Source organism: Miniopterus schreibersii (genome assembly GCF_964146895.1).
Source record: "Miniopterus schreibersii genome assembly, chromosome: 8".
Lineage (NCBI taxonomy): Eukaryota > Metazoa > Chordata > Mammalia > Chiroptera > Miniopteridae > Miniopterus > Miniopterus schreibersii.
This window is the reverse complement of record NC_138109.1, coordinates 871,355-938,782: the sequence shown is the minus strand read 5'-3', so window position 1 is coordinate 938,782 and position 67,428 is coordinate 871,355. Positions and strand designations below refer to the sequence as shown.

Genomic DNA, 67,428 nt, shown 5'->3' with positions numbered 1-67,428 from the left:
GGTTGTCCCTGGAGAGTGAACTGCCCGGGGGCCTGTTAGAAAGGCCATGTCTACAGAACAGCCCCAACCTCTGCCAGGTCTGCATTCTCCACGCCCCGGGTAGTGGAGAGAGTACAGCTCGAGGGCTGCTTGGGGCCACATGAGCCAGGAAGGAGCCTGTCCAGTGCCCCAGGGGCTTCAGATCGGGGCTGTCAGATCCACCGGGCTCCCCGGATACACTCACTGCTCCAAGACCACTGGCCCCAGGCTGCTCCTCAGCCTGCCACTGCCGGCCCTCCTCGTGTCCCTCCCCCCAACAAAGGGGCCTGCTTTCCTGAGAGGGGTGTTTGGGAGACCCCCACCTGCCTTCCTCGGGGTGGCTCTCACTAGTGGCTGGCAGGATCTGGGAGCAGACATCACTGAGGGAGGGGTGAGGCCCCCCAGGACCCACCTGGGCTCCACATGCTCCCAGAGGCCAGGACCTCCAGGATCCCCCCTGCCCCCAGGAGCCTCTGGAGCCAGAGCTTGGCCCAAGGAGAGACTGGGGTGGCCGGATGGAGGCCAGCCGGCCAGGGCTCCACCTCGGGCAGCTCTGCTCATGCAGTCAGCACGTCCTCAGCCTGGGGGCCCAGAGGTATGAGCTCAGGCCCTGCCGCTGGCTCGCGGGTGTTCAGGCAGAGGGTGATGTGGGTGGGCAAGACGGCCACTGTGGGGGCTGAGTGGTGGCCCCGAAAAATGCATCCACATGCAGAGCTTGCAAGTGTGACCTTATTTGGAAACAGGTCTTTGCAGGTGTCACCAAGGATCCAGAGATAAGCTCACCCAGGGGCCCTAAACCTATAACCAATGTCCTCATAGGAAGGGGGGTGGGAGAGTACACAGGGCACCGAGCCGTGTAGATGGAGGCCAGGGCCCGGGACACCTGGGCCGCCAGGAGCTGGACGACAAAGGCTCTGACCGCACAGGTTGGGGAGGAAGCCAGCCCTGCCAACAGCTTGGTCTCGGCCTCCCGGCCTCCAGACTGAGACAGTAAATGTCTGTCATCACTTGTCCCTGCAGCCCCAGGACACGGAGGCAGAGCTGGACTGCGGGGCATGTGGGTCAGGAGAAGGACACCTTCCTGAGGGGGTGGGTGCCTGTGCCCGGGGCTGGCTGCCCAGGGGAGCAGCCAGAACAAGGACCACAGCACAGGAGCCTCTCCACGCCGCAGGGAGCCCCGTGCCTGGCTGCAGTGACCTGGTCAGACCAGACGACAGGAAGGGCAGGCGGTCAGGCGACCGGCCCAGGGTCCCTCAGCTGCTAAGGGAAGGACGGGTGGGAAGGGAGAGAACCCGGTGCCGAGCTCAGGTGGAAGGCCTCCCCGGGTCTTCCCTGCGAGACGAGCAGAGGGACAGTTCAGAGACTTGTCCCCAAGTCCCCCTGCCTTTCCGCCTCCCAGGGCCGGTGGCTCAGTCACACATCAGCCATAAATGGAGCCCGACCGCAGCCCCTCAGGGGAGCCCCAGGCCTGGCCAGCTCCCTACTCCTCACACTGTCCCAGCTGCCGGTCCCCTTAGCCCCTCTGAGCACCCAGAATCTCAGAAGGGAAAGTGGGAGCCCCGTGTGCCGGCCAGTGCACCCCGTCCCCGGGCTGGGAGTGAGTGTGTGCTCACACGTGCCGGTGAGCACCAGTGTGCGTGAGTGCGGGGTCCACAGGGGGTGGGAAGAGCAGTGAACTGGGTGCTGACCCCGGGATGCGGGTGAGTGGAGCGCTTTGGGGTCTTTCCCTCCCCAACCCCGGGCTGAGTGGACAGCCTCCCTGGCCCCCCGGCTTGTTTGCCATCACCCCAGCCTCCTGGAGCCACACACCCCTCCCCCCGGGGGTGATGCACAGCAGGAGCTGAGAAAACAGGTGTGAGGAGTGTGCTCTGATCTGTGGGGGTGGAGACCCCGGAATCAGAGCGGAGGCTGCCGGGAGCGCAGAAGGGGTGTAAGGAAGTCAGGAAGGAGAGCAGTGGGGGGAGGACAGGGCCACTGTGCCCAGAGAAAGACACCCCCACTGCAGGGGCCAGAGGCCAGAGGAGCCCCAGCTGGACGCAGCCCCTGGGAGCCAGTGCCAGGAACCCCACTGGCCCCAGGCCCCTCTCCACAGCCTGGGCCAGGCAGCCCTTGCGGGGCTGGGTGACCAGGCGGCCTCCTTTGTCCCTTTGTGCTGGGCAGCGAAGGGACAAAAGCTCTGCTCCCGGCTGGCTAGCCGCTGCGGCTGGAGACGTCTCCCAGGAGCCCTCCTCCCCGAGCGAGGATGCGAGGACGCGGGGCTGTTACACAACAGACCTAAGAATAATCCGAGGGCGGGCAGCTCAGGGGAGACGGGCGCCCTGCCTCCTGGGACCCCTCGCGCTGGGGTGGGCATGGGGCCGGCGGCATACAGGTCCCGCTTCTGCCTGGGCCCGGGACCAGCTAGAGGCCAGAGGAGCACCCAGAGGTGCCCCCCCAGCACCTGGGGGACTGGTCTGCCGAGTCCCGATCCTGCCCACCACGCCTGGCTCCCGGGGCTGGCCTGCAGGTGGGAGTCGCAGGACAAACCCCAGAAGGTCCTGGACCTTCTGTGCCCAGTGACCCTGGAGGTCAAAGGTCCCGGCTGGGCCTTCAATGGCCCGAGAGCAGGCGGCCACAGGAGCTGGACTTTCAGTGGGCGTGATGCCTGAGTCCCCAATGGCTCTCCCGTCCCAGTGGTCACCGGCACAGGGACCCCCAGCAAACAGGGCCAGGGGCTGGGGGGGCAGGGGGGCAGGACGGGGGAGGGGAAGGCTGGCCTGGCAGTAACAGGAGTGCCTGCTGGCAGCCCACCCTCGCCCTGCCCCCCACCGGAGCAGGTGGCAGGCAGCTAGTCTCCGGGGCCAGACCCCTCCCTCCGGGCAGCAGGCGGCGGGGCGGACGGGATAGTTACCAGCTAATGAAGTAGTCCTGTTAGGCGCAAAGTAACAGAATATGTACAAATTGGTCCATAGCTCTTTATCTATTGCAGACATTAAAAATTAAAATCCAATTACAACTCGTATTGTCAGACCTGGCTGCTGGCGCTTACGATGGCAAACCGTGTGTGGGGTGGGGATTATGTAACCTGAACTCATAGCCACGGGCCTGAGGGCCTCCTGCCCCTCAAAGCCCGCCTGGAGGGTCTACGGGTGGGGGTGTCTCTCCTCTGGCCCCTGGGGACCCCACAGACCTGCCCCAGGCACCAGCTGAGGGGGATCCTGCCTGGTCACCCACAGGAGGGACCACGGCTGGCCTGCCAGACATCCCCCTGGCGCCCCAGCTATTCCCCAATGGCAGCCGCTCTGCAGGTGGCTGGGTGACAGGCGTGCCCCCTGCAAACCCCACTCTAGCCTCATGCTCGCTGCAAACCTTGGATGGGCCGGAGTCCAAGATGTCAAGGCCACCAGACCCATACCCTGGAAAGCCCCAGGTGCAAGGTCAGCTCTCACCTCCTGAGGACAGGGCACAGACCGGGCCGGGGCCACCAGCATCTGGGCCTCAGCGTAGGGGGCTATGGGGACCCTTCAGACTTAGCCAACCACACACACTCCACCTGCCGCACGCCGGCCTCCCCCACCCTTTCTGGAATCCCCAGCACCTCCCCATAGGGCCACGCAGAGGACATGGCTACGGGGTTAGTGCAGAGGGAAACGATTGGATGGGGGCTGCTGAGGTCTTTACAGTCAATTTTTTCTGTCATCTCAGAGAAAGGCTAAGGCCCAGAGACATACAAGCCGGCTGTGTCCCCCCAGGAGAGGTGATGATGACCTCTGACCTCTCACCTGTCCCCGCCCCCCAGTCCCATGGTGACCGAACTCCCCTCTGCAGCTGCAGCTCTCCGACTAGGCCACTGTGGCCTCAGAGGACCCCGGCAGGACACAAGTGGGCTCCTCCTGACAGACGCCCTCGGGGACCACGGCCCATGCGCCCGGGCAGCTGAGTGTCGCCTCTCGGACGTCAGGATGTAAAGGATTAGAGAGAACACAAACCAGGCCCATTTTCACCGTCGAAAGGTGGAGATGTTCACAGGAGAAAGGCCAGCCTCGGTGGGGGGTCAGTGGTCACTCTGTCCACCTCGGGTGTCACCGGGCAGGGTGGAGGGGAGGGAATGGGGGTCCTCCTGTTTCCATGGCATCTCCCCTCCGCCAGGTTCAGAAGTGCCCACGTCCCCTAAAGGATGCCCCACAGCTGCGCCCCAGGCGCAGAGCCCCAGGACGCAGTGCCCCCCACCACCCGCACCCTACCGCCCAGCTGGGTCCCGGATGCCCATCAGCGCCCACCGCCCCTGCCCGCCCCTGCTGCGAGAGGCTGGCTGGGGGCAGAAATGGCACCTGCTGCCCAGACAGATGTGCCCAGCCGGCAGCTGCTGCATGTCCACCCAGCACCTCCCCGCAGCCCCACCTGGCAGCGCCCCTTACGCACTGTCCACGCCCGGGCAGGGGGACCGGGCGTCCCGTCCCGGCTCAGCCTCAGCAGTCACCGCGCCAGGGGCGCAGAGTTGGCAGAAGGGTGGCCCCCGAATCCCTCGGCCCCCACCTGCGGCCCCCCGAGAGCGCAGGACCCCTCGCCTGCCCGGGGCCCCACAGCCCTGCGCCCCCCCCAGATCGCGCTCAGCCCACCGGGTGCCCAGGCCGCGGGGCGCCAAGGGAGCAGCGCGCCCCTCCCCGCGCCCCCGCCCCCCGCCCCGCGCCCCGGGCAGGGCGCCCCCGCGCGTCCACGGCCCGGGCGCAGCCACGGGAGCCGCGCGGCACCTACTGCGCTTCCGCGGGGCGGCTCCCGCGTCCATTGTCTCGGCGGCGGGGTGCGGGGCGCGGGCGGGGGCGCGGGCGGGGGCGGGGGCGCGTCCTCAGCCGCGGGTCCCAGGCTCGCGCTCCGGCCGCATCGCTCCGCCGGCTCCGCGGCCCCGGGCGGGCTGCGCGCCGCGGGCTCGGCCGACACCGCGCCCGGTGCAGGCGCGCGGGCGCTGTCACTCGTGGCGCCCGCACCACACCCCCTGCCCGCCCCGCGCGGCGGGGGCCGGGGCGCCGAGCGGGAGCCGCGGGCGCGGCGGGGCCAGCAGCCCCCCCTCCCGCGCGACCAGAGTACTTTCCCCGCGAGGATGCCCCGCGGCCCCGTGTCCCCCACCCCCTCCGCCCCGCTCCTGTGGCCCCGGGAAGGGGGCGGGGCGCCCTGGGCTGGGCGCTCTGGGGCAGGGGCACCCCACCCGCGCCCACCCTGCTGCACGGACACCCTCCCCGAGGCGTAAGGGGGCGCGTGCAAAACCCTGCAGCTGGGGGCGGGGGGGGCGCCCAGCGGGGCACCAGGCACCCCTCAGTTCACATCAGGGGGCAGCCGCCCTGGGGGGGCACTTAGCGCTGCTGTCCTGACCCCAGGCCCCAGCGGGGACCAGGAGGACAGTAGGGGCTGGTCCACCGCCTCCCTTCCCAAACTGGCCCCAGGCCGCCGCTGCTGGGGGCCCTGGGTTCTGCAGACCTCCCCCAGCAGTGGGCCAGGGGAGGGGGCCCCCTGTCTACAGAGGCAAAGACCCCCGCTGCTGGCCCTGGCCTAGTGACTTAACAGGAGACAGGACGCAGGCCCGTGTCCCAGCTCCCTGCAGAACCACCTGCGGCCCCAGCCAAGCCCCTCCCCTCCCCGGCCTCGGTTTCCCCATGTATAACACTTGCTGGTGTCTAAGGTTCTTCCCAGATCGCTGCCGCTCAGACAGGTCCCTGACTCCCCCGCCACACAGCAGACTCCTTGGGGGTGCCATAGACCCCAGGGCGGGGCTCAGGGTCCCTCCCAGAGCCAAAGCCGACCCACGAGAGAGGGTGTCATGGCGCCTGCTGTGACCCGCCAAGCTCCTGAGGCTGCCGGCCTCCTGGGTGCCCCAGACAAGGGCCGCGCCCCGATTCCCAGCTCTGTGCCCAGCTGTGTGGTCCAGGGATGTTCTGTGCAGCTGAGGCTGGGCCAGCTCCAGCAGCCTCTGCTCAGGGTGCCATGGGGCATTTCCGCTGGGCTGCGAGCTAGTGGCAAAGACCCAACCATCATTACTGTGAGGGGCTGTCAGAGCCAGAGCTGCCCCCCCACACACACACACACAGGACCACGGCCACGGCCACGCAGGGCCACTCGGTGCTGTCACTCGGGGAAGGCCGCTTCCTCTCCTGGAATGCTGTGTCCACCCCCCAGGTCAGGGGCCTAATGCCCTGGCCAGGGCAGGGCCACCCACTCCTCTCTCCTCCCCACTCTCACCCCGAGAGCACAAGCTGGCCTACGACCCCCAGATGAGCGAGAAAGTGGGCACACGTTGGAAGGGTGGAGATGGAGACGTCCAGAAACATGCAGGGTGGCCCGATGAGGCAAGCGAAGGATGGGTGAGTAAAAGGAGCTCCCAGGTGCTCAGGGCTGGCCGGAGTCACGCCTGGCCCAGGACAGGACTCCCGCTCGGAGGTCCCACAGCATTCTCTTGTCACAGGGCTTCGGAGACAGCACCGCGGGCGCCTGGTCGGGCAGGGGCAGGGGCTCCCTCTGCACTTCCCTAGCTTTCCAAGGTTTTCCTCTGACAGCCCGAAGCGCTCCTCCCACCACCACCTGCCTGAGATCCCCAGCCCCCGAGTGGGCAGCACCTCCAACCCTGCCCCCTGCACACCTTACCCAGGCGGCATGGGGCTCAGCTGGGGTGGGGGTGGCCCTCCTTACAGGGATAGAGATGCCAGTCCTGGGAGCAACATTCCAGCAGCCCGTGGAGATGCGACCCCACGAAAAGGGGTCCTCGGTGCCCAGGAGGTGTGACCAAGAGCCCAAGACCCAGAGACAGAGATAAAGACGGAAACCAAGGGCACCTCTGAGGCAGAGAAACCTGGGCTTCCTCCTGCACGAAGCCAAAACTGAAATGCAAATTGGAAACTACGAAAGAAAACTCCTCTCTGAGCCAGAGTCTCCAAGAATCCCGGAGGCGAGCGGGAACCTCTGGGCAGAGCGGCTGCCTCAGGGTGAGAACCTGCCCGTGGCGTGTGCTGTGTGGATACGCCCACAGTGCCCACCAGCGGGGTGACTTCCGCAGCCAGGGCAGACAGCCTGGCCCGCAACCCACCATCGCCCCACCGAGAGCCCCTCCAGCCTCACCCTCAGCCTCCCCTCTGGCTCCCAGCCTCCCTCTAATACACCTGCCCATGATGCAAGAACACAGGCCTAACAGGGCTGCTTCGGGCTCCAAATTCTCAGGGACTCCATGATCTCCCACCAGAAAACATCAGACTCCTCAGCCTGGCACCCAGCGGGTCCCACCCATCGGCCCCCTCCCCTCCCACCTGGTCTCCAAGGCCTGGAGTGAGGTGCCTCTTCCAGGAAGTCTTCCCTGGTTCCCTCCTCTCTCACACTCGCCGCCTCTGAGACTGTGCAGCACCCAGGGCCTGAGCCACAGAATTTCCCTCGAGATGTTGCAAGGGCCTTGCCCGTGTTTCCAGTCTGTGCTGCCCAGCAAGAACACGAGGTCCTGCCCACTGCTCCCCCAAGCACACCAGCCGGACCAGCTTCAGGTGGCCTCAGGAGTGTGTCTGCGGCCTCAGCAGAGAGGAGTCCAGCTGCCCCGTGTACCCCGAGAATGTGCCCGTGGGCAGCGTTGCTCCGGGCATGGCAGGCAGCTGCGGTGAGAACCCAGCTCAGGGACCTCTGGGCAGCCCAAGGTCACCAGGGAGGCACGCACGCAGCCCAGAGACGCTCAGAGGCAGCGAGAGGCACAGCGGGACCGGGATGGCGCACACGCACCCCCCCCCCCCAAGTCAATAAGCCTAATTGGGTGAATGTGCCATCTCGGCCGGCTAAATTTAGCAAGTGTGTGTTTCATCTTCCACAAGCATCTGGTCTTAAGACGTCCCGTTCTCAAGATGACGGCAGGATCTGCGATCAGCCCCTGCTTCCCACTCAGAGCCCCAAGCCTGGGGCAGCCGGGGGCCGGGGGCCAGCGGCTGGTGGCCGCAGCTGGCCTGGGTGGAAGCCAGGCACTTCCTGTGGGCACAGGGGAAGGGGGGTGACCTGGACCCCAGCCCAAGGCAGGCTGACCCACCTGCCAGAGGCCCCGGGCATTTTGTTGTGCTAAGGGGGTTTGGACCAGAGGAGGGGAGGGGAGGGGACACACTGGGAGGCCCGTCTCCAAAGCGCCAAAGGTCTCCACGGGCACTGCAGCCCTCGAGAGTCATGGATTCCTGATCCACGCTTTCTTTGAGGGGGAAACTGAGGCATTTCCATCTAGGCCTGGCAGGACGGGGCGAGGCCTCTGAGCCGGGCCAGGTGCACAGCCACCTGCACTCAGGCCCATCAGCCAGCAGCTCTTCCCCCCGCCGCCTTCCCTAGGCCCCCACACAGGCAGGTGCTGACACCCTAGAAGGTAAAGACGGACAGCTGTGCTCACACCCTGCCCAGGATTCACAGTGACACGGAGCGTCGTGCAAAGGCGCTGAGGTTGGCCTGTTGGGTCCCAGAGCGGGGACCACCAGCAAGGCTCTGCCCTCCTGTCCCCGGGAGCCTGGTGCTTCTCCTGAAGCGGGGCTCTGGAGGGAGACCCTGACCACACTCTCTCAGGGCTAGAGGTTCGAACTGGTGGGCTGACCTTCCGGCCGCCGCCTAGAGCAGCGTCTAAGCTGCGAGTCACGAGGCCGAGCGTGAGCGCCGGAGGCACCCGAGCCGCACTGGGACCTGGGGGCTTCTACCTGCCCTGTGCAGAGCCAGAGCCGGGCTGCACCCTGCTGAGGACCAGGGCTCTCTGCAGGAGGACAGCCCGCCCCTGCCAAGGCCCACGGTGCCCAGGGGAGGAAGGAGCCCAGAGCTGTCATGGCCCCGGGCGCAGACGCTTCCCCAGATCACCCCCAGGGGAGGCCATGTGTCCCGCTGGCCCTGCACCAGGCTGGCCGGCTCTGGGAAGACAGCCGTGCACAGGGTCCCAGCACCCCCGCCGCCCGCCAGTGCGCCCAGGAAGCAGTTCACGGGAGCTTCCAACGGCTCGGCGCCTCCACGGAAACCACCGGAAGCCCAGTCCGAGCGAGACACAGCTCGAGTCTTTCCCGCAATGTTATTTATAACAGGAGCACTTAGAAGTTTCCTAAGACTCGTGATGGCCGCATCGCCGCATCCCCGAGCGCGAGGCAGCCATGGAAACTCAGCCCCAGAGAGAAAAGCAGAGGGTAGAAGGGAGCCTGGTGCGTCCAGGCCCCAGGGCTGGGCTTGAGCCGGACAGTGAGGAGGTGGCAGCCAGGCCACCGGGAGCACAGCTAGATGCCCGGCACAGGCTCGGAGGGAGGGGACGGCAATCTTGTTCCTTCCTCACATCTTGCTGTTTTTTCCTCTGAGCTGGTCTTGCTTTTATGGTCAGAAAAAAAGAAAACCCGCCCAGCCGACACAGAAGTCCCAGGGGTGAGGGGTGAGTCTGAACACACTTTGTCCGGGGAAAGCGCCCGAGTCCTGTGGACACACGCCTGTCACCCCAGCCACGGCCCCAGCCACATGGCCCAGAGGCTGCTGCCACCGAGGCACCTCCAGCCCCAGCTCAGTGAGGACACGGACTCACCTCCCAGCCTTGCAGGGATGGGAGGACACTGGCCAGGACGCCAGAGCCAGCCCGTGCCTCAGCTCCAAGCCCAGCTGTGCCTCAGTAACCGCTCCCCCACCCCCCGTGGCCACTTGGTGCCCCAGCTGCCAGCCCCGTCCACCCAGAGAGGTGCCAGGCAGGACTTGTCAGCCTCAGAGGCCCGGAGACCCAGGAGGGCGGCTGCTGTGCGTCGGGAGACCAGCAGCCCTGGGTGCGCTCGCTGTCCACCCCGCAGAGACCTTGCCGTCTCTGGTCCCTCGGCAGGCCGGGTCCAGCACTGTGTCCTGCCCTCGCCGGCCCAGCACCATCCTGGCCCCTCACTGGTCCTCCCTGAGCTGGGCCTTCGCTCCACCAAAGAAGCAGAAACCCTGCTGTGCGAGCCCACGTTAGTGACCGCGCATCTCTGAGCTGCTCCGTCAGCACCCTGATCAGGCCGGGCGGGGTGCTGCGGGAGGGGGGCTCGTCAGCACCACGGGCTCAGCAGCATGAACGGGGCCGAGGGGGGTAGGGCAGCCCAAACAAGCCCCCTTGCCTGGGGGCTGGACAGGGGCCCCCTTGGAAACGGGGGGCAGATACCCCCAACGCCTCCCCCCTCGGTCCCATTGGAGGAGACAGGGTGCCACCGCTCAGAGCCCCGAAGAGAAGGGAGCTGCCTCTGCCACGGCCCTCTCCCCACCTGACCCGCGGGGACTGCACCTCTCAGGGCAGCCAGGTGGTCAGCAACCCAGGGACTCCACCGTGACAGCTCCCCAAGGTGGCAGCGCCCAGGGGTACCCCCAGCACAGGCCTCCCTCCGCCACCCCGGCTCCTGTGGAACCACCCTCCCCATTCACCTTAGGGTGCATGCTGCCGGGGGCCATGGACACCCCTGACCTGATGCCCCAGGGCCTGCACCTCCCGGAGGCAAGGCCCCAGGCGGGTGGGGGGCAGGCTGGGACCCGGGCGGCCAAGGGAGAGCCACTGCCCTCCCTCTCCCTGGAGGCACCGGGGCCTCTCCCCGTCTGTCCAGCCCAGCCCTGCGTGGCCGGGCCCTGACCCGACCATGAGCACCTGGGACCCCAGCAGTGTCTCGAGGTGGGTGCTTGTAGATCCTGGTGGGGGCGCTGTCAGGGCCAGGGAAGGGCCCAGCCTGGGGAGCTCAGGCCCTTCCCACACACAGCGTGGCCCCTGGTGCCTCAGCCGTGGACGTGGCTGGCTGCTGCCAACCCAGCGCTGGAAGCCCACGTGCCAGCCCAGCCCTCCAGTCCTCCCACATCTCCCTCTTCCCCTGACTGCTGGGAGCGGCTCATCTGCGCTTCCCCACCCTGGAGCCTGTGGGGTGGGATTAAGTAGCTCTGACACCCCCTTCGTTACCGTGGATACCAAGAACTGGGGTAAGCAGGCTGCACTGTGGGGGTGGGGGCTGTTCGTGGGGCCTAGAGCCTCCCCCAGTGCTGCCCCCCTGCCCCAGCCCAGGCCTGTCCACACCAGCCCCACCAGCTGCTGGCTTCTCTGCCGGCCGGCGGGCAGGGGGCCAAGGCTGGGGCAGGACCAGCAGCTCCGCGGGAGCTCAGGGCCACACTCACTGCCCCGTCTGGAGAACGGGTCCGTGCCCCGTCCCGGACGGTGACCGCAGGTCTCAGTGGGGATGGCTCCGAACAGGCGCTGGGCAACGTCAAGGGGCCCCAGGTGAGCCGCCCAACCTGGGTCCCATGGCCAGAAGAGACCCCAGGCCCACACCTCCTGGGCCCCGCCGTGACCTTCACCCCCACACACCCACCTGGGTCTGCGGATCGGGGACAGAGCTGGCATCAGCCAGGGCAGGTGCTGCAGCTCCAAGGAGCCCAGGCAAACTTCAGCCCCAAACAGGGAGGAGCCTCCTGACCCTCAGGGAGACAGGCGTCCCCAGGCGGCCTCCAGGACACCAGGCCCTGCTTCCCAACCCCCGGCCTATCCTTGGGTCCGGGAAGCCTCCTATTGGTCAGCCTTCCAGAAGGACCTCCAGGGCCAGGCCAGGTTCCCTGTCCCTGCCCTCAGTCCAGCACCCAGCAAAGGCCCTGGCCGGACATCAGCCACCCAGTCGTGGAGGTGGTCAGGGAGCATGGGGAGGGGACAGGAGCACAGGGAGCAGGGAGGGGACCGCAGTCCAGGGTGGAGCCTTCTCCTCAGCACCATCACCTCTGATCCGGTCGCCGCCCCATGCCCCGGACGCAGGCTCCCCACTGAGGGCCCTGCCTGTCCCAAGGCCTAGGGCTTCCAGGCCCTGGAGGAGGAGCCCAGCAGCCTCCTCTGCCCCATCCCAGCCCCACTTTTCTCTGGGTGTTCCTTCCTAACTGAGCTGCAAAGCGGGGGCCCTGGAGCCCCGGTGGGGGGCTGTACATCTCTGAGCAGACATCGCCCCTGTGGCAGCAGAGACCTGTCCAGACCCATCTGGGGAATGTGGGAGGGACAAGCCTGGGCTGGCTGCAGGGGTGCAGGGGTGCAGGGGTGCAGGGGTGCAGGGGGCGTGAACACACGCGCACATTCACAGATCCATGTGGCACAGATCCGTGTGGCACACGCGTGCACATTGCAAATGCTCACTGCCACCGGCGGTCCTGGGGAGTCATCACCGCGTGAGCAGCATGGACCCCCCAGGGAGAGCAGGACTCGTGTGCACACGCAGGCAGGCACCCGCCCTCTGAGAGGCAGGCCCGGCATCGCCCATGGAGCCCGCCCACGCTGGCTGGGCCGCATGCAGACCTACACCAACTCTGTACCTCACCCCAGGACCCTCCCTCTTTGATCTCCCCAACATCCGGGAAAGCTTTTGAGGTCCCCTGGGCTGCTGTGTCCATCAAGGGGGAGCCAGGAGGAAACCCCTGCCCCCACACTCCCTCCACACACCCCAGCAGCCAGCGGCAGGCCCACAGGGCAGAGGGCCCAGCAAACCAGAAGCCCAGGGTCCCTGGGCTCTCCCACACCAGCCAGGCTCCAGGGGCTCCCAGGCTAGACCTCAGAACCCGCCCCTGACTGGAGACCCCCAGGGACCCAACAATGCCCAGGCACCAGGCCCAACAACCTGGCACAGGAGAAATCACTCCTGAGATGCCCCAGCAGCCCGGGCCCCACAGTGCCCATGCTGCGCCCAGGGGACTGAGGACCCCCAAAGAGGGTGGCTCCTGAGTCCAGGGCTGGTAGGCCGGGGCCAGCGGGCAGACACACACCACACATCCGTGGGCCTCAGCTGAACACAGGACAGAAAACAGCTGACTGTGCTGGGCGGGAGAGGACAGCCCTGCTCCCCGCCAGCCTGGGCCAGCCCGTGGCTCGTACCCAAGTGGTACGTAATTCCCCCACGTGGGTAGATTCTACGTGGCTGGCCGTGGAGATAATTACACCACAGGAGAGAGACTGGAGCGGTCTCCAGGGGAGCCTGTGCTGCCTGGGTGGGGAGGGCACTGCTGGGCACCCACCCTCCCCTCGGGCAAAGGGCTCTCAGGCCTGGCTAGGCTCCCCTGTCCACCTGCACACCTGTGAGGTTCCAGGCGTTCGAAGTGCAAATGCACAAGTGAACGTGAGGTGGTAGAAGTCAGGATAGCGGTGACCCCCGGGGCTCGAGGGGACAGTCCCAGGGAGGGGCTGGCGGGACACCCTGTTTCCTGACCTAGGTGGTGGCCGCTGAACTTATCCAGCTGCACACCTAAGGCCCATGCATTGAACACTACGCACCTGACAGTCCCATCTTTTCAAAGTCGAGAGAGAAGAGAGCGTCGCCTAAACCAGTGTAACCGACGTCAAGAGCTCACAGGTCGTAGAAAAATGGCACAGAGAGGACCCGGCCCCAGAGACGCCAAGCGCCTCCCTGGGATGCACACCTGGCAGTGCCAAGAGCTTCTGAGGACCCTCTAGTCGACCGAGGGATCCCAGGGGTCTGACAGAGCAGGAGGGGAGCTGGCAGCCCCAAAGCTGTCTTCCTATTAGTCCACCTCCCCTCGAACCGGGGCGGGTGCCCGAGCTCGGAGCCGGCTCCCCACGGCAGCCCGCCTGTTCCGGAGGGGGGCCCAGAACCCCCACTGTCGTCTGCCCAGAGGCCTCACTCACCCACAGGCAGGACATTGATGCTCAGGAAAGACCATCGGCTCTCCAGGCAGGGCCCTGGGTCCTCGGGCGGGGGAGCCATCGTGGAGGGCGTGGCAGGGGGGCCAGCGGGCGAAAGCTGGGGCTGGCCGGGGCCGCCAGCTGGGCGGGCTGTCAGCAGGAGGCAGGGAGAGGCCGCTCTGAAGTCCCTCTGCCCCCGGGGTCCCTGCGTCCTCTGCTGGGATGGAGCCCGCAGCTCATGACACCTGGAGAGGGGCAGGCAGGTAGGTGAGGCCGGCCTGTCAGCGGCTTCTCCCCCAGAGTGTTGACTTTCCCTCTGTGTCAGGACTTGTCTCTCTTACAGGAGCCGCAGCTCTTCTGCTGCGCTGGGCTGAGGTACCTGCCGGTCCCGGGCCACAGAAGGAGCCACGGCCCGGCGGGGGCCCCTCAGCCTTCTCCAGCCCTCAGGTCCCCCCTGCACGGTCACTCCCAGGCCCGGGGCTCAGCACTTGTAGCCACCACTCAGTCTGAGCCAGGCTCCAAGTCCCCAACTCTCACCACCCAGGCCCCCCCCCGCCCCCGGCCTCCTCATGTTCTCCCCCAGGGGTCAGCCCCTCCCCGGCCTTTGCTCAGGTTCCTCTCCTGCCTGGACCCTCCCTTCTTCTCTCCATCCGCCCAACTCCTCCTGCTGCCCCGGGAGCCGCTTCCAGGGGCCTCTCCCAGGCCACCCGCTCCCCCTCCGAGCATCCTCCCTGAGGCCACAGAGAGACTGCGGAGCGTGGAGGCCTTGGCCCCCTCTCATGCCCAGGCCCAGCTCCGGGACCTGGTCTTTGGATGGACAGGGGGACACCCAGGCCAAGCTGAGCCCACGGAGGGACAGGGCAGAGGGAGGGAAGGCCCAGGCTCTCCCAGGGACTCCTCAGAGCAGCCCTACCTCGCGTCCCCCCTCAAGCCCAGGCCTCTTGGACTCCCTCCAATGCCCAAGAAAGAGGCCCCCCTGCAGTCTGCCCTCCCTGCCCTGGCCCACCCCCTCCTGGTCCAGCAGCAGACCTGGACTTGGCCACCAGAGTCCTCCGGGGTCCTGGGCCTCAGAAGGGAAAGGTAGTGGATGCCAGGCAGCCCACAGGCCGGGGCACCTGGGACTCGGCTTGTGCTCCCGGAGAGGCCTCTCCCGCCCTCCCACAGCCTCCTCAGGCTGCTCCCCTCTCCGGGAAGCCCTGACTGCCGGCCCAGGCTCACCCACAGGCGCGGGGTCTCTCAGCCCGGCTCCCCCAAGGCCAGTGCTGGCTCCGCTGCGGGCTCCCGGGCAGTGCCGCCGCTTCCTGGTGCAGTGGGAGCCGGCGCCCTGTCGGGACACGCCTGCTGCGCGCGGGCCGGGCGTGGGGCTCCGGCTGGGCTGGCACAGTTGAACCGAATTAGGCAAGAGCACCAGCCGCAAGCCCAGGCGAGGCCGCTGAGACCATGAGGTCAGCGGTTGGCGTGGGCCTGGCTGCCCCGCGCCACAGGCTTCCCTGAGCCCCTCTCCGCCTGTCCCCACCGCCGGGCCCCTCATGACGCCTCTCACAGGTTCTGGGGCCAGCAGGAGCCGATGGGGGGCAGGGGGCTGGAGCAGGGTCGTGGCCAGGTGGGGAGGGGCCTGCGGGTTGCAGAGGCCATAGCTGACCATGCTGCAGGGCTGTCCCCAGCTAGGCCTGCCCCTTCTCTCACAGGTTGACCCCAGGAACCCAGGCCCCCAGATTAAGGAGGGGGCACCTCCCGTCTCAGGCCTCTGCTCAGATCCCGGCCCAGATGCCAACGGGAACTGGCCACTGCCCACAGGTGCCCACTTACACTTACAAGTGGATCATTCAGCGCCAGGCTGGGCCAGGCAGGAGGGCAGGGCAGAGAGGTCCACCAGCCCCCTGCCCCCAGCAGCCAGTCCTGTTTAATCATGATGAAGGGCCCAGAGAGGCCAGAGGGTGGCCGGGCCCAGAGCCAGGAGCCCAGCCTGTGATGCCCAGACCTGCAGATCCATTTCCAGAGAGCGGCCAGCCCTCTGCCCTGGAAGCCCCGCCAGTCCACCCTTCCCCGCCCACCCTTGCCCGGGGGGGGGGGCACTGTACCCCTGAGACCCTCTCCCTACCCTGGATGGAGGACTTCCGTGTGCCCCACAGAGCGGCTGCCCCCGTGGGAGTGTCGGAGGGGCATCCCCTGCAGGCCCCAGCCTGCTCCCGGACGTCCTGCCCTCCAGCCCCCACCTCCTGTGCCGTCGCCCAGGAAGAGGAGCCACCACGCCCACCACTGGCATCCCTGGCTCTGGGAGACCCGGGGCCCCAGCCTCTGGAGTGTCGGGGTGGGGTGTTCTCTCCCTCCCAGCCCCCCGCCAGCCACCCAGACCGTGGAGATCCTACTCTCTGGAGGGAGAAACAGGCCCAGAGAGAGCAAGACCCCCCTGAACCCATCTAGTGTGGCTGTGCTGGGACAGGGCCGACTGTCCCCAAAACTCCTCCAGACACTTCCTGGACCCACTGCCCAGCGTCTCCCAGCCGCCCCAGGGCTGCCTGAGGAACCTCCTCTCCGGGTGCCCCCACACTGCCCAACGCCTCCCCCGAGCTCGGTCTCCAGGCTGGGAGTGAGGTCCAAGGTGGAGGAGTCCCCGAGACGGGGAGGCAGGTCAGGGCACCCCCGTAGCCGGCAGGTCAGCGAAGCTGAACCCTCTCCTGGGAGCCACCAGCTGCCTGGCCCCCCTGCCTCCCCCACCCCAGACCTAGCAGGTGAGAAGTCTAAGAATGAAGCCTGGCCACGGGGCCACCACACGAGCTGGTCGAGGCCTCGCTGTGGGCCAGCTGTGGACGCAGCGGAGAGCTCGGCCGCTCTGCCCCTGGGCCCTGGTGGGAGTGCGGGGCCAGGTGGGCTCCTCGAGGGCAGATGGAGTGTCTGGGTGACGTGGTGCACGTCTGGGCCCGGAGGCTGGCGGCCCAGGGCAGAGCCCTTGTGTAGGGATAAGTCGCGGATAAGAGTGGGGTCCCTTCGCCAGGGCAGGTGTGTGCAGCTGCTGTGCTCTGGAGGGGAGGCCCGTGTCCAGGGCAGCCCCGTCGGGGGACGTGCTGGAGGCCCCTGGGGTGGGGGACACCCTGTGAATAGCACATGATATTAGGATCTCGAAGAGCGAAGAAAGCAGAGACCAGCCTGAGGCACCGCTTCCCAAAGGGTGGCCCGCGGAACCCCAGGGGTCCCCAGACAGTTTCCGGGCCCAGGAGGTGTAACCCGTTTCCTAGTCACGCCCCTCTTCCCTGAGCTGAGACCCACACCACGGCGGGCGACCCCGCAGCACAGGCCAGGTGGCGGCTCCGAGGGCGCCGGGCTCCCCATTGCGCTCAGGATTAAACCAAGAAAAAGCATTTTCCTGAGGACGCTGAACTGGCCGCAGAGCACGCGGAGATCAGAGCATGATTTATGCAAAGGGTTTTTCTTGTAAGAGCACAGGGCATGTATGTGATATAACGAAATGTGTTGACATTTGGAAATTCTGCCTAACTCAGCAAACGGATACCTTCCAGGCGACCCAAGCATGACATTTCAAAATCACACGGAGGATCCTCTGAAAGCAGAAAAGAGCCGTTTGGATGTAACGAAATCCCAGGCGTCGCTGACGGGCTCCAGCTCTCATACCGTGACTGCCTGTCTGAAGCCTCGTTTGTTTGGCTTGGGTGCAGCATCCAAGGAAAAAACCCCCACTATCTAAAAAGCCAGCTTTCTCCTCCTGTTTCCCCCCCAGGGGCACCTGGGACAGAGGATCGCAGAAGAGCCAACCGTAGAGATTTGCAACAATGTAAAACCATGTCCCTCTTCTCACTGAAACTTTGTTTTGAGGAATAAAGATACTTTTTATAAACTGTTATTTAGCCCTGGCTGCTGTGGCTCAGTGGCTGAAGGGTTGTGGGTTCAATGCCCAGTTGAGGGCAGGGGCCTGGGTTGCGGGTTTGATCCCTGGTGGGGGTGCATGTGGGAGGCAACCAATCCATGTCTCTCTCTCCCCCTCCCTCCTTCCCTCCCACTCTCTCTAAAAAGGCAATGGGGAAAAAATCCTAACAAAAAGCTATTTATATTAACACGGAACAATTTATTGTTGTTATTTTTAATACGTCTGCGACAACAAATATTTTTAAATGACCGGTTTTCATTTCTAATGCGGTAAATAGCAAAGATCACAGCCAGGGGCGTGCTGGTCAGGACTCAGCAACCAGCCCCCTGGGGAGAAGCCCTGAGGGGTGGGGGGGGGTGACCCGTTTCCATGGTGTGAACTCTCCCGCAGCTGCAGCCGACCAAGCTCTGACCCCCCAGATCCTGAGCTTGGAGTTGGGGGGGACACGAGGACCAAACACCAGCCTCTGTGGTTTCCACAGGCGCCCAGGACAGATGCAGCCACACCTGGGCAAGAGAGCAGCACGCTGTCAATAATTAGGAAGCGGGGAGTTTTCAGTGTTTATTACCTTTGTTTTTAAGATAATTTGTCTGTTTCACATGATTTAATTGGTTTAATTTGACTTTAATTGTGGCTGTGTTTAGCAACCGGCTTCCAGATCGCCGGTGATCCTGGTACTGTTGTAATTAACTAGTCATGAATGGCGGGAAGGAGAGGCCAGACATTACAGGCACGTTCCCTGCAAAACACTGAGGCAGGGACCCGACAAAGGAAGACGGATGCATGCCCAGTAAAGCTGGGGTGACACAGGGAAGGCGCCTGCCTGCCAGTCACACCTGGGGACAGATGGCTGGCCAGAATGGGCGAGGCGGCTGCAGGGGCGTGGAGGCTTGGCAGACGTAACCCCCCATCAAAGGAGCTCGCTGGCTCTCCTGTACTTCCCAGATTCTTGGGGCTCTTGTGGCTTGGGGCGCGCTCGTGGTTCTCTTGCATTCACTGTATGGCCCACGGCCATGCGGACCCCTCAGCAGTGGACTAATGGACTGCCGCTGGCCTGAAGCTGAACTGGATGGGGCTCCTGCATGGACAGGAAACTGGACTCTGGCTCTGATTTCAGCTCTATGGAGGCCCCGGCGGCACTTCTTCTGTGACTGGACTAAGGGAAATGGAACTTTGAAAAGCCGGGGGCGTAATTCCACGGGAATAAAGCTCCTCCTCCCAGGGGGGCCTCCGGAAATGCTTATGCCGACGGTACCCCAAGAACCTCACCCCAGCAGCAACCTGGGGAGACGAGGCGCGCTTCCTTCCGTTAACAGCCTCACAGCGAGCTCTCGAGCTGGCACGAGCGGCCTGGTCATCGCCGCGGGATGTGACCCTCCTGACGAAAGTGCTGGGGTCCCCGCGACCGGCCTGACAGAGCAGAACGGGGTCCCGCGACCAGCACGTTTGTGTGCTGATGTCGATCACCTCCCACACCCACTGCAACCACCCCGGTACCTCCAGGGCTCAGCCGCCACCAGCCGGAGGCCACAGGGCCTCCCAGTCGCCGTGCTGGGTGGAGAAACCTGTTCTCCGGGTTCGTCCCAGCGAGCAGTTCACTGTACCCTGAGGTCCTGCCTGTGCCCTCCCCGGTCCTGCCCAGGCTGCTGCTGCAAGGGAGGGGGAACAGCCATGGTGGGGGCAGGGGGCCCCTCAGCCGCCTCTGCCTGAAGCCCACGCGGCGCCTTCCCGCCCGCATCCTGCGAGGAGCCAGAGCAGGCCCCGCGTGCCTTTCGGGTGAAGGGAATCAGTTTGGCCACCCAGAAGCTGCCCTTCAGGATATTGACTTTAAACTGTTTATTAAGAAACAAAAGACTCAGGAAGAACCTTTGCCCCTCCCCCTTTCCTGCCGAAGAGACTGAGAAACCTGCCCCAGGAGGGGAGTCAGGGCTTAATCACCTAAGGCAGTGATTGTCAAGCAGGGTGCCCTGGCACCCGCTGTCCGCAGGAACTTCTAACACCCCGGACACCCGGCTCGAGTCGGGGGCAACATTAATAACCGACCTCTCTCCCCTTAGATGGTCAAGTGAAAAAACGACAGCAGCCGTCCGGTGCGAATGCCCCGTCTTGAACCATAAGCATATAGGTCATGTAATAGGCGGCATCTTACTGGTCCATTCTTGGTACCAGAAACCCTTAGATACCAGCATAGGCACCTGATTTTTAAAAAATATGATTTTTTTCATTTCAGAGAGAGGAAGGGAGAGGGAGAGAGAAACATCCGTGATGAGAGCCATCGATCGGCTGCCTCCCGCACGCCCCCGACTGGGGATGGAGCCCATAACCCGGGCCTGTGCCCTGACCCAGAATCGAACCCTGACCTCCAGGTTCATGGGTCGACGCTCAACCGCTGAGCCACGCCGGCCGGGCTAGACACCTGATTTTTTAAAAAGTCACTTTTGGAGCAAAAAGGGCAGGTAATTACTTTTTTTTTCTTTTTTTTTTTTTTTTGATAAATCAATCGCAATAACTATTACTTGTCAGATCAGCAAAAATTATACTTTTGGCGTGCCGCAGAATTTTAGTAATTAGCTTATTGTGTCATGAGATGAAAGAGTCTGAAATCGCGGCCTTAGGCGCTTTCACCCCAGCGTCAGTCCGGACGCCTCCAGGTGCCTTAGCCAGACGCCCGCGTCCCCCCCGCGTCCCCCCCGCGTCCCCGGGCGAGAAACTCCCTGCTGTGCACGGCCCCCCCTCCCTGGTTACCTGTGAGTCACCCACTCCCCGTTCTGAAGTCTAAGGCCCCCCCTTCTCTTTTGTCCAGAAATGTCGCGTCCAATGTTGCCTCAGGGTCTTTGGGATTTTCGTGCTTCTCTGAGTTCCCCAGGCCCAAGTATTAGCATTTTTATTTTCTCCTGTCCGTCTGTCTGTTCATCCGAGTATTGGCCCAGCTAGAACTTAGAAGGCTGGAGGAAGGTTTTCATTTCCTTAGCCCTGGGCGGGGCAGGGGCGACGGGCGCACTCCCTCTGGCAGGATCCACCCCCGCCCCAGCCCAGCCCGGAATCCGCCGAGCGCCGCCCAGGGGCTGCGGGCTGTGGTCACAGGGCGCTCGGCTGGCTGACGGGCAAGGGCCGCCTGTCCGCACCCCCACCCTGCCTGGTCTCTGAACCCCACCATCGGTCACAGCCCTCAGCGTGTCCCCACCTTCACACTGAGGCCCGGGAGCGGTCACTCCGCCCTGTCTTTGGTTCTGACCCGAGTTCAGGCTTCCAGGCCTAACCCACTCCCTGACCCCCGAGGAGTCCACCTGCTGACTCGGGGGCGGGCGAGCCGAGGGCGACACCTGCTGGCCCCCCCGGGCTCCGACTCCAAGCCCTGCGGGCCCCAGGGGCGCCCGGACAAGCAGCTCCGGGCCCTGTGAGGCCACCGAGGGGACCTGCGCCCGGCTGGGCCGCCGGGCCGCCCGCGGAGCCCAGGGCTCGGCGCTGTGACCCCGGGCTCGGCCCAGGCAGGCAGGGCGCGGGAAGGGAGCAGAGCCGGTGCCGAGGCCCGGCCACCCCTGAGCAGACCCCCAGGCTGGGCGCCGGGGAGGAGCCGAGGGTTTCGGGCCGTTAGAGGAGAGGCGGCCAGAAACTTGGGAGGCCGGCGTCTCCGTGCGGGCACCTTTCCCCTGCAGCCCCCCAAACAAGGGTCTGCCCCAGGCCGCCAGCCAAAGCAGCCGGCAGCCTCTGCGCCCAGGAAGCGGGGTGCGCAGCAGGGGGTGGCTCCCAAAATTCAGGGGGACCTGCCCCGGCCTCGGGGCCTCGCGCCGGCGCCCCTCCCAGCCCCGGTTCAGTCCCCAGAGCAGCCTCGGCGGACCCGGGGCGGGGGCGCTGCAGCCCGCGGAGGGTCCCGGCGAGGACCCCGAAGATCTGGACGTAAGGGGGGTGCGGAGCCGCGCCGAGGGCGAGGCAGCGAGGGGAGCCTGGCCGCAGGGGAGCCGCCCCAGCCCGCTGGGCTCCGGCCGACCCCGGGGCGGGCGGGCGGGCGGGCGAGGCTTCCGCGCCCCCGGAGGGTCAGCGCGCCCCCGGCCCGACGCCCCCGCCTCCCCGACGCTCACCCGCGCTCCGCTCGCACCCGGCGGCCAGATCGGCCTCGCGACCCAGCAGCCCCACCGCGCCGGCGGCCTCGGGTCAGGCCCGCCCTTAGCCCCGGCCTCCCCCGCCGCCCTCGCGGCGCGGCCACCCGCGGCCGCCCGCCGCCCCCTCTCGGGTCCGAGCCTCCGGGCGGCGGGGCCCGACCCCCCCCCCCGAGCGGCCCCGCCCCCCTCATCGCCCAATCCCCGCCCGCGGGCTCCGCCTTCCTCCCGCCCCAGCCCGGCCCTGGCCCCGCCCTCTTTAATGGACAGGCCCCGCCCCTCTCGTCGCCCAATCCCAGCCCTCGGGCCCAGCCTGTCCTCCAACCCCAGCCCTGCCATGGCCCCGCCCTCCTTAATGGACAGGCCCCGCCCCCTCCCCTTCATCGCCCAATCCCAGCCCTCGGGCCCCGCCTTCCTCCCGCCCCAGCCCGGCCCTGGCCCCGCCCTCCTTAATGGACAGGCCCCGCCCCCCTCATCGCCCAATCCCAGCCCGCGGGCCCCGTCCGTCCTCCTGCCCCGCCCCGGCCCGGCCCCAGCCCCGCCCCGCGGGCCGTGACGCACAAGGTGCGCGCCACACGCCCAGCCCCGCCGTCATCAGGCACCGCCGGCCTGGGCGGGGCATCTGGGTCCCCGCGGCCATGGCTCCCGCGGCCGCCACCCCGCCGGAGGTGGTCCGCGCGGCCCAGAAGGACGACTACTACCGGGGCGGGCTGCGGAGCGCGGCGGGCGGCGCCCTGCACAGCCTGGCGGGTGAGGCCGCGGGGGCGGGGTGAGCCGCGGGCGCTGCGGCCGGGACCCGCGCGCGGGAAGGTCTGGCCCGTGGGCGGCCCGCGCTGGACGAGGGAGCGAGAGCCGCGGGCGCCCCGCCGCTGGAGGGGCGGGCGGGGCGGGGACCCCGGCAGCCGCCGCGAGCCCGGGCCCCGGACACGGTCCGAACTCGGGGTCCGTCCGCTCGCCCGGCTGACGCTGGCCCAGCGCCGGGCGCTGCTGCCCGTGCGTTACAAACGTTAACTCATTTCACCCGCGAACATGGCTCCAAAGGAGCGCTGCTGCCCAGCCTCACAGGCTGGGAAACTGGGGTTCCTGAGGGCCCCGGGGCCTTGCCTGAGGCCACCGCCGGCAGGGCGGGGAGCTGGGGTGGGATGCCCCCGGTCACTGCACCACACCGCCCTTGTGGCCCCTCTGGGCGCTGGAACACTTACCCCGAGGTGCCCTGGAGGGGCAGACGGGCTACTGCTGGGCAGGTGCTCAGGAGGCGCAGTGGCCCAGGCAAGGCAGGGGCAGGTGGAGCAGAGTGGGCTGCACCCGAGGCCCGGGGACAGGGGTGTGCTTAGGACAGTCTCAGTTTCGAAGACAGGTGGTTGGGCTGGGCCTTGGCCAAAGGAGGACCTAGCCGCATCACACACACCCCCCCCCCCCCCTCCCGCAATAATGATGCCCTTTCTGCTCTCAGGTGCAAAGAAGTGGCTGGAGTGGAGGAAGGAGCTCGAGCTGCTGTCAGATGTCGCCTACTTTGGCCTCACTACACTTGGAGGTAGCACCCCCCCCCCATGGGGCCTTGGACCAAGGGACCCACAACACACGCCAAGCCCAGAGGACAGGAGGGGGCCTAACAGTGAAATGAGAATCTCCTGGGAGGTGTCCAGTGTCCCTGGAGCTGGCCTGATGCAGCCTCAGGGAAGGAGAGGACCCTGCAGACCCTCTCCTGGAGGGTAGGCCAGGCCCTGAGCCCCTGTAGGGGCATCTGGAAGCTCTGACGTCCACTCACCTGTCATCTTTGTGTCTTCTCATCCTTTTGGTGTCCCTGGGGCCCTTTGTCCTGGACCTTGCCCAGGGTGCCATTGAGACTGTTCTTCATGGCTGAACCCTGGAATCCATGAGGGGCCCTGGCACTGAGCCCCTTCGTGGGGCCTGGGCAGTGAAAGCCCTGGCAGAACGTCCTTTAGAAGAAAGGCAGGGGCTCAGTAGAGAGAAGGATCTGCCTCAGCCTCTCACGTGGGTGTCCCCCCTCCCCAGGCTACCAGACCCTCGGGGAGGAGTATGTTGGGCTCATCCAGGTGGACCCATCCCGGAGCCAGGTGCCCTCGAGGCTGCGCCGTGGCCTGCTGGTCGCACTGCACACCGTCCTGCCCTACCTGCTGGACAAGGCCCTGCTCCACCTGGAGCACGAGCTGCATGTCGATGGCAATGGTACCCGGCCGTCACAGGGCAGCCTGGCACCCAGCGTGCGAGGCCGGTCGGGAGCCAGGCGCTGGGTGCACCGGCAGGTGGCCACTCTGACAGAACAGCAAAGGAAGGTGCTGCTGAGGGCTGTCCTGGTGTTCAGGCAGGGCCTGGGCTATCTCCAGCGGCTGCACATCGCCTGGTTCTACATACACGGCGCCTTCTACCACCTGGCCAAGAGGCTCACAGGAGTCACCTACGTAAGTGCAGGTGCCCCTAGACTTGCTTGATCCTGGTTCACCTGTGTAGTTGGCTCTCAGGGCCTCTGTGGACTAGCAGTCACGGGGCCAAAGTCCTCGGCTGGGTTTCGTTGGGTTCACATTTCGCTAAAAAAAAAAACCCAAGGAAGTTCAGTTTCCACAAACCCTGAGGGTAGGGCAAGTCTGTCTGCCACAGCCAGCACGTGTGGGCCACCCTAGGTGCCAGGCCCTGCACCCTGCTCTTTACTCTGAGACAGGCCTGTGGCCACACCTCCCAGACTGCCTTGATGGAGGGACATCTTCCTGAGAGTGACCCCACAGTGACCGTGTGAGCCCCATTGCTGACAGCATCCCACTAGTCTTTGCTGGTCTGCGCCCGCCCCCTCTGCTGGGTGACCGTTCACACCCTCCCATCCCAGTTCCCTTGTCTGCAGTCACACAGAAAGTGCCCCTCAGGCCTGCCTGCCCACCAGAAGGTCTCCAGGCTCCCTCTCCTGTGTTGCTCTCAGCATCATGCTCCCTTTAAGAAAGCCCCGCCCCTTTCCTTGCCTCCCTCAGCAGCATTGTCCTGGGTGCCTGTGCCTCCCCGTTGGTGCAGTCTCAGTCCTCAACGTGCTCCTCACCCATCGGTGTGTGTTCGTGAGCTGCTGTAACAAAGGGACCTGGAAACCGGAGGCTCACGGAGAGGGCTTGTCCCTCTCCTGGGGCTTCCGGGTTGCCATGGGCTCTTCCCTGCGCAGGCACCCAGGGCACAGCAGGTCTGCTGACTTGGCTGCATCCATTCCCAGTCAAGGGAAGGGAGATGGGAAGTGGACGTGGCCAGAAGCTGCACCCGTCGCCAGCTGCAAGGGAGGCTGGGTGGCACATAGTGTCACCCCAATGGCATGGTCACCTGAAAGGGAGCTTCTGTCCCTGCAACAGACAGCTGGTGGGCAGCATCTGCCACCTGCTCTTCTCCTGCCCTGCTGGGTGCTCTTTCTCAGGCTTCTTTGCCGGTTTCTTTCCTCTCTGAGATGGGGGTTCCCTGGATGTTCCCCACCTCCGAATCCTCACCTGCTGCCAGTGATCTGCACACTTCTGGCTTCGGGCACATCCTCCGGGCTCAGCACTTCTCTCTTGTCGGGAGTGAGGCCCTGAGGTGTCCATCGGCGTCCCCCAAGTGCCCACCCACCTGGTGCTTAGGCCCTGGAAAGTGCTCTTGCCCTCTTCAGCTGAGAGGCTCCGTGGTCGTTCACTGTCCCCCCTGTGCACCGAGGGGGCAGAGTTGGGCCTCATTTGATGGGCCACTTGAGTGCTGGGGGAGTCTGTCCTCCAGGCTGTTCAGTCCTGTGCCAGCTGATCATGTGACTGTTCCCTGGGGTCCTTGACAGCTCCGCATCCACAACCTGCCTGCAGAGGACCTGAGGGCTCGTGCAAGCTACAGGCTGCTGGGGCTCATCTCGCTGCTGCACCTGGCGCTGTCCGTGGGCCTGCAGCTCTACGGCTTCCGGCAGAGGCAGCGTGCCCGGCGGGAGTGGAAGCTGCACCGTGGACTGTCTCACCGCAGGTGCAGGGGGCTGGACCGGGGAGGGTCTCCGCTTGGGCGGGCAGCCAGCCTGTGGGAGCTGAGCACCCCTGCGCCCAGCAAGGACTTTGAGGCTCAATCCTCCCCACCCCCGCAGGAGCCACACGGAAGAGAGAGCGGTGTCCAGAAACTCCCTGTGCACGCTGTGCCTGGAGGAGCGCAGGCACTCGACAGCCACACCCTGCGGCCACCTGTTCTGCTGGGAGTGCATCACCCAGTGGTGTGACACCAAGGTCAGCAGTGCGGTCTGGAGCACAGGTTTCGGGCAGGTTTGCAGGACAGCCCAGGCGGCTGCCGCAGTCAGCAGCCTGCCTCTGAAACCTCTTGTTGGTGGGGGCGGGCGTCTTTAAAAGCCCCCAGGTAAGCCAGGTACAGGGTCGAATCAGGAGTCAAGGTGCTACAATTGCTGTGTGGACGCTTTGCTAGAAGCAAGCTAGAGCAGCCCCAGCATCTATGAACATCCGTTCCTGGCAGGATGTCCGTTCCTAGGAGGCCCTGGCCTGCAGACACGTGATGGACCCTCCTCTCCAGCCTGACAGGCGCCCACCATGACTGCTCATGTGGGAGCCCTGGGACGCAGAGCTACCTGCCGTGGCCTTTGAGGCCTCAGGGCAAGGGATATACTGAGCCAGGTGGTCAGCACAGAATGCCTCTCATCTCCATGTTGACTCGAGGGAGGAGTCCAGTTCCTGGGCCCCCACACACCTACTGGCAAGCTTGGCCTGAATCCAGCTTCTTGGGCTGAGAGGGAGCGGGAGGGCCACCCAGGTGAGGAGGTAAACAAGGGGCATGAAGCTCAACTTGTTTACTGTGCACAGGCTGCCCTGGGACCGTCTCTGCTTTGTGGGCCCCAGTGGGTGCCTGGCAGACAAATATCCGACCTTCCAGGGCTAGAGGGAAGCTGCCTGGTGTCAGCCCAGGTGGCCTTAGGTGGTGGGACCACCTGGCTTAAGGAAATGGCACAGAAGATAGGCACCTTCATCCTAGAGCCTCCAGAGAGGCTGAGGCAATCGGTCGTTACCAGCTTGAGAGCCTGTAGGCATCTCAACACAGCTGTCAGTGGTGGCCGAGAGCCCTCACCTGTCCCCAGTCACCATGTGGATGGGCTGGCTGGCTTCTCAGCAGGGTCTCTGTTCCCTGCTCTTCCCAACCTACAGGGTTAGGCCTTCCCTGCAGGTAACTCCAGTTTTACACTGAACAGAGGTTATTGGAGATGCCAGTGGGGGGAGGGCCCACAGTGGTCCTGCAGGGGACACAGCCTGTGACCTCTCCTTCCCCCACAGACGGAGTGTCCCCTGTGCAGGGAGAAGTTCCTTCCCCAGAAGCTCGTCTACTTGCGGCACTTCCGGTGACCAGGGATGGAGGATCCCAGAGCCACCTGTCAGGAGAAACGATTCTGAAGATTAACTTTACTTGCACAGAAATCATGAAATTCTCTAATTTTGTATTTGTGTCACGTAAGATCCTGTGCCAGCAGCTCAGGATAGAAGCTGGATGGCCGATCCAAGGCCTCCAGGGCCAGGTTTGGGCGGGGGCTCCACCCAGCTGTTACCCCCGAGCCTGCGGACGTGATGGGTGATGGCGAGCTATAGCCAGGGCCAGCAGTGGGCGCCCCACCCTCACCCTGCATACAACGCAGCCACCTCTGGAGGAACTGTGGGAACCAGGTCCTAGGTTCCCTCCCTTCCGCGAACCACACAGCTGAGGACTGATTCCAGAAACAGGCTGGGGCACTGTCCATTTCTGTGATGGGGAAATGGGCCAGCATCTGGTGGACAATAAGGGTTTGGCCTAAATGGGCAAGTCTTGAGTGAGCAGAGATGTCCCTGCTTTTGGGGGTGTGGTTAGCCCGACAGCCCCACCACCTGCAGACCTCACCCACACCACAGCCCACTGCTGAGTGCCCAGGCACAGCCACTCCCAGGAGCAGAAACCAGGGCGCTCCACCTACACCTGCGGTGCCTAGCACGTACTTTAATGCACGTGCATCTGTTGTGCATTTAGAAAGTGCAAGTCTGCCCTGGTCCTTAGATGCCGAGGGTCTCCTCCTGCCTGGGACACCTGGTGGGCAGAGCCAGCCTGTGTGAGTTCTGTTTTCCTCACAGCTAGGCCACAAACCACCTCTCAGAGGCGGGCGGGTGGGACAGCTGTCATCTCTATGTCCAGCCTACTTCCTGCCACAAATTTTATTTTTCAGGTTTTTAAAACAATTTAACTTGTACCAGAAACAGGACTTTGCCATAGGTGTTCTTAAGAAGCAAATTCCACAGAGTGCTAGTGCGTTAATGCCACAAGGCTGATGTCGCCCTCACCAGGACCTCTGGTCTGCGTCACGTCCCTGCTGGGAGTGTGCAGCTCGGGCTTGTGGCAGAGATCTGTGCAGCCGTTCCTTGGAGTGTGACAGAGCAGCTGTCCAGCAGCAGAGACGGCTATTCTCGGTAATGAAGGTCACAGGCCACTGTGACCACAGGCCAGACTGAGCAGCAGCCCTCCAGACGAGGAAGGGCCCAGAGCAGGTGCTACCGGTCCCCAAATCCTTTACTTCCCGCCGAGCCAGGCCTGAGCACTTACTAGGGAACCGTGTGAAAGGTGAATCTGGAGCTGGAGCCTCTCAGCTGAGGCAGAACACAAGTGCCGACTCAGAAACCATCCAGCGTGCAGCCACACACACCAGCAGGGACAAAGGTCTCAACTCGGCCTCTGAAAAGCAAGGGGAGCCCTGGTTGGGTGGCTCGGTTGGAGCATCGGCCCATGCACACACTGAAGGTTGTGGGTTCAATTCCCAGTCAGGGCGAGTATGGGAGGCAACCAACATGTCTCTCTCTGACATCAGTGTTTCCTCTCTAAAAAATAAAAGTAAATAATAAAAACATCCTCGGGTGGGGATTTTTTTTAAACAAGAGGAGCTACCTGGCCAGCCGTGGCTCAGGAGATCATGGTTTGATTCCCGGTCAGGGCACATGCCTGGGTTGTGGGCTCGATCCCCAGTCAGGGGCAAGCAGGAGGCAGCCAATCAATGATTCTCTCATCATTGATGTCTCTCTCCCCCTTTCCCTTCTCTGAAATCAAAGATATATTTAAAAATAAAAAGCAAGAGGAGCTCAACTAAACTTCAGGGATGCAAAAACTGGCAAAAGAAAAACCAAACAGAAAACATATTTGACCTCTGAAACCCTAGGACAGTGGGAAACTGCTCAGAGCCACGAGTCTGAACCCTGACCCGGGAGAAAAGATGGGTTCACACTTCAGCATCTCCCCCAGTGAGGCGCATGGCCACATTCTGCCTGCCCTGCTGCTCTAGGCAGTGGTTCCCCCAGGGGCGCGTTTTTGATAAAGACTACGTGAGAAAGGGGACACTGTCTTTAATAAAGTTGAATTAAAAAGTCACTTAGTAAAAGGTTTACGAGTATTTGTTCTTATCACATCAAAAAAGTCAGCATGCAGGTCCGAGTTGTATCCCGTAGAAAGTGGAGCCGAGCGAGAACCCACAGAACGGGGTGCTCGCCCAGCACGCGCATCTGTGAAGGGGCTGTGGCGTGAAAGCAAATTCAAATCAATCAGAGCAACTCTTTACGTATGAAAAAAATATGTCAAAATAATCTCAAACAATTAAAATATAATATATATTTATAATTCCAGGCCCCAAAGCAATCGTGGTTAGGAACAGGGTTTCCAGTCATGATAGAGGCCAATGGGACACCTCTGTGAGGTGAGATGGGACACGGGCTGGGACCCAGCGTTACTGCAAAACCTTTCGAACGCTGAGCTCCTTCCAGCGCAGGGCTCCAGCAGGCTCCGGCTGGCGACCCAGCCACGGCGTCCTCGGGAAGGTCCTCTGCCCCCCCAGCCCCCCTCGACTGCCCAGCCTGGGACTTACTAAGTCTGTCCATTTAAACACCTGACGTCACTGAAAAATAAATCAATGCAATTGTTTAAATGTCAGTTTCCTCAAGAACCTGATATCTCAGTTACAAATAATTGAAGCTCCTTTTTAAAAAGAAAATCCGACTCCCTCGCCATCAACTACTTTATGTGAAGAAAGAAGGCGCTGTTACAATGGCTCAAACCGGCGAGGCTCCGAGGGGCGACCAGGCGGCCGTCTAACTCGCAAACGTCTTGCCCGCGTCTTCCTTCCCCTTGTAGGTCCTCTTGCCGTGTGTGAACGGGATGTACCGGTACTTGATCATGTGCTGGGGACAGACAGACAGACACGTTGGGCAAGAAAACCAGGACTCCAGCAGCAAGCTTCCAGTCCAAGGCTTCACCTGTGGGGCTGACCGAGGGTGGGGGGTGGGGAATGGCCTGGGTCCAAGAAAGGTCCTGAGAGCAGGAAGGGCCAGGATGGGAGGCGCCCTGACAAGCAGCGTGGCCCCAGGTCTGTTTTAGGGTAATGTGGGCACAACCCCTGCACCGTCTGGCAGGTCCTGACCCTGCCTGACCCATAGGATGCGGTGCCCAGGAGAGCACAACCCACGGCCTTTCCTACCCAGTCCTGAGCTGTGCCCCCAGGGCTCACTTGCCAATACCAGGCTGTGGCCCAGACCCGTGCCGGCAGCGGAGCAAGCACCGAGCGCCTCCCAGGGTGCGGTGCCGCCCGGTTACCTTGATCTGCCTCTTCATTGTGATGCAGAAGAGCATGATGAAGTACATGACCAGGATGGGCCAGAACACGGGCACGTTGAACGCCTCGAAGAAGGTGCAGGCCATCGCCACCAGGATGCCCTTGGTGGCCGCGTGCCTTGAAGGAGGGAGGGAGGGGGAGCGCACACCTGAGCAGCGGCTCCGTGTGCCTTTGTGGGCAACGCAGCATCCCTCCCAGTCACGTCTAAGACGGTGGTGAAGGGAGCGGACACCAACCCACTCGGGGAGGGTCCAGGGCCAGGCAGCACCCAGGGGCTCCCACCATGCAGGGCCTGTCCACGAGGCTCACAGTCCCACTAAAATTCCTCAGCTCCCCCCTTCCTACAGAGCACAGTTCAGCTTCCTCGGGGGGCTCCCAGGCCCCCAATCTTGCCAGCATCCCTCTCCCTAGCATTTCGTGCTCAGTCCCCAGACTTGCTGAGCGCCGCCAGGTTCCACACACACGACCACAGTACAGAGCAAAAATGTGGCAGTTTGTTCCCATCAGTTTTTTGATCCAACAAATACAGGACAGAAGAAGTCACAAAGCCCTATGCCCCGGACAGTGGAGGGTCAGCCCCGGCCACTTGTCACACTCACTCTCATCACAGCCTCTAGGGAATCTGGGTACCAGCCCACTCTCATCCCACAGCACAGCACTTCCCACAACAGCAGCCGTCCCCAAGTGGCGCCTGCCCCAGATGGCCCAGCCTTGCATCCCTCAGACACCTGAGCAGACAGGAGCATCCACCAGAAGGGCGCGTATGTGGAGCAGGACAGAGACTGTCACGCAGCCTGCCCTCCCAGGTGCATTCCACCCGAAAGCAACCTCTGTGCTAGTTTTAAAAAGCCTTGGTGTTAACTAGCCACTGGGCAGTGGGCTCCCCAAGAGACCCGTGACCCACGAGCACGGCACACCTGTTCTGTTTTGGGTGAACAAATGTTCAAAACAAAGACAACTCTCACTTCTTTGAAGAGTCTAACTTGCTAGCTAACTGGAGCTAAAACAGCCTGTTCTCAGTCTACCAACCACACTAGAGGACAAGTACCTTTAGGAATCAACTCACCAGAATTTAAACTCCGGAAGCCTTCGGATGAACGGCCGGAACTCCTCATTCTGTCTGGTGGGTAACGAGGGGCCGTCATCTGAAAGGCACAGCGTTCATCAGAAAGAGCACGGGTCTCACCTTCTACTTCCATGACTGTATTTAGTCTTCCCCTAACGCTCTTGAATGAAATACAGGCTCGTATCATTTAACCAAAGGTAAAAGGGGACCTTTAGTGAATTTAAAAATCAACTCGTTACTTTAGAAGATTATATTAGAACTTCTTTTTAAGAACTTGTATATATTTTGATTGCTTAGAAATTCAACTACACATGAGTTAAACTCAGGAACAGTCCAACCACACAAAGGAGCATAAAGAAACAGACAGGGCTTTCACAACCAGTGGACCGCCTGCCCAGCCGAGTGTGAGCTCCAGAGCACTGTTCATGGGGAGCTGGGAGCCAGCCTCTCTCTGACTTCCCCCACCCGACACAGGTGCCTCCTGTTGAACAGAGAAGCTGAGGCTACAGACACGGCCTCCTAGTTATTCCCTAATCCCCCCAAGTGGCCACTCAAAAAAGTTGTGCTTCCTTTAATGTTTTCATTAAATATTCTAAAAAGAAAAATCACAGGCTTCTGGTCACCACTGGAATACCCATGAGAAAATGCCCAGCACTCGGAAGGTGTCTCTCCCCCAACAGGGAGCTGCATCAGGTTTTTCCGATGGGGGCCACAAAGGTGCTCGAACAAGTGGCTCGTCTGTTCACGAGGCTTCCCCATCCCCACCCTGGCTGGCCCATCAAACAGGAGCTCGGCCAAGGTATGGCCAGGAGCAGCGTGAGCCAAGAACTTTTTGAACACATCGCCCCAGGAAAATCAGAGCACCACCCTCCAGGGAGCCAACCCAGAGCTCAGGGTCTCCTTGGCCTCTGTAGTCACAGTGAGCTACTGTGGAAACCTCTGGTTCCGTGAGGGGACCTGAGGCGTGTGGAGAGGACTTCAGGACAGGCTGGCGGTTTAGGAAGGAGCACCCTCGAGGCATCCAGGATCATACCCCTGTTCTACCCACTCTGCACGTGGCCTCAACTTACACAGCCCCACCTGCCTCAGTTTCCTCATCTGCATATCGGATAACAGAGGGAACACCCACCTCGAAGGGCTGTTCAGAGAGTTTAATGAGTCGTTCTACAAATTTATCATAATTACTCAAGTTCTAGGTACATTTTAAACATCGAGAGAACAGACTCACAGTTTGGATTTCAGATATTTCTAAGAAAATGGAGCAACCCTGTGAAATACGTGAATCACAGCCCTCCCCAAACCACAGCACATGGACGGTTGCCCCCCCTACCTGAATCTTCCATCAAGGAAGGGTCCACCTTTGGAGAGAGGAAAGCTATGAAGAGGTTCAGATGGTAAATCCCCAAAGCGTAGGTCACAATGTACCAGCCCTGGAAGAGAAGGCAGCAAGGTCAGGCGCCCCAGGCCGGCATATTGTTCAAAGTCAGAGCCCTGGACCCTGTGTTCACAGCCAGAGCCCCAAACCCTGGACAGTGTGTTCACAGCTAGAGCCCTGGACCCTGTGTTCAGCCAGAGCCCCAGCCCCCGTGTTGACAGCCAGAGCCCTGGCTCCCGTGGACCGAGCTGAGAAGCAGACTTGTTCCTTGCAGCAAGAGTCACAAGGGACAACGGTGTGGTGAGCACCCATGGTGACTGTTTTCTCAAACTGCTTTGGGGTCTTTACAGTGGACAGCCGGGGGGGTCCAGTTAGATGTACAAACACCTGAAGACAACAGCTCCCACAGGAGCGTGGCAGAGGGAGGGTTTCTCAAGGCCTCAGGCTCAGCCAGGCATCTGAACTGCAACACCACTGCCCAGTATACACTGGCTGACAGCCCTGATGTGCCTCGGACCTATTACCACACTCTGCAGGAGGGCCCTCCTCTCTTCCAGAGAAACCCAGAACCGGAAAATCCGGAAATCAAGAATGAGGTCAATTACGTTCTGGAGCCCTGGCGCGTTTGGCTCCGTGGTAAGAGCGTAGGCCCACGGACTGAAGGGCCCCGGGTTCGATTCTGGCCAAGGGCACATACCTCGGTTGCAGGCTCAATCTTGGGCCCTGGCCGGGGTACAAGCAGGAGGCAACCCATCGATGTGTCTCTCTCACATCAATGTTTCTCTGTCTCCATCTCTCCCTCTCCCTTCCACTGTCTCTGAAAAGCAAGGGAAAAAACATCCTTGGGTGAAGATTAAAAAAAAAACAAAGAAAAGCTCTGGAGCACACATTCTCAGGAGCTGTGGAGGATGCTGCACCTACCAGCACCTGGACTCACTTTCAACAGCCTGGAAACTTTCCAAGTCCGAAAAGTAAACCTGCGTGAGAGTCTGTTTACTGTGCACAGCTCCTGAGGCAGGCCGGCCCAAGGGCGCCATGCCAGGGGGACCTGGAAATCACATGACCCCCCATGTTCTCTAGATCAAGGTCCCCGGCTCGTTCTCCCCATTAGAGGATGGACCGAGTTCCAATTAAAAACCCCACAAAACTAAAACTGATGATAGTGAATTAAATATGAACTGCAGACCAAGTCCTGCTACACTGAGCCCCCCGCCCCCCAGAACTGTGTGGGGCTAGCAGGGACCAACACCCAGAAATAACATCTGAGACATGTCTCTACACTCAGTCTGTGAGAATGTCGCACAGTTCTGGACATGTCGCAGCATCCAAGAAGCAACGTGCTCGTCTGTGGACCACGTATGTCCTCCTTGATCCTGGGCACCACCTGGAGGAGGTGTTTCCATAAACGAGGAAACATCTCCCAGGCCCAGAGAAGAAACCCCGGAAGGTGTGGGCCTGGAGACGTTAGCTGACGGGAATCCTCTCAAGAGAATTCCCGAGGGACATGGTGGTTGCCAGAGAGTAAGCGCCCTCGAGGTGGAGTCTGGGAAACATAGCCTGAGCGGGAGAAAAGCCCTCGCTGGCACCTTGGGTGCCCAGACACACGAAGCTGACAACCTGCACCCTCCTCAGCCTCGCAGAGGTGCGGCTCAGTTGGCCAAACCCTGGAGCCAACGTCCCTCACAGCCCCCAGGGAATAAGGTGGCTGGTCCAGGAGGTGATTCTGTCCCCCGTCTCTGGCCCCGGGCGTCCTGAGGCCCCAGGCCACCATGGAGGCGTTCCTGGGAACCCCACAGAGTAGACAGGCTCAGGGCAAGCTGTGAACGATGCTACTCCAACAGACAGTCACAGAAGTTGTTCTTAATGTTTGGAGCTTCACTGAACCTAGAGACCATTTCCTTCACCACAAACCCACCGAATCCAGAGACGGAAGAAAAACCACACCACATTCGATACCAAGGAGACGGTGGGTCTCGCCCCGGCCACACCTACCTGCAGCAGGTAAACCCGAATCATGTAGATGAAGCTCAGGCCCAGCGTCACCACCCATCGCACAGCCGTGTAGGGCGTCGACTTGTCCAGCCAGGACTGATAGATCTGCAACAACAGGAGTGCTTGCACCACACAGACCCTGCGAGGCTACCAGCAAGTATGCCTCCCCTCTCTGCTTCAGGCTGTGCATCACTGCACACTGAATGCCATGGCCAACCCCAAATTTATCTGCAATAATTCAAGGCAGATCTGAGCTTTGAGAAAAAACAATATAGAACAATTTCTCACAGCAGACGGTCCACCAGCATCAGCCTGAGGGCTCAGCAGGGGAGAACCAGTATCAGCCCAGAGGGCTGGCTGAGGCAGGAGACATGCACACTGGAGTCGCCCCCACACGCAGGAGTCAGCCCACCTGCCCAAGGAGCCATCTCAACCCCAGTGGCGTGGAGCAGGCATGGGTGGCACCACAGCTGCCGCGGAGTTTGCTGAGGGACTCGAGTTTTATATGCACACGCACGTACGTACATGTGCACATGTAATTAGTGCACGAGTACTGTCCAACTTTACTTTTGAAACTAAGTTTTGTGAAAATTTTCATCCAGTCGTGAAAGTATAGAATACATGAGCCCAGACACACCCATCACCTGGCTTCCATAATCAAGTGTTTCAAATGTTGTTTTAATTTTAAAAATCGACACAGTACTAACTGCAACTGCTCACTGAGTCCTACTTCTTCCCCTAAGACTGAAATCTGCAGTGTTTGAGCGTAGTCTGAGGCACCGCTGGCTGCTGCACGGGCTGGGTCCAACCACTATGTGCACACCCGGGCAAGGGGTCAGCGGATGTGGATGTGGGTGGCCGGAGAAGGGGGCAGCGAGGTCAGAGTAGGGGCTGGGAGCCGAGACAGGTTTCTCGTTATTGAAGGTTGAAAACAGCCCTGATGGGAGCTGCTCAGTGGTTAGAGTGTCGGCCTACACAAGGAGGGTCTCAGGCTCTATTTCCAGCCAAGAGCCCGGGCCTCAACTGCAGGTTTGCTCCCCTTCCCTATCAGGGTGCGTGTGGGAGGCAACTAGTCGATGCATGTCTCTCACATCCATGTTTCTCTCTCTCTCCCTCCTTCCCCTCCTCCACTCACTCTCTGAAAAGCCATGAAAAAATATTCTCAGGTGAGGAGAAAATAAAAATTAAAGGCTGAAAACAAATGTATGGCAAAGACCACATGTGGCCCCGAGGCCTAGTCCACTCACTGTCTGGCCCGTCCTAGAAGACACGGCCCCTGCAGAGAGAAACGGTTCCTGAAAGTGTAAGCGTGAGGCTCCCGTGTGCTGGGAATGCTGGCATACTCGTGCCCTGCGCAATGTCTGGTCAACGGCTTCTTGTTCAAACGTTCGCACAGAGCAGCCACAAGACACCCACCTGTCCGAGTCGTGTGAAGAATCTGTACACCACAGACGGCTTCCCGTGGACGGAATCTCCAACGCTGTCACCTTCGGACATTCTGTAACTGAGAAAAACAGACCACTTTTAATTAAAAAGCAGGCAAGGACCTGACCACGTTCCACCAATACTAGGAGCAGGCTTTCCAGTACTCAGCACTTCACCCCCCCCCCGCCCCCCTTTCCTCTGGGTGACTTTCCTGTGAGCTGCCTAGAAAAAGAAACAGCAGGCGACACGCTTTGGTGGATGGCCAGTAAGGCACGTGACATGCAAAGCAGCACCACGTGGACTTTCATTTCTGCTACCATCGCCTGGATCGCACCCTCTCACTGGTCCCCAGGAGCCGCCCCACTGCCTCTGGAGTCCAGCCTTGGGGCCGATCCAGAGCCTGGGCCACTGCACCCACCCCTGCCCCTGCTCCCTAGACTCGCCTCTCTAGCACCTCCTCCTGTCATTCCTAGGTCCTGAACCACCCCTCTTCTCCAGCCCGGCCCCGTCTACACCCAGGCTGCTCTCCATGCGCCAGCAGCCAGTGGGCATCTCCTGGTCCTCTCAGGGCCACACCCTCAGCTCCAAGAGGAAAATGTCACATCTGACTCTCTGGTCGTCAGCTGTCTGTGCCCCAGTTCCTCATCGGTAAGTGGAAGTAACCCTACCTACTCATGACTATTTCAACATGCTGCTGTGATTCCCTGAGGAATTCACCTGTGAGAACCCAGGCAACCAGGTGAAGTGGCATCATTGCCCTGACTTCACTAGGGAGAATCCAGCCTTAAGTAGTTTAAGCCACTTGCCCAAAGTGAGGAGCACCTCCTCCAACCAAGCAGGCTACTGCCAGAGCCCTAGAATGACAAGGACCCAGAGGACCAAGGGGCTTGCCATCCCTAAGCTGGTGAAGATGCCAGGACAAAGCTCACCACTGTCCCCAACCTACAGGTGGCACCTCCCCAATTTGGTGCCAGGGTGGGTTTGTTTGCAAAGCCCTGAGCATGAGGCCTGTTTCCTCATCTGGAAAATGACCCTCACCAACAGCAGCCCTTCACATTCAGGCAGGACACTGAGGCTGAGGGTGTCTGGGGGGGGCCCTGCCAGCCCTCCCACTCACCGTGGGTGGAACCTGCCCCTCTCTGCCTGAGCCCACACTTCCCAGTCAGTCCCACCACGAGCACACAGGACATCCTCTTTCTGAAGTGGAGATCAGCAGCTGGGGGTGTGGCCCAGGTCTCAAATGGAAACACTTTCCAGTTACAGCTTCAATATTAAAATAACCCGAGCAGCCCCACTATTCCACGTCACCAAGTCTGCACAGAAAAGTGCAACTGCGACCCCAGGACACCCTTTCCTGGAGCTACGTGGGCCCCAGGCAGAGTTCTAGGAAGTGTGTGGAGACTGGAAAATGCCCTTTGCTCCCACGGAGACGCGTACACAAGAGGAGTGCTGAACAGAGCAGGACTGTGGCTCCCGGTCCTCCCGTCTTCTCGGAAGGAGCAGCTTTACGTCCCACCCGGGGACAATTCTGTGCTTCCAAAGGAGCTGAATTAGAACTCGTGGCAGAGGATGCTCGAGGGCCACCCCGTTCAGGCCAAAGCCAGGCCAGCAGCAGCAGCACCAGCACCATCCTCCACCCAGGGTTCCTCGCAGATTCTCCGTTACTTTTTTACAGCCAAGTCGCTGAGCATTAGAACGTTTTCACTTGAACTGAGGTGGTAAAAGTGACGTTGGAGGCAACCTCCTGACTGTCCCTGGAAGGTGCGTCCTACACCTAGAAAAGGTTGTGGACGACCTTCCCGGGCACAGCCTCCCGGTTCAGATGATCCGACAACGTCCACGAAAACGGGCCGTCGACAGTAAGGACGTGGACTTTGGAGTCAAACAGCTGCTGCTGTGCGGCTCTGTCACTTCCTAGTGGAGAAACGCCCGCGTCTCCTCCGGGGCTGCGGGGTTACCGGGGCCGGGGCCGCCTCCCCGCGCCGGGGGGACGGGTCCTGGGCCAGCTGCTCCGCCCGGCTGCCTGCCCTCTGCTCAGAGGCCTCCGCCCAGGCCCAGGTTCTCAGCTTGTGCAACGTCTCGCTTCTCTCGGCGTCTTTCTATTTCCTCCACCTGCAGCGCGAGTCCTGGAGCAGCGCTCGGCCCCCCCCCCGCTGGGCCCAGCGCCCAGGAAGGCCCGGAGGGGCCGGCGGTCGGCGAACTACCCGCCGGGTTCCACGGCTTTACTCACAATCGCAGGGAAAACGGAGCCGGGACCGAGCCCCGGGCCTGAGGTCGCGGGCAGCCCGTGGGCCCCGTTTCCAGAGGCCGCCCCTCCTCCGGGCGGCCCCGGCCGCTCAGCCCGCCGAATGCCCTTCCCGGCGGCGCCGCGCTCACCTGGCGGCCGCGTGCGCCCCTCCCTCCTCGGGCCTGACCACCCGAGGCGCCCCGCGCCCCGACCACGGGGCACCGGCGGGTCACCCCGCGCCCCGCGGGGGCGAGCCCAGTCCCCGGGAGCCCTCCCCACGCGCGGGCCCGCCTGACGCCCGCCGGGCAGGTAGACACCCGCGGGCCGAGCGGGGCGCGCTCCCGCCGGGAAACTCCAGGGCGCGGGTCCCGCGGACACGGGGTCCGGCCGAGGCGCCCCGGCCCGGGCGGCTGGGGAGCGGGCGGCGCTGCCGCCGAGGGCGCCCCGGTACCAACGCGTCCCCCCGACAGGCCCGGCCGCAGCCTGACGCTCCCCCCCGGACCCACAGGCAAGCCCGGGCACCGGCGCGGGCACCGGGGACAGCGGCCGTCCCCGCACCGCCCAGGGGGGCGGCCCTCCCAGGGCGCGCTGCGGGGCGAGAGGGGCCCATCGCCCCCCGACCCGGGGCCCCGCCGCCCCGACCCTCCCGGCCCCCGGCGCCCGCCGGTACCTCGCGGCTCTGCAGGGCCGAGCGCGGTCTCCGAGGGCCGCGGGGAGCAGGACGCGGGCGGGGGCCGCGCCGGGCTTCGCTGGGTCCGGGCAGGGGCAGCCGAGCACTTCCGCTCCGTACTGCGCGGCGCCGCCTCCGGGCCTCCAAGATGGACGCCGGGGCGGGGCCAAGAGCCTCCAACCATTTCCGCTTCCGGCGCGGGAGCCTTTTCGCGCCGGAAAGGACCGAAGCAGCGGAAATGTGCTGTGCCGCGCAGGCGCAGACGCGTCCCCTGGCTCCGGGCCCATACGCCAACGCTCCAGGTCTTGTCAGCGCCCGGGACTGGGCCCATGACCACGCCCCTAGCGACCAACCAGCCAATAGAGGAGGGCTGTAGTGGTTGCCAAGGTAAACCTCTAGCGGCAAGATGGCAGCGGCCAGGCGAGGACGCCCGGGGATCCCCGTGCAGCGCCGGGACCCGCCGGGGCGGCCCCCGCAAGACGGTAACGGCTGCAGGGCGGGGCTGCAGGGCGGGCGTCCGGACGCCCTACGCCCTACCCGGCCCCGATCCCGGCGGCGCTCCCCACGCGAGCCCCCACGAGCTCCGATCCGCACCCCCGGGGCCTGGAAGGGGCCGCGCCCCCACGGGTGCTGCTGTCCCGCTCTGACCACTGAGCCAAGCCGGCCGGGGCCTGACCCCCGTTCTGGGCAGATGCAGGAGTCCAGTAGCGCCCACACCTCGCTAGAGCCGCTCCCCGCAAGTTGTGCCTCGCAGACAGGGGGCTGGGGGGCGGGTTGGGAATTGGGGGTGCTGCGGTCAGCCCCTGAGTGGCGAGAGGGAGGCTGCGTCCTGGTGGGGCGGGAGGCCACCCCGGGGGCCTGCGGAGAAGCGGCCGGCCCCCCACTCAGGGCCCTCACAGGCGCCCTCCAGGGGCGATCCCCACCCTGGGCCTCACTCACAGGCGCCCTCCAGGGGCGATCCCCACCCTGGGCCTCACTCACAGGTGCCCTCACTCACAGGCGCCCTCCAGGGCGGTCCCCACGCCCAGCTCACTGCCACCACCCCCCTCCTCTGTGCCCAGCAGGTGCTCATGGTGTTGGGTGCATGAGCCAGCGGCCGAGTGGCTGGATGGACAGTGCACAGGAACAGCGCTGACCCCCGCCCAGCCCCGGGCAGCGTGTTGGGCGGTCAGGGAGGCGAAGTGCACAGACACCTGGAGAGCCCCCAGGCCGCCGGCCGAGTGCTTGCTGGAGGTCAGCCAGGGCACGTGTCCGGCGCTCACCTGGGCACCCTTTCCCCAATATTCAGGTTACGGCGTCTACGTGTACCCGAATTCTTTCTTTCGATACGAAGGGGAGTGGAAAGGAGGGAAGACCCACGGTAAGAAACGTCTGTGGCCCCTTCCCCCAGCCGCCGCCTTGCAGCTGACAGCCCATTTCCTTGGGGATCTTGGGGTGGGCGGGTGGCACTGGGTGCCAGGGGCACTGGGCCCACGTGCTGTCCCTATTGCCCAGGAAAGGGCATTCCCTGTGGCATTGGGGACCATGGGACAAGACGCCCTGGTGCTGCCCCGCGGCCGGCCGCAAGCCCGGGCAATGGCACCGCGGTCGTAGGAGACCCCTCGGCCGCCACCTTCACAAGGCAGGGAAACTGCAACTGGGAAGTCCTCCCTGGGGCTTTGGTTCATCTTTGCCAACGTGAGTTGCCTTCATGGTTTATTTCTGATGAGGAAGAGTCTACCTAGTCCTGTAGAAAGTCTCAGCCGCAGAAGAGCGAGAGTGTCCGTGACGGTCACCTGGAGGCCTCCCCAGAGGCGGCGCCCGGGCGGTCCACAGCTCTGCTCACAGTTTCACGTCCGTCTGGGGCTCTGCCGGCTCACGTCCGTCCTCTGCCGGTTTTCCTGATGGAGAATCGGCCTCCTGCTATTTTCTTACATGAAACTGTTGCACCTGTTGGCTCCAGTATTTTCTGTATTTTTAACCTTTCGGCTTCTGTTGTGGTGTCTTTGCCGCACAGAGATCTCTCACTTTCGCGCAAACCGGACGCTTCCTCCAGGCTGGGTGTGAGACTCGCCCGTGAGACGTACCAGCGCCGGCCTGGACTGAGTGGGCCCCCTTGTTGAAACGCACTGTTCAGCTGTCACCTTCGTCCACAGACTCCTGCCCCTGCCCTGGCGTGAGGTGGCCGTAGTGTCCCTCAGGAGGAGGCGGAGGGGACGTGGCCTCCTCCGCACTCTTGATGGGTCTGCAGTTACCCCGGGCAGGATAGCACAGGGCTCAGTCTTGTGTCAAGAACATTTTTCTTATGTTTTTTGTTATTTTTGTGTGAGTGGGGTTTTTTTAATTGATTTCAGAGAGAGGAAGGGGGAGGGAGAGAGAGAGAGAAACATCAACGATGAGAGAGTCATGGATTGGCTGCCTCCTGGGGGTTGAGCCTGCAACCCGGGCATGTGCCCCGACCGGGAATCGAACCAGTAACCTCCTGGTTCATAGGTCGACGCTCAACCACTGAGCTAAACCAGCCGGGCAAGAATGTTTTTCTTAATCAGTACGTACGCGGGTGAGTTTGCAGAGCACACGTGCTGGATGAGAGGAGGAGCCCCACATGGGGACCCAAGCACTCCGGAGCCCAGCTCTTCTCTCTGAGAAACGGCCCGGCCTTGTGTGGGCACCAGCGGGCACCCCGACCGCTGTGTGACGTCCCGTCACAGTTTCTCCCACCAGGCCGAGGGAAGCTGCTGTTTAAGGATGGAAGTTACTACGAAGGCGAGTTTGTGGACGGCGAGATCGTGGGAAAAGGCTGCCGGCACTGGGCCGCCACAGGTTAGCTGCCGAGACGCGTGGGGCGCGCTGGTTCCTTTCTCATAAACCACCTCTCTTCCGGGAGCAGAAGGCACTTCGTCTGTAAACGGGGGGCCCTGGTTTCCCTGGGGCGTCTTATAACAGCGGTGCCAACCTGGGGCAGGGCGACGGACTGCTGCCCACGGCATGGCCAGGGGCTGTCTCCAGACCCTCAGACCCTCACGGGCAAGTGCGGCGGTCAGTTCTCGGTGGAGAGAAGGCTCACCCCACAGACCCTGGGCACGTCGGTGCTCACCCGGGGTCAGCGTGGGCGAACTTTGCAGAAACCAAGAGGGCAGGTCCAGACCCACCTGGTCCCCAGTTCCCTCATGAACCAGAGTCAGTAATGGGACGAAGAGACCCTCTCGTCTGTCTGAAATGGCCCGGCTGCCACCATTGCTCAGGGGACGGGTGGGGGACCCAGGAAATGGCTCTGACCCCAAGCTCGTTTCCCCTCCCCCTTTTCGACCCCAGGGAACACCTACTGTGGCCAGTTTGTGTTGGGAGAGCCGCAAGGCCAGGGCGTCATGACGTACAGAGCCGGCGGGCGTTACGAAGGGGAGCTGTCCCACGGAGTGAGGGAAGGTCTGACGTCCGCCCGACTCGGGGAATGTTGGCCGAGCACCCACATTCGGACTCCGCAGGCTGCGTGGGCTCAGGGGCCTGCGCTTGACCGGGGAGCCTGGTGTCCCCTTGGGTCTGGGAACCCCGCCCCCCCCAGTGTGACTGTGGGGGTGGGGAGGAGACGAGGGTGCCCTCCTCTCTGCCCCCAGGGCCACGTCTGCCGCAGTGCAGTGTGCGCGGGGCCGGGCCTGTGACGCCAGCCCCCGCAGTGGGACAGGCCACCCAAATCCAGTGGCTCAGAACGACCACCATTGTATTATCTGCTTGCAATCCCGGGGTCAGCGGTCTGGCCTGGGCCTAGCTGGACAGGTCTTCTGTCCTCTCTGTGTAGCCCTACGGCTACAGTCACGGCGGCTCAGCCAGGACCCAGGGTCCTCGCCGCGGCCTCGGGGCTCCCAGGGGCCAGAAGCACAAGCTCTGTTGAGGCCTCAGCCTGGGCTCGGTCTCCTCACCCTGCTGGACAGAGCGAGACCGGAGGCCACACTTGGGGCGGGGGGCGCACTGCGCCCCGGGGGTGGGTGGGCGGTGAGCGCTGCTCGAAGGCCGAAGGCTCAGGGTTCCTGGAAGCGCAGCCACCCCGAGGCCAGCAGGACGGTCACAGATGTCCAAGGGCCCGAATGACCAGAACTTCCGACGGCCCAGAACCGGAAAGCCCCAAACAGTGCTTCAGCCGCGTGCGCACGGGGCCTCCTCTGCCTCTAGACCAGGGTCCCGAGAGTGGGCCGTTCAGTGCCCGCCGCTCGTTGAGGGTCCTGCAAACACACACACACCCCTGGGCCCTGTAGCAGCGTCACCCTCCAGACAGCAGGCGCCTCGACCTCCGTGGGGTCTGAGGGGCCCCTTCAGCCGTGGCCCTGCCCCCTCCGGGCCGTTGGGAGCTGCACCCTGGAGCCATTTCCGCTGCGTCGTGGCTGCAGGCGCCGTCCCTGGAAGGGCCCCTGGGTGCAGGGTGCCGAGTCCTGAAGACGCCACCTTCCTGCTCCGGGGGCTGGGGGTCCACCCACGGCCGGCGCAGGTGACACTGGCCTCTCGGCTCCTCCCCAGGACACGGGTGTCTGGTGGACCAGGACGGGCACCTGTACCGGGGCTCATTCCACAACAACAGGCGGCACGGCCACGGGCACATGGCCTTCCCGTGAGTACGTGGCCGAGGCCTGAACCCAGCCCCAGGCCCAGTCGTCAGAGCTCGGCCGTGTGTCTGGTGGGATCTGTGCTTCCTCCCTCAGTTGCTGAAATGGGCCGTTTGTGTGTTGAGTGGAGCATGGAGCCCCCACAGAATCCCCGTGGGGGTCGGGAGGGGGGAGTGCGGCCTGCAGGCGCCTGTCTCCCTCCAGCCGCGGGCTGGACGCCGGCCTCTTAGACTCCTGGGCCAGTTTCTCATCCAAAACCCTGCCGTTGGGATTTGCGGGTCCGCCTCCCCCTTGGGCCTCTCCAAGTCCGGCACACCCGGGGGCCGGGGCCCTGCGCTCATCGGGACCTGCGCCCGTCACTGCGCCCCGCCGAGCGCCCAGGCCTCCTGCCCCCGGCAGCCCGGCCCTGGCACCGCGGCAGCTCGGGCCATCTGCTCGGGGCCTATTTCTGCCTCTGTCCCGTGGCGCGCGCTGAGCCCGGTCGGTCGGAGGGGCTGGTCTGAGTCAGCGCGGCCACCTGGCTCCCCAGCCTGAGCGCGGCCTCTGTGTGCCCCTCAGGAACGGTGACAACTACGATGGCGACTGGGTCCGGGACCAGCGTCAGGGCCACGGGAAGCTGCGCTGCGCCGACGGCTCCACCTACGAGGTACCGGGGGGCCGGCCAGGTGCTCGCCGCCCGGCCTCACGGGCGGTGGGGATGGTGACTGTCCCCACTTTACTGGGAAGAGTGACGTCCTCGGCTCCTCAGACCATCCCCACCCAGGTCTCCCAACAGCCTGGAAGAAGGGTCCCTCCCCACCCCACAGGTGAGGAAACGGGCACAGAGGAGGCTCCCAAGCCAGGGAGCGGGGCCCAGAGCCGCCTCGAGCCCCGGCTACCACACGCCCCCGGGTCCGGACGCTGTGGGTGCAGGCGCAGGCCCGGGAGCCCCTCGGGCCCGGGCAGGGCTGGCAGAGTTCATCCTTCCAGACAGTGAAAAGTGTCATCCCCAGAGGCCGGCCCTCCCTCCGCCCCCAGGCCACCCCGGGCCTCACCGCGGGTCGTGGCTGCCCGCTGGGCATCCGTGGCCCGGGCACTGTTGGGCCCCGCTTGGGGCTCCCCTGCAAACTGTGGCTCAGCTGAGAGGCCCGGACGGGGGACGGGCCCTGCACACGCCAGGCTTACGGGGTGCCCGCCGCCTGCCCGCTCGCCACCAGGGGGCGGCACAGCCCTGCCAACGGCTGGCAGCTCGGAGCTGGAGCATTTCCCCAGGTTTTGGGGTGTTTGAGCTCTTTAGGGCCCCAGCCTGCAGGGTCCGTCCCGTGGGCCCATCTGCACCGGCCAGTCCCTTCGGCCACACTCCTTCCCCGAGTTTCTTCCCCAGGCCTGCAGCTCACGTCACGGAGACCCGGGCCCCCTGTGGGCAGTGCCCCCCAAGCCTGGCACTGACTGTAGCCCCCCTGCCCCCAGCGGAGCCGCTGAGCGTCCCGGGCCCCTTGGAGGGCAGGGCAGGGGCTGGGGCCCAGTTAGCTCTGCAGAGGAGGGACCGAAACCGACCGCCCGGCGGCATTTCCTCTGCAGGACTAACTCACGGTCAAGTGGAGGCCCCCGGCCCTGAAAGCTCCACGCAGCGGTTTCCTGCCCTCCCGCCGCCTGGCTCGCGGGGCCGCTCGGAGGGAGGCTGGTCACGGGCGAGGCCGCGTGGGGCGCAGCCCGCCGGCCCCTCCAGCCTGGGCTGTGTGGGCCCCAGCGGGTTTTAATTGGCCTTTTCGTTACCAAAGAACATGCCCCGGCGCCTCGGCCCCACGTGGCTGCGACAGGTTCGCAGGTTCCGGCGTCTTTCCTTAGAAGGGTTTCTATGCTGAAAAGCGGGCCCTTCTGAGCCGGCGTTTTGTTTGCGTTTTGTGTGTGTGCCACTGTCCCCAAAGCTCCCGGCTTCTTAAAATTCAGAGGGGCCGCATCCTGCAGAGCCCCCTGGGACGCGTCAGGCGCGGGGCGATTTCTCGCGTGGGGACAGCTTGGATCCCAGCAGCCCTGGGTCCCGGGCCCCTCAGCGCCTGGGGCGGGGGACGCAGGCTGCCCCCGCTTCTCACCGGCCGTTCCCCCTGCAGGGACAGTGGCACAGCGGCGTCTTCAGCGGCCTGGGCACCATGGCCCACTGCTCCGGGCTCGTCTACAGGGGCATGTGGGTCAACGGCCACCCGGTGGGTAGGTGTCGTCCCCCCACCTCCCCACCCCGCGAGGCCCTCTCCTGGGGTCTCGTCTGGGTCCGGCTGCGTTTCCTCAGGCGGCCCTGGGCAGTCCCCCGGCGCGTGTGGGACCAAGAGGAGCTGGGGGACCAGGATGGGGTGGAACCTAAAACCCCGCTTAGGGCCCTGGCCGGTGTGGTCAGGGTTAGAGCGTCGGCCTGCGCACCAAAGGGTCACAGGTTCGATTCCCGGTGAAGGGCACCTACCTGGGTTGCAGGTTCCCCCCCTTCCCCCCACTGGGGTGTCTCCCATCGGTGTTTCTCTCTCCTTCCCGCTCTCTCTGAAAAGCAATGGAAAAAACATCCTCTAGTGAGGATTAAAAAAATAACTTTAAATTCCTCTTAGGAATTCCTCTTAGGGTTCAAAAGGGCATATGGCACTCAGAGGCCCCAGTCCGACCGGGGACCCAAGGGGCCTCCCAGCATCGGGCCTCCATCCGGCCCCCACCTGAGCTCTCGGCTCCGTGACGTGAGCACAGGTGGCCGGTGGCCTGCAGGGGCCTCCCCGGGGGGCTGCCTCCCTGTCCCGTGCTGCCCCCTGAGCGTTAAAGTGGCCCCCACCCTGTTAGACTCCTGGACAGGGGTGCCCCCTGCACCTCGGGGGGCCCGGGACCCTTGGTGAAAGAGGCCACAGGGGCGTCAGTAACAACTGTCCCAGCCCACAGGGGTGTCTGCTGAGCCAGGCGGACGCCTGGGCGGGAGCCAAGGTCCTGGGAAGGGAGGTGGCTAGGGCCCTGGGGGAGGGGTCCTGGCGCCCAGGGCTTATCTGCGGGGTGCACAGCCACCCCACAACCAGGGCTCGGGGCTGAGCCAGGCGCCCCTCCCTCATGTGGAGCCCCCTAGAGGAGCCCTGGGTCCTTCCAGCCCCCCAGCCTCAGGCAGGGCCCTGAGTCCACCAGGAGCCTCTTAGTGACATCACCTTGGGAGGGAGTCCAGGTCCTGCCCACCCCCAAATTTGGGGTCCTGTCGTCCCTGGGTGTGATGAGGCCTCACTTTGCCCAACGGGGGGTCTCAAGCTGCCTGGCCACCAGGCTCCCCGGCCAACGTGGGCTCTGGCGTCGCCCTGCTATGCACGTCGGGTCCCCGGCCCACCATCCGGGAGGGCCCACCGGTCCCAGCGACCCTGCATCGCTCCCTCCCGGCCTGCGAGCTGCTAACCCGGCTCCATCCGCTCCCAGCCCTGCCCTGCCAGGCTTCCCCTCCTGCTGTGCAAGAGGCCCGCACTCCTGGGGGCAGAGACCAGGCCAGAGGGCCAGTGCGGGACCCACCCACACCACGCTGCCACCTCAGCTGCAGGGGAAACAGGCCTGAGGGCAGGGGGGGGTGAAGGCTGGTCCGGCGGGTGCAAACCTGACCCTGCCACCCACTCCACCTCCCCAACACTTGGCGGACACCCTGCAGCCATTGACTCCAGTCCGGTCAGCCCTGAAACGAACAGCTTCCAAACAGCTACAGCTGACCTGCTTTGGTCGGCGGCCGCCGAGGCCGCTTCTCAGGGAGGTGGCCGGTCCAGACTTCCAGCCTCTGCCGTCCTGCATTTGCAACCTGTAGGCAGAGCCCCCTCCCAGTGCCAGGAAGCCGACGGTGTCCCACCCGTGCGTGGAGAGGGCCAGCGAGGGGGACGGGACCCACAGCCGCAGCTCTCACCTCGGGCCGGGCAGGCAGGCAGGCAGCACCCACCAGAACCCGTCTCTGCTGTCTCCCAGCACAAGCCACGAGAATCGTGATTTTGGGCCCAGAGGTGATGGACGTGGCGCAGGGATCTCCCTTCTCGGTGAGCGTGGAGCTGCAGCAGGACGGCGGGGGCGTGGCCGAGAGTGAGTGTCCCCGGCCGGACGCCGGCTTTTTCAGACAGACAAACAGGTGTCAGGTCCTCAAGCAAGAAGCCACGTGTGTGCATGAGTGTGCGTGTGCAAGCATGTGTGTACGTGTGAGCATGTGTGAGCACGCGTGCTCCGTGCGCCCCTGTGCGCATGAGTGTGCATGTGCCTGCCGTCGTCACACACGTTGCAGAGCTAGAGTGATGCAGACACGGCGCCGTGTGCGTCTGCATAGGCCGGTCTCAGCCTGAAGGGGAGAGGTCCCTGTCCTCCGGGGTAATCAAGCGAGGACACGTCTCCACCTGCCTAGGCTGCTCTTTTAAGTGGCCCGGTCAGCCCTGTGGTGATGCAGGGGACGGACGGGCTGACTTCCCACAGCCCTTCCCACCCTGGGAACCAGTCCCCACAGAGGGGCCCCACCCAGTCGGTCCCGAGATCCCAACGGGGGCAGAACCCCGTGAATAAGTGCCCAAGATTCCCGAGGTGCACTGTCTCACCTTAGCTCCACAAGCTCCAATTAGGGCGCCACGGTGTGCAGCGTGCACCAAACGCTCAGTCACAGGTGTGTTCTAACATTATCGAGGCGTCACTGACATACCACGAAATTCCTCTGTATTCGTGATCCTGTGGCTTTTAGTGAATTTACAGTCAGAAAACCGTCACCATTTCCTTCACCCAGAAAGACCCCTGAGCCCACGTACGGCCCGTCCACACCCTCAGCCCCACGCGGCCACAAGCTGTCCGCGCTCTCGTGGATTTGCTGCCTCTGGGCATTTCCATGAGCCCTGCGGGCATCTCTCTGCGGCCATGCCCACCAAGTTTCCGGGTGGTCTTTCCTCTCCTGCCCAGTGGTCTTCCGTCGTGTCCACACACCACGCCGGTCACCCGCCCACCCGCCGACAGGCCGCCGACTTGTCCGCACTGTTTGGCGGCTGTGAAGGCTCGTGTCCGAGCTCTCGTGGGAACGTGTTCTCATTTGTATACCCGTGGGCAGGATCGCGGGAGCGCATGGTGGATTTATGTTTGAACTTTTAAGAAAATGCCACAGTGTTTTCCCCCAGAGGCTGCACGGGTTTCCAGTCCCACCCACAGGGCACAAGGGCTGACTCTACCCCCACCACGCAGTGCTCTCCGCAGGCGCCATCCTGAGGGCGTGAGTGGCATCGAGCGTGGTCTGTAACACACAGGTCCACTCCGGCCATCGCTTTCTTCTATTTGTCCATTTCATCTTAGTTGCCAAATTTATCACATAAGCCCGTTCAAGCCCATTTTCCCTTTAATGCAGTGATGGCACCTCTCTTCCCAACGTGTCTTCCTTCTTCTCTTTCCGACTCCTCTGGCAGGAGGTTATTAGTTTCACTGATACACAATGAACTCTCTGTTTTCAGTTGTCTATTTTATTAATTCCGATTTTGGTCTTACTCCTTGCTTCTCCTTACTTTGGGTTTAATTTAATGTCCCTTCTCTAGTTCTTAAGGTGGAAACTACGGTTACTTCAGACCTTTTCTAGTATAGGAGCTTATTACTATAAATTTCCCTCTGGGCACTGCTTTAGCTGCATCCTGAAAATTTCATATGTTGTGCTCTCATTTTCATTCAGTTCAAAATACTTTCTGATTTCTTATTGGACCCATGAGTAAGTTAGAAGCTAGTTGTTTCATTTCCAAATGTTTAGAGACTTTCCAGAGATCTTTCTGCTAATAATTTCTAATTTAACTCCATGTGGTGAGAATCATACTTTGTGTATGTGGAATCCTTTTAAATTTATCAAGACTTGTTTTACGACCCAGAATAGGGTCTGTTTGGGGACATGTTTTGTGAGCATATTGGGAAGAGTGCAGATTCTGCTCTTTTGTATGGAATATTCTGTAAAAGTCGATCAGGCGTATTTTGCGGATACTGTTGCTCGAGTTTGCCATATCCTTGCTGATTTTCCGTCTGCCTGTTCTATCAGTTATGGACAGGGGTGTATTGAAATCTCTGGTTATAATTGTGGGTGTGTCTGTTTCCACACTCATTTCTGTCAACTTTGGCTTCATTATTTTGATGTTCTGTTATTAGGACCATAAACATTTAGGATTTTTATGCCATTTAGTTAATTGAGTAATCACTGTGAAATTACCTTATTTATCCCTTAGTGGTCGTTGCTGTGCAGCCTACTTCCGGGGATGTTAACGTAGCCACTCCAGCTTTCTCCTGACTGGTGTCAGCTTCTCTGCCCTCTTACCACAACCTGTTTGTGTCTTTCTGTTTAAAGTGTGCTCTTTGGCCCTGGCTGGTTTGGCTCAGTGGTTAGAGTGTCAGCCTGTGGACTGAAGGGTCCCTTGTTCCATTCCAGCCAAGGGCACAAACCTCAGTTGCAGGCTCAATCCTTGGCCCTGGTTGGGGCACGTGCAGGAGGCAGCCAATTGATGTGTCTCTCTCACATGGATGTTTCTCTTCCTCTCTCTCTCTCTCCCTTCCCCTCTCCCTGAAAAGCAATGGAAAAAATACAAACTTTTTAAAAATTTTTTAAAAATACCACAAAAGACAGGAACAGAGTATAAAGGGGGAAAACACCCAAGGAAAATGGAAAACAAATAGGAAAATGGCAAGTTTGAATCTGTTTTATCAAAATTATATTAAATGTGAATGGCATAAACACACCAATTAAAAGATAAAGATGATTAGCTTGGATTAAAAAAGCAGGACCCAACTACACGCTGCCTAGAAAGAGCACACTTTATTATTTTAATTATTTTTTAATCCTCCCCTGAGGATATTTTTTCCATTGCTTTTCAGAGAGAGTGGAAGAGGGGGAGAGAGAGACGCATCGATGTGAGAGACACGTCAATGTTTGCCTCCTGCACGTGCCCCGACCGGGCCCGGGATCGAGGTATGTGCCCTTGGCCGGAATTGAACCCGGGACCCTTCAGTCCTCCAGCTGATACTCTAACCACAGAGCCAAACCAGCCAGGGCAGATTGGGGCATTTTTTATTGACTCATTTTATCTTCCGTGTTGTTGGCTTAGTATTTGTCACTCTTTGTTTCGTTATTTCAGGGGCTTAAGATTTACAATGTGCACCTTTAATGTACCGGTCTCCTTTCGGGCCCTCCCACACTCTCCACCTGCGGGAACTACACAGGATACTTCTTTCTCTCCACCCCCGACCCTGGTGCCGCTGTCCTATGTGTTACATCCGCGTACCTAATCACCTTCGCGATGCATTGCTGTGACTTTTGTTTAAATGGTCACTTACCTTGCAAAGAGTTTGACAAAGAGAAATCTCCCCTTAGCCGCCTAGTTGCCATTTCTGGCTCTGGCTCTGGCTCTGCGCATCCCTCCAGATTTCCATCTGGTCCCGCTGTCCTTCTGCCCGAGGACTCAGCCTTCAGCACCGCTCGTCACCCGCGTCTCCTGGTGATGAATTCTTCCCGCTTCCTTTGTCTGGAAACATCTTGAATCTACTTTCATTTTCACTGTGTCCTCACCCGAGAGAGTCCTCTGCCCAGGTGCCCTCTCAGCTCCCACGTGCCCCTAGACAGTGACCCGGCCACGAGGGGCCACACAGTTCATTCCCATCTTCCAGGGACCATGTCTTTGCCTGGCGCCCAGGACCCTGAAAAGCCCATCTCACTGCATTTCATCTGGTTTCCTGGCTGCTTAAAGCAGGAGTGTGAGCAGGTCCCAGTGGCTCCATCCTGACCTGAAATGTTAGCAGATCAAACCTCAGCTGGTTTTCACTCGGCACTGTCTCCACTTCTTTCCAAGTCAGAGCCCTTCCCGGGTTTTCAGGCCGCGTCTCTCCCAGGTCTCAGCATCAGGGAGGCTGGATGACAGGCCTCGCTGGGTCCATCAGTGGCTGCCAGCGCCTGTCCTCCATCAGACCCTGAGCCCCAGAGTCCATGGGACCCGCTTGTGCCGGCGCCTCGGGGGTGCGGACAAGCAGGACAGGCCCGTATCCTGGGCCAGGGTGGGAGATGGGTAATGAGGGGCAACGTTCACCGGGGTGACCCGGCCCACGAGGGAGGCCAGCCTCCACGTGTCTGCTCGCACCCCTGCGTGGCCAGCAAGGGGACACCCTCCTGGGGGAAGGGGCCAGAGCCAGAGGCACAGCGAGTGCCCTGGGCCCAGAACTGGGCTCAGGTCAGGGCCAGTGTGGGCAGCTGAGCAGAGGGCCTAGCAGAGCAGGGACCCAGAGGTGGGCAGAGAGCGCAGGTGGAACAGGGGCACAGCCGGGGCCGTGCTGGCAGTGCTCTTCCCCGATGCCCACAGCCCTGGGCCCCCAGGGAGAAGGCCCGGGTCCTGGGCGCACTGCGTTTCTCTCCCCCGCAGGCGAGGACGGCCGGCTTCTGAGGGTCTCGGCGGGCGTCAGGTACGTGCAGCTCCCGGCCTACTCGGAGGTCTGCTTCTTCACAGTCGACAAGGACAGACGGGAGGCGCCCATCCTGACCCCGTTGTGAGTGAGGGTGACCGTGGGCAACACCCGCGGGGCGTCTTCCTCAGCTCCGAGGAGGAGTAGCCTGAACCACCCCAGCTGGGGCCTTCCCCGCCTCGCTCCCGCCCAGCGCTGGGGACGTGGCCCCGACAAGCAGACGCGACTCGCTCAGTCGAGCGGAAGGGAGGCCGCAGCTCGTTCAGACACCCAGTGGGCGCCAGGCAGGCCGGGTGGGAGGTGCGGCTGGGGCCTCTGCGTGGTCTCCGGTGGCCCCAGAGTGAGACCCCCGCCCCTGCTCCCCCCTTCCTCCCACCCCCTTATCTCACAGGGCAGCCTCGGCCCTTCTCCTCCCTGGGCTGGCCCCTGGGCCACCGTGTCCCCACCGAAGGTGTCAGCCAGCTGGTGTTGAGCTGAGCCCCGCCTGCCGTTCCCTCCGCAGTGGGTTCGAGTGCATCGTCTACCCATTGTCCTGCCCCACATCGGGGGGCCTGGAGGCCAGAGCTGCCCTGGAAAGTGCTGGAGCCGACTCGCCGCTGCCCAGAGACCTGGAGGCGGCGCCGACACCGGACGCCTGGCGTGACCAGGGGGACACCCACGGCAGCCTGCCCGGTGAGTGGTTCACCAAGCGGTCGGCGGCAGGCAGTGCGCTGGGGCCAGCAGGTCCCCCGAACGTGGGCACAGCGGGGCTGGGGGACAGGACGTCCCAGAGGCCCCGTGTCAGTCACAGGCAATCGGAAAACCGCGTCTTATTAGCCTGTTGACGTGAGATACTTCAGTTGTTCTGTTGTTTCTAACTCCCGAGTAGACGGTTTGCTTTTCGCTGAGAAAAGGGCGATTTCCTGCACGTGGACTGTCGCCAGGTGTCCTCACCCGAGTCTGGTCCAGGCCCAGCCCAGGGCCTGGTCACAAAGCAAATAGATGTTACATCGAAGGTTTTAAATCTAGTCCCGTAACTTGTAGGAACCCCGCCCCCCGCTCACGTGGCAGAACCTTTCGTGTTCTCTGCCGTCAGCGGGGCGTCCGCGGGGCCCCAGCGGCTTGCGCCCATGGAACCCTCACGCAGGTGCCGGTCACTGCCTGCCGGGCCCGGATGGGCCGGCTGGGCCCCAGCGCCTCCCACGATCCCCGCAAATGGGACCTGGGAGCCTGAAACGCTGCCGCGGGCGGAGGACCTCAGGTGCCGTCCTCTCCGTCTCCCTTTCTGAATGCGCGAAGCCCTCCCAGGCAGCGTCTCCGGCCGATCCGAGCTGAACAAGTGGTTTCGCGCATCCGTGAGATGGGATCGGAGGAGAAGGACCTGTAACTACTGGGCGATTTTAAGAACCAAGGTGCCCTTTGCCGCTAAGCCGATCTTGCCCATAAAACGACGGGCCGTGTAGCCGAGACCTTGCGGAGGTTTCGCTGCCTCTTGGGTGACAACACATTTTAACGCTAATTGACTACAGCCCATTACGGCAGAGCAGCACCGGGGATCGTATCTTCCAGGGAAAATTTGTGCTATGAAATCCCTGTCGAGGAATCACAGCAAACAGAGAGGCTGTCCCAGAAAAGAACAGGGAAGCACCGCGTGGCTTCCGGGTGCCCCGTGGCTTCCAGGTGCCCCGTGGCTTCCAGGTGCCGCGTGGCTTCCAGGGCCGGCATGGCGGAGACAGTGGGCATGAGCTCAAATGCTGGGGTGTCGGGGGCGTCTGCCTGGAGGCAGGCACCAGGGGGTGGGCCCACAGGGTCCCCGAGACCACAGCACCCAGACTGCGTCCCTGCCACGCCCCTCCCTGTCCAGGGCACTGGGCTCTTCGCCCCGCAGCTGCCCCTGTGTGCTGGGGGCTCCAGGAAGGAGGAAGAGCCCGTCAGCTGGGTGGTGGGGGACGGACCACCGGGGGTCTGACAGAGGAGCACCCCCTTACCTCCTCCGCCCGGAGTCTGTTCTGGGACCAGAGCACTTGCCTCTGTGTGTCCTGTGGCCACATGGGCGCAGCCAGAGGGCAGGGGACGGGGCCACTGCCCCTCGCATTCAGCCCCAGCAGCAGCTCCTCGGCCACCGGTGGGTGAAGATTCAGGAGCCTGGAGAGAGACGAGGGAGGCGGCGGGCACCCGGGGCTCCGCCTGGCCCTGCGGGCCGGAGGTTTCCCGCAGAGCCGGGCCTCGGATGGAGGGGGCTCTGTGGCTACGTGGACATTCCTTCCGGAAGGTCACTGCCCACACGCCGGGTGCACGTGTGTCTCAGACGGGACGACACAGAGGGACCCGGGCCTGCCTCCCAGGGCCACTGTGGCTTCCTCCCCCTGACAGCCCGGTTGGGGCCTCAGAAGCCTGTCCACTGGGGGACATGGGAAGCTCCCCAACGTGTCCTCCCATAATCACAACACTGCTCGGGGCCCGTGGGGCTGGGTGGGCTGTCTCCCCGTGACCTTGGGGGTCTGGCCATCTGCTGACGGGCCCCGGCCACTGAGAACCACGTCCCTGGGTGGTGGCCGCCTCCTGAGGAGCGGGGGCCTCGCGGGTTGAGTCTGCCCTAAAAGCTAATGTGGTGTGTCTGTCACCTCCAAACGAGACCGCGCTTGTCCCCCTCAGGGCCAATAACATTTTTTTTTTCCGAGTCACTTAAATGAGGAAACATCCAGGCCTGTCACTGGCTCTCTGCCTGGCCAGGTCCTGAGCCCACGGCAGCCGTTGGCGGTCACGGCCGCCCCTGGAGCCTTGTTTATTCCGGCAGCCCCCCCGCCTCGCGCCTCCGTGTCCTACACAGGTGATTAGGGCGTCTAATTGGGGCGGCTGTAAACGGTGATTAATGGACGCTTCCCTCTGGAGAGGTCGCCCTGCCCGCTCCCCCTGGCCGCTCGCCTCGTCCGAGCCCCCTCCCCAGGGGCGCCCGGTGACCTCCATCTTGCTGACGAAGCTTAGTCGCCACAATTAACATCGACAGCGAGACTTCGGAAGAGACCCAGCTGGACTGAGGCGGCCTCTGCTCCCAGGGCCGGCTCTGGGGTGTCCTGCTGGGGGGCGCCCCAGAAGTACGCCAGGAGCAGCTCGGAGCAGGAGGCAGCAGGGAGGGGGAAGCCGGGTGGTCAGCATGGGGCCGGAGGCAGCGAGGGGGTGGCCTGGCTCCCGTGAGGCCACCGGGTGAGGGAGGCCCCAGGAGCCCCGCCGGGGGCAGCGCACGGTCAGGCCTAAGGCCTGGGGTCGAGAGTGGGCACGGGGGAGGGAGAGGGGCTGTGGCCACAGATTTCCGTCTTACGGGCTCAGCTGCAGAAATGGTGGAAGGCGCCGGGCGGGGCGGCAAGAAGTACGTGGCCCGACACGTGGCCCAGCACGTGGACTGAAGACATGCAGCCCGGTGCGCAGGCCCAGCGCGGGCAGCCTCCGGCGCGTGTGCTGAGAACGGGTGCCCAGGCGGTGAAAGCGCAGGCCGCCTGTAGGGATCGAGCCCGAGGGAGGCGGCCGGCTCCAGGCCGGTCGGGTGGCCGGCGACTTGCGCACCAGGTGTCCCTCGTGTCCCCTGCGCCCCTGGGAACAGCGTGTGACCCACCCGGGCCCGAGGTTGCTGCGATCGGGGGAGCTGGCAGCGCCAGCCCTGTCTGCCCGGGGCCCACTCACACGGTCAGCTTGGCGGAGGGCACCAGGGCACGGGGCTGGGGCCTGTGGGCAGTGGAGGCCGCTGGTAGCTCAGTCCCTGCCGCTGCCCGGGGCGCACAGAGCAAGGCCCTTCCTTTCCGTGACGCGCCGTCGCGACGGAACGAGGCCACCGCCAAGGGACGTCTTCCCCACCTGTAACCCCCAAACACTGCTGGGGCCCGTCGCCACTCGCCCTGCAGAAGTGGGGCTCCGGGGAGGGACGTGAGTGCCTGCGACCCCCCGGGGCCCCCTCACCCAGAGCCCCCTGCAGACCCTGAGCCGGAGCGTCCGTCCCTCCCTGCCTGGCTCCGGCCATCCCGTGGGGGTCCGGCCACCTGAGTTGCCTACAGCACCAGCCGCTACGTGGGAACGGTTCTTGTCACACTGTGTCGGGAGGGGGTGCTGGGCTCTGTCCGTCCAGCTTGAGCCTCTGAGCTAGGGCCTGTCCGTTGTGGTCGGACACCCTCCCGGCCCCCGCCCACGGCCGTCCTGCCCCGCCCGCCTGGGCCACGGCACGTGGTCTGTGCTCTGTGAGGCTTAAAGGCCCTTTTTGTTCATTTTTCTGGGGACCTCTGTCTCCTCAGTGGGGCGACGCCGCGGGTCCTATTGTCCTGAGGACTGCCAGCGAGCGGAGGGAGGCCGCGCCCAGTTCTCGGACGTCTGCCTCGGGCCCCCTCCGCCCGGGTACCACCCCGTCCCGTTCCTGGACAGCCTGCACGAGGTAGGGGCCGGGAGGCCCCACGTGGCTGGGTCCACAGGCTGCCCGACACTGCAGCCAGTGTGGGGGGTGCCCAGGGGAGGGGGGCTACTGGGGCGCCCCTGAGCCTCTCTCTCTGCTCCCCATAGAAGGCAAGTAGCAGGCCCAGAGGCGGCCTCGGCCCCGGGACAGAGACGCCCACCTCTCGGGACCCACCAGGAGGCAGCAGGTAGGAGGGGCCGACCCACACAGGGTGTTGGGGGATTGGCCTGTGGCCCCAGCTGCTGGGCCACAGGTGGGGGCCATCAGCCGGCCTCCCGGGTGTGCACATCTCGGGCGGGGGCAGGGGTGCCCTTCTGCACACGCCTGCCTCAGTTTCCCACGGCCCTCAATGCTGCAGACACCACCGGCCTCAGCCAGCCCAAGGGCCGCAAAGGCCTCTGAGGCCTGGGCAACGGGGGTGCCGGGTCTGCCGCTTCCACGGGAGCCTGGGGCCCCGTCCAGCACCAAGGGGGCCCCCGGAGCAGGGGCAGTGGAGGGCGGCCTGGCCCGGCTGTGTCCCTGCCGCTGCCGGCGACCCCTGGGCCACTTGCTCAGACGGGCTGGAGGCAGGCAGAGGGCCTGCTTCCTGCAAAAGACGGGCCCTGTGGCCCCCCGCCCAGGGCACACGCTGAGTGCGGGCAGGGAGCTCGGCGGCCTGGCGCATTCCTCCGAGGGGGGCCGACGGTCTCCATGGGGAGGCAGGGAGACCCCCCTGCGCCCGTGGCCGCTTCCCAGTGACGCCCTCTTTCCACTGGTGGGGGCTGAATTCCCGAGAAACCTTTCCAGCCTCCGCTCTCAGGAGCAGCAGGGCCCCCGCCCACCCGCCCACCCACAAGGGCCAGGATTGCTCGGCGGGGCTGGACCGGCCTCCCTCCCCCAGGACCCCACGCCTGGAGCCGTGCAGGGCGAGATGCAGCCGCTGTGGCGCACAGGCCGGGCTCTGCAGAGCGACCAGCGCCTGCCACCTGCACCTGTGGCCTCCTTTGGGGGCCGGGGTTCTGGGAGGCGCAGCCTGGAGCCCAGCAGACCTGGAGCTGGAGCTGGAGCTGGAGCTGGAGGCAGAGCATCCCAGGAACTCAGCCCCCAGACCCTGAGAGAAATCACCGCCCTTGAGAGACAGGACCCCTCGGGTGGCACCGAAGAGCCTCGGGCCAGGCTTCAGGCCTTCCGAGACACCCGCCCTGCAAGGCCAGGCCTCCGACCCCAGCGTGGGGGTCAGCATGCCGGGGACGCCTCGCACGGCCAAGACCAGAGCACCTGTCCCCACACTGCCGGCCCTCGGGGTGTCGAAATAGCCACAGGAGAGCGCGGAGGCCTTGAGCCCAGACCCAGCCACCGCGCTTCAGGGAAACAAGGAATTCGGCAGGAGGAGGGAGGGGGCCCTGGGCTGCCTGCAGCTCCTGCCATCAGCTGGCACGTCGGCGCCACCAAGGGTGTGGGACAAGTGGGGGTGGAAACCCTCGGGGCCGGCGCCGCGAGCTGCTGGGCCGCGGACGCCGAGGGCAGAGCCGTCTGTGCCGCAGTGCGAGTTGCACTTGGCGCTCGCTTTGCACAGAAACAGCCGGATCCTGCTACCCGGGGCCCCGTGCTCAGCGTCGGGCTCAGGACCTGTGAGCGCCAGCAGCTGACACACGAGAGTCACGGAACCAAGCGCCCGGGGCCTCCGCCTGAGGCTGTCACCGTGGCAACTCTGACGCTGAGGCTGACGCGGAAACGTCTCATTTCGGCAAAAACAAGGCCCTCGCCATCCAAAGACAACGGAGGGGCCCTGCCGGCGATGCTGTGGGGGCCTCAAGCATCTTCCGCTTACGCCCAGGAAGGTGCACGTGGGCTCTGAAGTGCCCCCCGTCTCTGAGTGAGCCCGTGGCCAGCACCATGGCCTGCTTTTGCCCACGTCTGCACCGCGCCCGGAGCCCGGGCCCCAAGGGGCAGGGCGGTCAGCCGGGCGAGGCCCGGCCCATCTCCCTGGGGCTCCATCCACGTGCAGCAGAGCTTATGTTTTCTGAGTATAGAAACCGGCTCCCAGGGTCCCGGCTGTGGGGTGAAGGCCGGTGCAGAGCGCCCCGCTGGCCCCCAGCACTGCTGGGCAGCCGACATCAGAGCGCAGACGTGATCCCTGCTCCCCCGGAGTCCACAGCCCTCGGAGCCCACCTCCTGGCCTCCTTCAGATCCTGCCGCCCCCCACGGCCCGGACGCCCCGCTGCTGACGAGCTCCCCAGCTCTGTGCCCCTGAGTCCTCTGCCCCAACCAGGTGTTTGTGTGACCCCCCAGCCGCCACCCAGGGCAGAATGGGGGGACCCGGCCTGTACCGCTAGCGCCTCCTGACACCTTCGCTGTGGGACGTCCCCACCAGCCGCCTTACTCTGGTTTGGGCACCAGCTCCCGGCACCGGCCCCCAAACCTGGCTCTGGACTCGAAAAGCCCCCGCATCCAGCAACCAGCTGTGCCAACGCCCCCCCAGCACCCCAATACCTGCCCACAACATGAGGCCACACTAGAAACCCTCCCATCCCTGCCCCTGCACCCCGAGTCTGCGACCCTGGAACATGGTGCAGGGAGCTGCGGGGGCCCCATGGACTTGCTCACCGCGTGCTCTCGGGGGGGGGGGGTGAGCGCCGGGGGAAGGGGCTGCCCAGGCACCGCACTCGGGGGGCCCCCCCCAGAGTCCTGGGAGGGCCCTGCTCGTGGGTGACACACGGGAAGGCTGCGGGGTCACGGGGGCTGTGGCACGTTTAGTCCAGGCCCCCTGAGAGTGCGTGCGGACGGGGTTCCGGCTTTTCCCCACCGCGAGCCGCACCGGGGCTTCTGCGCGGCCTCAAAGTCGGGTCCCCACGCCGCCTGCCTCGCCCGTCACCTGAAGCCCCGACACCGACACCGGGCGGCTCACACGGGCCCGCTTCCCGGGAGGCCTGTTCCGTCAGCCGCACATTCCTGCGGAGACATTCCTGGCACATGACGGAATTTCACAACATGACACAGGCCCCGCCAGCTCCTGAGCGAGGCGAGGCCGTGTCGGCCGCAAAACGCGGACTCGATTTCAAAAACGCGGCCGGGAGCGGCCCCGCGAGGATCCCGGTGGGCCGGGGGGCCGGGGCCCGGCCGCCTTTCCCCAGAAGCCCTCACCGTGAGCTGGGGACGGAGCCGGCGCCCGCAGCCCCAGGCCCGGCTCCGACCCCGCGGCCTGCGGGAAGTCCGCGGCACGACCTTGCCCGCAGTTGCTCATTGATGGCTCAGCAGAGATGCCCCAGCCCGACGCGGGCCACGAGCCCTCCCCCACGCGCTCGGAGAAAGCGGGTTTAATTAAGACGCCCGTGATCCGTCATTTAACCGGTCATTAGGCCGACACAGATGGAGCCAATTAATATTTTTACTTGAATAGGTAGTTGGTGCTCACGGCCCCCACGGCCCCTCCCCGCAGGCTGGGGTGACTGCTGAGCGTCGTGCGAAATGCAGGCCTTCGCCCCCTTGAAAGGCTGCCCCTCCCGGTGGCCGAGCGAGGCCCCTGGCTCCTCACCCGCCCCCGGTCCCCCCTCGGCCGCCGAGTGCAGAGCAGCCTGGGGGACGGGTGAGCCCACAGCTGGCCAGCCCGGCCAGGACCGGAGAGGCTCTGGGCAGGAGCCACCAGGGTCAGCGGGTCCCAAAAAGGACAAGCTCAGGTGGCTGCCCTTTCTCAGGCGCCAGCCCCGCAGGGGGGCACATGTAACCCCTGTGGCCACAGCCCAGGACCCACAGGCCTCCTGCAGCCGTGGTCACCTCTGAGGGCCAGTTCTGGGTGTCCCCTCCCCCCGCCCGGGTTCTGCACACGGGGCATCCGGCCTTGGGCACCCTCGGCTGGGGAGGCGCCTTCGTCACAGGGAGTGTGGTCGGGATGCTTCCTGGCTGTGGGTGGCCCTGCACCCAGGCAGTGTCCTGGCAAATAGCGGGGACCCAGAGGAGGGGGTGCTTATCTGAGGGTGAGAGGTCCCGAGACAACAGGAGGCCACGTCGAGGGCACAGGGGAGCCAGGGGACAGCAGGCCCCGTGTGCCTGGCCTGAGGGGCATGGCACGGCGTCCGGGCTGCGGGTGCCGGGGCCCCAGGGGCCTCCGTCCTCCGGGCTCCCTCACCCGGCCGTGGGCCTCGCGGGGTGGGCCGGGCCTCGGCCCCCCGGTGCCCTGGCCGGCAGCTCCCCAGGGTGGGTGTCCAGGGAGAGCGAGAGGAAGGGGCGGGGCGGGTGTTCGGCGCCGTCGGGAACTTGGAGAGGCCGAGGGAGGAGCTGGTGCAGCCGCGGGGAGCAGAGCAGGTGTGAGGCCGGGCGGCCGGAGCAGCTGGCCGCCTAATCCCCCCGCGGCCCAGCGGATGCCTCCCGCCTGACGCAGGCCTGGAGCCGGGACCAGCGGATGGAGCTGGGAGGGGGGCCCATGTCCCGTCACACGCCCGCGCCGGCCGCCGCTGGGGCGCCACTCAGGGTCCCCCGGCAGGCACCCTCCAACAGAGAACACCCCGAAAGCTTTCCTGGGCCTGGGGCCCACTGCCCACGGGATGGGACCCCTGAATGGTGCTGGCCCCTCGACCTCAGGCCAGGGCTGGGTTTTCACTAAGCCCCTTGCGCACCTGCACCTCCCGGCCCCATGGGGGGCCTCACCTGGAGGGACCCTGTGGCACTGTGACCCCGGGGATGACCCCCGGAGCCTGGGTAAGGAGAGGCCTCCTGGGTGCCTCGGGGACAGTGGACCCTCGACAGCGGGGCCCCCGGGAGAGGGGCCGTGGGGTGCCACTCACCGAGCCCCTGCCCTGCGGCTTCCATTCCTGGGGGTCCCAGGGAGGCGCCGACAGTTTCTAGCTCGGCCCCGGGGAGGGCAGCTGAGCTCCGGCTGTTACCTGCCTGCTGCAGAAAGCGCTGGACTCGCGTCCCACGTGGGCAGGTCGGGGAGCCTGTGGCGTCTCTACAGCTGCCCACCTGGCGCTAGTTTTCCCCAGTTCGTGCCTTGACCGGGGCCGGGCTCTCGGCTCCCGGCTTCCTAGGCCAGCGATTCTCGTTAGTGCCCGTGGGCCGCACGTGACGCCCGCAGGGCCCGGGCAGAGGCACGGAAAATGCCGGAAAGTCCGACGCGTAACCAGAAGCACCGGCCAGTCAAAACCGACCCGGGGGCCACGGGGCTGGGACAAGAGGGGACGACCCTGATCTAATCTGCCGCCACTGGACCCACGTGCTCGGGAGGAAAGATGGGGCGCGGCGAGTGGAGACTTGGGGGGCGCGGGGGAGCCGAGCGGAGCTCCCGGAGACGGTCACAGCGGCGTCCACACCGCAGCACGTGGGAGGGTCGGCCGCAGAGCGGACCCGCGGGGACGGCTCGAACTTGGAGACCGGACGCCAGGGACGACCCGGACCGTCGCGGGCCGAGCACCCTGACCTTTGAGACGGCCCCAGAACAGGAGGCTCCAAAGTGGAGGGGGGGGTGCGGAGGCCAAAAATAGTCAAGGAAATAAATAACCGGACTGTTTCAGAATTTGATGAAAACCATCAACCTGCAGATCCAAGGCGCCCGACAAATCCCAAGCCCGAGAAGCATGAAGACGCCAGGCCCAGGCGAAGAGGAAACCGTGGCCGGAAACGCCGGACGGAGGGGCCAGCCCTGGCCAGCGGCGGCTCCCGGTCCCCCCGCCCCCCCCCCCCCCCCGCTCCCGCCGTGGTCCCCCGACCCTGGCCCGGGGCTCTATCCTGAGGGACAGTTAGCCGGCGGCCCTGCGGGTTCCTGGAGGCTCCGCCCAGGGCTGTGGACACAGTAGGTGCCCAGTCTGTGTTCCGGGGTCACACCCCGCCCAGCGGTGCTCTGTCTCCTGGGGAGCACGTCCCAGGTCTCCTGGGGCACGAGGCCGGCCGCGCGGGGTCCGCGGGAGCGTGGACGGCCGGCCCCTCGGGCGTCTCCGAGCCCCGGGCCCCAGCTCCTGCCCGGCCCTGCCGGCTGCTCGCGGCCCCGGGGCCCTGTTAACCCGCGCAGGCTCCCGTCGCCGCGCACTCGCCTGGCGCTGGCAGCCGGCCGGCTCTGGATACTCTTAGCACTAAATTATTTACCGGCCCCCCTCCCGCCGCACTTCAGAATCCTTAACGTGGCTCCGGGGGCCGAGCCAGGGCCCGTTCCCCCCCCCTCGAAATGAAGTAACTTTAAAATCTTTTGTCTTTAAATTTTTATCACCCAAACCCGTGCACGTGGTATTTAAGCTTGGCAAGGGGTCGGAACCTGGCAGGTCGCCGAGCCCCAGCCGGAGCGCCCCGCGCTCCCCGCCCTCTGTCGACAGGAACCCGCCGGCCGCGGAGGGCAGGGGTGGGGGGCCCTCCCGGCTCCCCCAAGTCCCTCTGGTTGGGTAACTCAGGGCAGACCCCAGCCCGGCCCACCTGGGACACATCCAGAGGCCGGAGGACTCAGGGCATCCACGCCGAGCCAGCTGCCTCCGCCCAGCAGGGGACCCTCCCTGGGGGCCCATCCCTCACTGGAGAGTGGAAACTCGCATGGTGGTGGCCCCGGAACCGCGTGGTGGAGACGGAAGTGTTGGGACGGGTCTGCAGCTGCCCCCACCCCGGAGAGCCTGGGCAGCTGTGGCCAGAAGTGAGGGTCTCCATCCCTCGGACGTGGCCTGGCCCTGGGACCCCCCCCCCCGTGTCCACCTGCCGCCTTTCCTCTCCCTCTTCTGCGTCCTGAGGTGACAATGACCTTTCGTTCCTGGAGGGCAGCACCGTGCCCTGCGCCCGGCCCCCTCGAGCCCCTTGCTCCCGGCCGCCCCCGTCACTTGCAGCCTCGGCCCTGCCCCCCGGAGAGGCCTCGGCACCGGAGCTCCGCCGGGGCTGCACCGGGGGCAACGGGAGTGGGCCTGTCACTCCAGCCATGGCTGTCGGTGCCACACGTGGGTTCAGACAGCGAGATGCCCAGGCCGGCGGGCAGAGGGGGTCCCAGCTTCGCGGCTTCCCGCAGTGCAGGCCGAGCGGCCAGAGGGGTCGCGCACGCCGCACGCCTGAGGCAGAGCTGGGGCCCCGAGGACAGGACGGCCACCCCTGTGCCCTCCGCGGTCCACAGGGCCCCCAGTGCTACGGCCCCCGTGGGTGTCGGGGTGGAGGGTGCCACACACATGGGGGCCTCTCTTCTCTCCTCCCCACAGGCCTGACGGGGCGGCGGAGGCGGAGCCAGAGGCAGGGCCCTTCCCAGGTAGGCGGGCAGTGGGGGGACTCCACCAGGTGGGCCGTCTGGAGCTGTCGGGTCCACGTAGGTCATCTGTGTCACCTCTGGAAGGCGGGCACCGGCTCCCTTCCTCTGCCGGGTGGGGCTGGGGCTGGGGGTGGGCACCCTGCCTTCCCAGCCTGGCCGGCCCCCAGTACAAGCTCTCCGGACACCCACAGAGGCAGGAGCGTGGGGCCCTGGGCAGGTGGAGGCAGATGTGACTGGCCCCTCGGAAAAGCCGGGGTGTCCAGCAGGAGGGGGCTTGCCAGCCTGGGTGCCCCTCGGCCAGGTGGCCATCCCTGCTCCCGTCTCCAGGGTCGCAGCTGGAAGGAAGGCAGCTTCCAGGCCCCAGCCCCTCCTACCCCAGAAAGGTCCCTGCGCAGGGCCTGGGGTTGGGCAGCACCCTACCTCCTGTCCCAACAGCAGCCACCTGTGTGCCGACGGCCGACGGGGCTGGCCCCGTGGTCACCCCCCCGTTTCAGGGCCCCCATGTGTGACAGAAGGGGGGGTGCAGGTGGGTGGAGGGGATGCCCCCCCGTGCTAGTTGGGAGGGGTCAGCGGGGGGGTTGCCCGGACTTCACGGGGCCCTAAGGAGAAGCCGCTTCCAGGCTGTGAGGGCAAAGCCAGTGGGTGGCCAGCTCCCCAAGGTGCAGGCAGGGCTCAGTAGGGACGCCCGGCGCAAGGCCCACAACGGGACCACGTGGCAGTGGGGGCCGGGCCTCGGGCAGTTTCTGAGGCCAGCACGGTGGCCACCAGCCAGGCGCTTTCCCATCTGCCCGAGGCCTCGGGACGAGGTCAGACAAGGCTGGGGCCGGTTCTGGGGCGGCTGCCCGCCGGGCCCTTGCGGCTCCCGGTGGTGCCCTTGGCCGTGGCTGGCGTGGCTGTGTTCTCGGGAACACCTAGAGACCGGCTGCTTGGAAACACGGGCGTTGCCATGTGCGGCTTTTCCTCGGGGCGGCCGGGGAGGCCCGGTGCCCCCGGCTGCGGAATGTGGCCCCTCCCAGGCGCCCGGCCCGGCCCCCAAACCGCAGTTTTCTGAAGGAGCTGACTCAAGGCCAAGCGGACTCCTGCGGGCCAGCCGGCGGGTCCCCTCTGGTCCTGCCCCGGGAACGCTCGGTGTCGCACCCCGGGGCCCAAGCGGAGGGTCACCGAGCGGCCTGTTTTCCAGGCCGGGCTCTGGAATGTTCCCGGTGCAGCCGACTCGGGCCGTTCAGCTGCGGCCGCATTCCTGGTGCGCGCCGGGCCGGCCCCGAGCTTTTTCCACGCTCGGGTGCCAGCCCCAGCGGCCCGGGGGAGGGAGCGGGCGGTTTCCATGGCAACCTCACTTTCTGTTATTGCTTACTTTCCTTCCCCAACTTTGAAGCTCTCCAGACAGTTTACGGGCTGCAAAAAGGAGTGTTTTTCCTGCCCACCGGGTCCGAGCCGAGCGCCCCCCTCGCAGCCGGGCGGTGGGGGCTTCAAACAGGCGGCCTCAGAGCTCAGGGCTCAGGGCCGTGATCATTTGAAAACACATTCTAGAGGAAGCAAACTACTTTTCTCCTAAAAGATGGGAAAGTGTTTTCGAAAGGATCCCAGCACCCAGCCACATGGCCCCTGAGCGGGAAGGGGGCCCTGCCCGCCCACCCCCGGCCCTGCCCAGCTGCCCTTGGTCCGGCCTCAGCTCTGCCCCGGGAGCCCAAGGCTGCAGCCGGGCCTGGATCCTGAGGGTAGAGGTGGCTCACACGCCCCAAATTCATTTATTCACCTGCAACGTGCCCCCAGCAGCTGGGGTGGAGGGTGGGCAGGTCCGGGGGCAGGCGGGGGCGGGGGCCTGGGGGTCTCAGGTGGGGCGTGGGCAGGAGCCTCGGGGGCAGAGGCTGCCGGGTGCCAGTCCCAGCGTGTCTCCCGTCTCTCGCAGGGGAATATGTCATCATGATCCAAGACGTGACCACTCCTCCGTTTCTGGGCCGCACGCTCCCCACCGCCTTCAAGCACCTTCGGGTCTCTGCGAGGGGGGCCGGCCAGCAGCCCCATGTCCCTGGAGAAGGCCCCAAAGCCGGGAACTAGGAGGGCCGCCTGCCTCCGGCCCCTGGGAACGGGCGTCCCCTCAGGAGACCACCTCACTTTAAAAGGACAGAAGCCCTGCCTCTGCTTCCCGGGGTGCTATCCTCCATCTCCCCCCCCCCCAGTGGCCTGATTAGGGGGCTCAGGGAGCCCCCACACACACCCAAGAGCCGCTGGTTTTAATAAAGTGCTCAACACTGATGCCTGAGCCACAAATACCCGTTGGCACATCCCCTCCTCACACACCCGGACACACAGGGTGGCTCCTCCGGGTGTCCCCAGACCCGGCCGTGGTGGTCGCTGGGCACCCCTCTGGGCTGGCGAGTCTGCACCCCCTACACTCCCCCCAGCCCTGCAGCGAGGCCGTCCCAGCTGACCCCTCAGCTTCCTCCCCGCTGACCCCTCAGCTTCCTCCCCACGACCCCCGCCTCGGTGGGGATGCAGGGACCCCGGGCGGCCTGGGAAGTCAGAACAGGCTCCCAAGAGAGAAATCAAGGGGCAGCAAGCAGGTGATTGGTTTTCCAGAAACGGGCTGCGTGTCTGAGCTACTTCGAAGCTTTCCGGACGTCACAGCTGCCTCTGAGGTGCACCCAGGGCGCCAGAGGCTGGCGGGGTGCGCATGGGGGCTTCCGGGGAGGCCTGTGGGCAGCCAGACACATGCCCGACACAGAGGGCTGGCGATGTGCCCGTCCTTGGCCACTCCTACCCGTGGGCTCACACGTCCCAGAGAACCCAGACCTAAGCCCCCATCCTGGCCCCTGGCTTCCCTCTCCCTGAAGCCCCCACTCTGTCCCATCCCCAGCTGACCACCTGCTTCCTCCTTCCCGGAGAAATGAGAATGGAGAGGGACCATCCAGAGCCCTGCCCTCTTCAGCACAGTCACCGCTGGGCCCCAGTGCACCCTCCAAGCCCAGCTACCCCAATACTCCTCCACATGACTCCAGAGCGCCGGCTGCTGTGGCACCCCCACCGCGCCCCCTGACTGCCCAGCACTGGGGCCAGGGCTCCGTCCGCACCTCCCTGGGGTGCTCACCCACCTCCTGGTCCTTTCTGCAGAGCAGGCCTCTCCAGCCGGCCGCAGGGCACCAGGTACAGCGATGACAGTGCAGCCTCCCCGGGGCATCGAAGGCAGGCAGGCTAAACATGCCCCAAGCTGAGTTCCTGCTCGTACCCCGGACCAGCCCAGGCCCTGGTGGTCGGCACCTGTCCACCTTCTCGTGCTCTGTGGCCACCGCAAGCCTGGTCCAGACTTCAAAGCTCATCCCCAGCCCAACAGAATCTCACCACACACCTCGCCCGCCCCACCAGCAGGTGTCACAGGTGACACCAAATCACCACCGAGACCTCAAGCCCCGTGGAGCCGGACCCCGTGGAGCTGCCCTCGTCTCCGGCTGCTCCCGTTCTCTCTGTGCCGTCCACAGGGCCTGGGCTCCTGCCTCAGGCCTTCCCACTGCCCTTCGCTCTCCCGGGCTGCTCGACTCCCAGGGTCTCCTCAGGAGACCTCCGTGGCGCTTTGCCTCACCCACCCCCAGCGACGACTCCTCCCTCCTGGGTTCGTCTTCCCTCCTCCGCCACACACGTCACTTACCGTCTCGTTTGTCGTCTCCTGAAGGCCGGCGCTGGGGTAGTTTTCTCACTAGCGCAGCCTCAGTGCCCAGCGCATGGCGTGACCTGCTGGAGGGCCTCGGCTCACCTGTGCTGGGTCAGCGTAGATCTGCAGCACCTGCTCTGCGCCAGGCAGCATGGGAGGCTCCGGGACAGACAAGGCTGAGGAGGTGCAGCAGGAAGGACTGACAAAGAGCTGGAGGGATGTTGGGTGGACGGGTGAGCAGATGGAAGAG

At 64.1% G+C, this 67,428-nt stretch overlaps 3 protein-coding genes across 3 annotated transcripts; 2 read left to right on the top strand and 1 right to left on the bottom strand.

Annotated features, from left to right (window-relative positions):
* The first annotated feature begins 22,200 nt into the window (after nt 1-22,200).
* Nucleotides 22,201-28,978, top strand: PEX10 (peroxisomal biogenesis factor 10). Its single transcript, XM_081144513.1, has 6 exons — nt 22,201-22,348; nt 23,052-23,132; nt 23,615-24,021; nt 25,392-25,567; nt 25,683-25,818; nt 26,869-28,978. The coding sequence occupies exons 1-6, from the start codon at nt 22,237-22,239 to the stop codon at nt 26,935-26,937; spliced, it is 981 nt and encodes a 326-aa protein (XP_081000639.1). The 5' UTR covers nt 22,201-22,236; the 3' UTR covers nt 26,938-28,978.
* On the bottom strand, nt 28,932-39,105 carry RER1 (retention in endoplasmic reticulum sorting receptor 1). The gene is made up of 7 exons (XM_081144514.1): nt 38,962-39,105; nt 36,056-36,143; nt 34,640-34,744; nt 32,603-32,702; nt 31,273-31,351; nt 30,188-30,323; nt 28,932-29,775 (listed from the first exon to the last, which is right to left on the bottom strand). The coding sequence occupies exons 2-7, from the start codon at nt 36,134-36,136 to the stop codon at nt 29,686-29,688; spliced, it is 591 nt and encodes a 196-aa protein (XP_081000640.1). The 5' UTR covers nt 36,137-36,143; nt 38,962-39,105; the 3' UTR covers nt 28,932-29,685.
* A 258-nt stretch (nt 39,106-39,363) lies between these two features.
* MORN1 (MORN repeat containing 1) lies at nt 39,364-65,787 on the top strand. The gene is made up of 14 exons (XM_081144888.1): nt 39,364-39,443; nt 40,250-40,321; nt 41,665-41,763; nt 42,256-42,366; nt 43,450-43,540; nt 44,094-44,181; nt 45,626-45,722; nt 47,469-47,579; nt 51,899-52,022; nt 52,441-52,610; nt 56,198-56,334; nt 56,460-56,539; nt 63,486-63,532; nt 65,442-65,787. Exons 1-14 carry the CDS (start codon nt 39,368-39,370, stop codon nt 65,588-65,590), a joined length of 1,452 nt encoding a protein of 483 aa, XP_081001014.1. The 5' UTR covers nt 39,364-39,367; the 3' UTR covers nt 65,591-65,787.
* Nucleotides 65,788-67,428: the final 1,641 nt, after the last annotated feature.

Bases quoted from the DNA above. Each gene is read 5' to 3' on its own strand.
- PEX10 (XM_081144513.1), top strand. From the start codon at position 22,237: ATGGCTCCCGCGGCCGCCACCCCGCCGGAGGTGGTCCGCGCGGCCCAG. The intron at 24,022-25,391 runs GTAAGTGCAGGT...GGTCCTTGACAG, and splicing joins GGCTCACAGGAGTCACCTAC to CTCCGCATCCACAACCTGCC. The intron at 25,568-25,682 runs GTGCAGGGGGCT...CCACCCCCGCAG, and splicing joins CGTGGACTGTCTCACCGCAG to GAGCCACACGGAAGAGAGAG.
- RER1 (XM_081144514.1), bottom strand. From the start codon at position 36,136: ATGTCCGAAGGTGACAGCGTTGGAGATTCCGTCCACGGGAAGCCGTCT. The intron at 31,352-32,602 runs GTAGGGGGGGCA...TGTGCCTTTCAG, and splicing joins TTCCTTGATGGAAGATTCAG to ATGACGGCCCCTCGTTACCC. The intron at 30,324-31,272 runs GTGAGTTGATTC...CCCTCCTTCAAG, and splicing joins CTTCCGGAGTTTAAATTCTG to GCACGCGGCCACCAAGGGCA.
- MORN1 (XM_081144888.1), top strand. From the start codon at position 39,368: ATGGCAGCGGCCAGGCGAGGACGCCCGGGGATCCCCGTGCAGCGCCGG. The intron at 44,182-45,625 runs GTACCGGGGGGC...TTCCCCCTGCAG, and splicing joins CCGACGGCTCCACCTACGAG to GGACAGTGGCACAGCGGCGT. The intron at 52,611-56,197 runs GTGAGTGGTTCA...CTGTCTCCTCAG, and splicing joins CACCCACGGCAGCCTGCCCG to TGGGGCGACGCCGCGGGTCC.